We start from the raw sequence: 72,089 nt of genomic DNA, 5'->3' as shown, positions 1-72,089 counted from the left end.
AAAACAAACATTTACATTTAACCCTTGAAGCCGAGGTGGCGGCTGCCGGACCTTCAAACCCGACCGACGCCCCTGAACCGGAGTCCGGTCCTGCTGCTCTGCGGGGGTTCAGTTTTTTGAATATTTTATTAACGTCCCACTCCAGGATAGAGACGGGCGTCGCTGTGATGTGTGTGGGGTGTGAGGGTGTGGGGGGATGAGGGTGTGGGGGATGAGGGCGGGGTCTCTGGGGCCTCTGGGGTGTGAAGTGGTGGAGAGCATAGACATCATATAGAGCTATATGTTCTATATGATGTCTATGGTGGAGAGGCTCCAGCCCCTGCTGGGGGGAGGGGGGGGGGGGGGGGGGCAGTTGGAGGGATGGAACTGGGGAATGTGAAATAAACTATTTTTTGCTATGATGGGAAATGTAAGTTTATTTTGGGTTTTGAGCTCTGTGCCTTTCTTTATTTTTCAATGATAGGATATTTGAGTTTACTGATCATTCATTTCAAAGTCTTGAGCTTTGCTCTTTTGTATTTGCTGTAACTATTGTACGGTACCAGTAAAAGGGGAGGTTTATATAAGCCTTGCTTCTACCTGCACCCTTTCGGTTACAAATGTACCGAAATAAACATTCAAACATAAAGAAAATGGAAGAGAAAAGGTGGGGCTGTCTGTAGGATTTCAGTGAAACACTAATTAATGTGAACATGGAAATGGAGCCAGGTCACAATAACTTACACCTTTTCCAGGACTCAGAACGTAAGTTACGGATGTAACTATGGTTCTGTGAATTCCTGGATGACTGCCAGTGGCAGTAAACAGAGTGGATATGTCTCCTCGCGCTCCGCGCAGGTCGAGATTTAATAACAACAGTGTCACGTGAGTGACGTGTAGGCTACCTGTGCGTCTATAAATACCGCCCGGTAGACTACATCCGGCCTCCCAGAATCTTCTCGCAGGAAGTTCGGAGTGACCGGTGTGACTGGCAGTCATCCAGGAATTCACAGAACCATAGTTACATCCGTAACTTACGTTCTGTTTCATTCCTTCCAGACTGCCAGTGGCAGTAAACAGAGTGGATGACTCATACCAGCACTGTCACGAGGAACAACACCCACCTAGTGGTCAGCCGTAGAAGCCAACGGCAGAACGGCCGAAGCCAGCGTGGACCCAGAGGCCACGTTAAGGCGATAGAACCTGGAGAAGGTGCACGGCACCGTCCAGGATGCCGCTGCACAGATCTCAGACAACGGTACCCCTCTCATTGCCGCCCAGGAAGTGGCCACACCCCTGGTGGAATGACAGACAACGCCTGAAGGGGCAGGTCTACCTGCCACGTCATAAGCCTGTTTGATTGCTTCAACAATCCAGTGGGAGAGACGTTGCTTCGACAGGGCACGGCCCTTGTGCGCCCCCCTGTAGCACACAAACAATTGCTCAGAGCGTCGAAAGCTCTGTGTTGCCTGAAGGTAGAGCCGCAACGCCCGGACTGGGCACAGCAAATTAGCCCGCTCCTCCAGCCGGGACTCAAACGGGGGAGGATGGTATGCTGCCAACTCTATGGCCTGATTGGCATGGTCAGGGGGTAACACCTTTGGCAGGAAAGCAACATTTGGCCACAGGGTCACTCCTGAGCTGTCTGCCTTCCACCGAAGGCACGTAGGACTGACTGAAAGGGCGTGGAGCTCGCTCACACGCTTGGCAGACGTAACAGCCAACAGAAAGGCGGTCTTCCATGACGTCGTCCTCAAGGACCCCCCTGCCATAGGCTCAAAGGGGGCCTCGCCCAAGGCCTGCAGGACCAGCGGCAGGTCCCATGCTGCTGCACGCTGCACTCTGGGGGGGCGCAGTCTCCTGGCACCCCGCAGAAACTGTGCCACCCAGTAATGCGCACCAACTGGTCTACCATCGATGTGGCCATGGTGGACAGAAATAGCCGCTACGTGCACCTTCAAGGTCGAGGCCGCCCGGCCCGCCTCAAACAGATACTGCAGGTACCGCAGTACAATTTGTAACGGACAGGAGATCGGGTCAAAACCCCCGTCCCTGCACCAGGAGGAGAAAGCGGCCCAGCAATGCGAATACACCCTTCTTGTGGAAGGAGCTCTAGCATTCTGCAAGGTCTCACATACCGAGGGCTCAAGGTGCGTCAAGAATGACCCTTCCCTCTCAACGGCCAGGCCCAGAGTTGAAGGAGGCTCGGAGAGGGATGCCATACCTCCCCGCCCAGCTGGGACAGGAGGTCCGACCGTACTGGGAGCTGCCAAGGCTCCCCGTCCAACAGGCTGAGGAGCGTGGAGAACCAAATCCTCGAGGGCCACTTGGGCGCCACCAGGAGGACCCTGTGACCCGATAATCTCACCCTGTGAAGCGTGGGCATCACCAGGGGAATCGGAGGGAACGCATAAAGGAGGCCTCTCGGCCAAGTGTTGGCGAGAGCGTCCATCCCGAGCGGGGAACTGGTCTCTGCCAAGGAGAACCACAGTGGACAATGAGTCGTACACTCCGAGGCGAACAGATCCACACGGGCTTCCCCGTATCGATCCCAAATCAGTCGCACCACCTGGGGGTGCAACCGCCAGTCCCCTGGGGGCAGCTGCCGGCGTGAGAGGGAATCCGCCACCACGTTGGCTCTGCCAGGGAGGTGCATTGCCCTCAAGGAGGCCAATTGAGGATGAGCCCACATCCACAACCTCCGGGCCTCGTTCAGGGAGTCCAGCGACCTGGTTCCCCCCTGGTGGTTGACATGAAACACTGTCGAAGTGTTGTCTGTCCGGACGAGGACATGCTTGCCCCTGAGAAAGGGCAAGAAGTGCCTCAGCGCCAAGTAGACAGTCCGGAGTTCTAGGACATTGATGTGCCGTCCCCGCCACAGAGGGCCCCAAACCCCCTGGACTGACCTCTTCTGCCATACCGCACCCCAACCCTGAGGTGAGGCATCTGTTGTCACCACCTCTCGCCTCGAAGGGACTGAGCCGAGAGGAACACCGTGCAATAGAAAGGTGCTGTCCCGCCACCGGTGGAGATGAATAAGGCACTGGTGGGTAACCTTGACCTTGACCCACCTGTGAAGGCGAGGGTCCATCTGGAGGCTGTTGAACCACATCTGCAGGGGGCGCAGGTGCAGCAGCCCCAGAGGTGTCACAGCTGAGGCCGCCGACAGCATCCCCAGCAGTCGGAGCCATGCGTGGACGGGCAACCTCATCCCGAGGCGGAAGGACCGTAGCAGGTCCTGAATCCGCTGTGCCCGCTCTGCAGTAAGGCGTGCCTGCATTGACACGGAATCGAGGGACAGGCCGATGAAGGTGGTCTGCTGCGTAGGACGCAACAAGCTCTTCTCCCAATTTACCGACATGCCCAGAGCCTCGATATGTGTGAGGACCCTGGATGTCATCAGCTCCGCCTCCTGGAGCGAGGGGGCGCATATAAGCCAGTCGTCCAGATATGGGAGAATCTTTACTCCCGACAGGCATAGCGATGTCAAGGCCGCCCTCATGCATCTGGTGAAGATGCGAGGAGCCAGGGACAGGCCGAAAGGCAGGACGGTGAACTGGTAGGCGTGGCCTTGAAAGGCAAAACTGAGAAACCGTCTGTGATCTGGGTGTATTGGGACGTGAAAGTAGGCGTCCTTGAGGTCTATGGAGGTGAACCACTCCCCTGGAGTGACAGATTGAAGGACGTTGCGTGTACGCAGCATCCGAAATGGGAGGACCTTCAGGTACTGGTTCAGACCCCGAAGGTCCAGCACAGGCCGAAGAGAAGTGTCTTTCTTCGGAATGAGGAAGTATGTTGAGTAAAACCCACTGCTCTGTGTATGTGGGTGAACTCTTGTGATGGCCTTTTTGTCCAAGAGTTTGGCTATCTCCTGTGACAAACACAGGGCCCTCCCGCGGTCTCTGACCGAGGTTTCCCTGACCCCGGAGGGTGGTGGGGGCCGGCGGCGGAACTGCAACCTGTAGCCCTGGGACAGTGTTCTCAAAACCCATACATCTGGAGAATGGGCTGCCCAATAGGCCAGGTGCTGATGTGAAAACCTGCCCACCGCCGGCCCGAGGCCCTCATAGAGTGCCTCGAGGATTATTTGGGGGTTTGGGGGGACGCTGGTGTTGCCCCTGCACCCGCTGAGACCGGCGAGGTGGAGGGTGTGCGCCCCTGGGCTGACGCCCACCACCCCCAGCAACCCGGCTGTGCTGCCAGGGCTGCGGAGGGGGGCTCGGGGGATGTGAGCGGCGCAGGTCTTGTGCGCCCCGTCTCCTGGAGTGCTGAGCTGGGGGTCCCATGCTTGCACTCCGACGACCCCAGGCCTCTGATGCCTGACCCGACTGCTTCCTGCGCTCCAATGCCTGTTCTGCCTCTGGCCCAAACAACTGGCCCGGCACTACCGGAAGCTTCCGTAGCGTCTGCCTGCAATCATCAGACATGGGTGCCTGCGCCAGCCACACCTGACGCCGCGTCACCACCAGGGTGGACATCAGGCGGCCAAGCTCTCTGGTCATCAGCCCGAAGGCTTGGAGCGCAGCGTCGTTAGTGTCACCCAACTCCCCGCCCTCATGCTCCGACTGCAACATCTGGGACTGGGCGAGGAGGAGCACGGAGAGGGAGTTCCCAATGCGAGCCATTCGGCCTGCTGCATCATAAGCCGTCGAGAGAAGGCTATCCGTTACCCGGCACTGAGGCCTAGGACAGCGGGCCTTATCTTTGAGCGCCTCATCTGGTGAAAGGACCAGTGAGGCGATACATGGGTCCACGGGAGGCATGTGAACCAGGCCATGTTGCTCCGCCTGGCGCATGGAGGCCAAAGTCCTCGCATCCTTGCCATGGTAGGCAAACGCCTTTGGATCTGCCCAGCAGCGCCGCAGCTCCTGCAAAAAAGCAGGCGAGGGCGGGACATCAAAGGGCGGGGCTACAGGAGTCCGGCGAAAGAATGGGTTGCTCGCCGGTTGGGCAGCGGGCGCATCATCCAGCCCGACCTTAGCCAGGGCCGCACGTAGTGTTGCCTGCAAAGGGCAGGGGCCCTCTCCCAGCTCAGTGCTCCCAGAGCTCCTGAGGGATGTCTCCGAGCCTGCCTCTGCCTGTATGCTAGCTGGGTCAACCACCAGACACGGCAGCTCAGGGGAGGGATACTCGCCAGAGCTAAACACACTGTCACGGCCTTGAAACATGGAGTTTGAAGCCCTGGTAGACATAGCATCGTCTCCACAATCTGACTCCCAGGGGACCGCCAGAGGTGGGGAGGGCAGAGCCCGCTCCCTCACTAAGGCCTTAAGCTGCTCCAGTTCAGCCCGTAAATCCTCCATCTCACTGCGTGAGGGAGCATCCTTCGCCTTCTTCTGCGTAGGGCCACTGCGCTCGTCATGGGGCCCCGCTCTGCGCTTGTCCCGGTGCTTTTTGCGGGAACCTGCACTGACATGAGCGGGCCCAGAGGGTGGGAGGTCGCTCCTAAAGAGGAGGCCTTCCACCTGACGCAGCCGGTCCTCTCTCACAGAGAGCGGCAAAATGCTGCAGTTGATGCAGGGGTCGGAGAGGGCCTCCCTCAGGTGCCCCACCCCCAGACACTGGGGGCACAATTCATGGCCATCCTCTACCAACAGTAGAGTGCCACATGATGTACAAGCCATCATCGCTTCCTCCAAAAAATAAAAAGGGTCAAGTTAGGGAATCTGGGCGAGAACCGAGACTCGATCAGAACATCTAACAGACTCCTCACACCACTGTTCTTAATCCAAACAATTCAGTGTGGAGCCAGGCAATCCAAGCGAGAACTGTGGCCGCCACAGAACGCGTCCGGAACCTCTGGACTAGCTTTTTTTTTTTTTTTTTTTCTAAATATATATTTTTTTTAATTTATATATATTTTTTTTTTTTTTTTTTTTTTAAAGCTTAAGTAAAAAATACTCACCAAGCCAGGCTAGGAACCAACAGACGAGAGCAGTGGGCGGACCACTGAACGCGGCTGGGACATCTAGCATGTGGAGGAATCAGCTCAGCACAAACAATTCAAGACCGTTTGTGTGGCTGGGGAGCGAGCCAGCCCGACACACGGGCGCTCGATCCAGATGGAAAAAAGGGAGAGGTAAGATGGCTTGACAGCCACAGCCTTAGAGGGCACAACGTGCGCTCCGACCAAGAGTCACAGGCAGGCTGTCAAACACCACCAACCAGAGTTGAGCTTACCTCCCCGAACCTGCAGAAAATATAGATCCGAAACACGGATCTACGGAGCGATTAACCAGCGATGTACGTCAGGTTAACAGCGAGAAGATTCAAGAGGCCGGATGTAGTCTACCGGGCGGTATTTATAGACGCACAGGTAGCCTACACGTCACTCACGTGACACTGTTGTTATTAAATCTCGACCTGCGCGGAGCGCGAGGAGACATATCCACTCTGTTTACTGCCACTGGCAGTCTGGAAGGAATGAAACAGAACTGTTGTTACACCCGAGTGATGGTGTAGAAATGCTCCGTACTGACCAACTCAGGTCATTTAACCCTGAATGTTCTGAAAAACTGTCAAAACACCGGTTTGCACGGCCAGTCGCTGACGTTCCTGTCACTGCCATCGACTCTGGTTCTTATACTGAGACGTTTGCACATTAGCTTGAACGGATCGAGCAGCAACTCTCTGCTGTCCATGTTCAACTCTAGAAATGTTTGCAAACAACATGGAGAAGAGTTTAACGGCTAAAACGACGGACTGATGGAGCCGTTTCCTGGATAAATAAATATCTATCTATCTGACCATCGATCAAGCGGAGCGGCTTCGTCACGTACTAAAGTCGCACTAAAACATTCTGACAGATGATTGAGCTCAGTTACCACATAGAACTGGTTTGAGGTCAGTAAGAAAAATATTCATACATAGAATAGAATAGAATAGAATAGAATAGAATAGAAAGCCTTTATTATCATTATACTGGTACAATGAGATTAGGCAGCAGCTCCATTAAAGTGCACACATGCAAAGACTCTGGAAACAACAAAATAAGAAACAGGAGACATAAATATAAATACACTATGAAAATGAATGAATGAGAGAATAATAATGCACATAATGGATGAAGAATATTGCTCAGTATGAGGAGCTTATTGGGCGATGATTAAAGGTCGCACTGATGATTTTTGAGAAAAATTAAGGATTTTAAGTGCGGAAAATCAGGTAATTCTTTTGTTCTGACCCGTCGTGTCTCCTGGCAGGACTGCAGGCTGAGCTGGAGACGAGGGGGTGAAGGACGAGGACAGAGAGCTGGACGACACGTGGACAATACGGTGGACGTCTTGAGGAAGGAACAGGCCAGGAAGGTGCAGTTCCCTCCCAACACACCGAGCTGGAACAAGGATTACAAATCACATCAGCCTCGGTTTATTCTCTCTCTCATCGTTAAAGTGATGATTTTAAAACTGTTAACGATCACAAACAGATGAGCTGTTGGAAGATCTATGAAGTATTTATAGCACACAGGGCCAGTTATGTGGACGTGGTTGGAGTTAAACGTCGTCCCTGGAGCTGCAGACGGAGCTGAAGCAGAGAACAAACACACGGCCATGATGAACTATATTTATTTCTTTTTAAAAACCACTAAATGAATTAAACTGAACTTTTAACATGACGGTCATCTTTGCATCGTGTTTTTATTGTTTGGTAAATAACTAACTTGATTTAAAAGTGCAGGTAAGAGGTTTCTGTCAGTGAACTTTCATCAACCCCAACTTTACACTGGAATTAATCAAAAAAACGCTTTTAATCAAACGTGTTTAAAAGCAATAAAACCTGAGACATGAAGTTAGAGGTCAGTAGTGAAGATTCTCCTCCTGCACGATTATTTCTACAAGTTAAATCACAACATTTAGTTATATTTTATCTCAGGAAAATAAATTTGCGTTATTGATAGATTTGTATGAAAAACACTGTAGACTCAGGAGTATTGCCAAGAAAAATGCTATTGACAAACCATGGACGACTAAAGGACTAGGAAATACCTGCAAGAAGAAAAACTATTTATATACAGGACTGTCTCAGAAAATTGGAAAATATTGTAATAAAGTTCTTTATTTTCTGTAATGCAAAAATGTCATACATTCTGGATTCATTACAAATCAACTGAAAGATTGCAAGCCTTTTATTATTTTAATATTGCTGATCATGGTTTACAGCTTAAGAAAACTAAAATATCCTATCTAAAAAAATTAGAATATTCTGGGAATCTTAATCTTAAACTGTAAACCATAATCAGCAATATTAAAATAATAAAAGGCTTGCAATATTTCAGTTGATTTGTAATGAATCCAGAATGTATGACATTTTTGTTTTTTTTTAATTGCATTACAGAAAATAAAGAACTTTATCACAATATTCTAATTTTCTGAGACAGTCCTGCCGGCTCAGCCCAGTTAGAACCTCGGCAGAATGGTTACAGAAGAAGTATCTGCTTGGCTCCACCCGCCTCAGCTCGTAGTGGAGAAGAGCAAGACGGGGGCGTGGCGGGTAGAAGTGCTGAGTAGATACTAGTGGAAAAGGACCATTAGTGTTTTAAATGTCTTGTTAACGTCCCTCTCCAGGACAGAGACGGGCGTCGCTGTGGTGTGTGGGGGGTGAGGGGGATGAGGGTGTGGGGGGTGAAGGTGTGGGGGGGGGGGGACGGGTCTCTGGGGCCTCCGGGGTATGAAGTGGTGGAGAGGCTCCAGCCCCTGCTGGGGGGGGGGGGCAGTTGGAGGGATGGAACTGATGGAACATGATATTTAGTAACAGAAGGAGACACTGATACTTCAATTAATATAGATGGTATTGAAATGAACAGTAAGGGAAACCACGTTTTTGGGCGTCGTGCTGGATGAGAATCTGAATATGAAATCACATAAACATTATACAAAGATAAAAATATCAAAAACAATTGCTGTTACACAAAGTAAAGGATTCATTGGACAACAAAGCTTTGTACATTTTATATAACGCTACGATTGTTCCATATGTCCTACTGTGTTGAAGTTTATATTCAGTCCATTTAAGAGCCATAAGAATAATCAGTAGAAAACGATAAAGATCCAACTAATCCATTATTCCTCCAGTTAAAATTGTTGAAATTTCATGAATTAGTAGATTATAGTATTCTGCAAATTATGTTTAAAGCTCATAAAAAAACTTTACCAATCAACATTCAGAAAAGATTTGAAAAAAGAGAAAGCAAGTATAATTTAAAAGGAACAAAGATCTTTAAAAAACCAAGATTCAGGACTAAAGTGATGGAACGTTGTGTTTCTGTGAAAGAATCAGTTTATGGAACAATCTGAATAAAGAAAACAAAGAATCCAAATCAAACATTACATTCAAAAGAACAATTAAAGCCAGTATGTTAAGGAAATATAATGAAATATGTTAGTTATGTGTGATGGACAGACCCATAGTCATGAAAGGTATAAACATTGGCCCGGTTTCCCAGATCAGTTAAGTAGCTCTTAACAGCGAAAGACTTCTTTCAAACCATCTTAAGGAGCCTGTGAAAGAAGTCTTTCGCTGTTAAGAGCTACTTAACTGATCTGGGAAACCGGGCCATAGTTTGTTGTTGAATGGTATTAACTGAATTGTAACTTGGGAACTAAAAAGGAATGTTTGTGTCTGTGTCGCCGGCAGATATTTTATTTTAGTTTTTATTTCACTTTGTTGTTGTTTTTTAATTTACGTTCTTTGTAAATTGATTTCTTGGTAAAAAGGGGCAGATTAAATAAGATTCTTCTTCTTTCTGCTCCCTTTCATTCACAATTTAGGAACGTTTGTGTTTATATTAAATTGTTTGTTGTTTTATTGTATCAATGAATGAAATAAAGAATAAATAAATAAATAAATTAGCCATTTTCAACTTAGTTAAAAATCAACTTACAACAAGGAGATATTTGTAAGTTTTCTCCCGCCTGGAGCAGAAACCTGGGGGGGGAACGGACATAAAAAACATAAATATTCCTGTCGGACGAAAAGAATCAGGTTGAACAAAAATAAACATTACTACAAAATAATGTCTGTTGTATCTGGTAACAAAAATATTCCCTTTGTAATGCCTTTGACATAAACATGTTTACATTAACAACATTAATGTTACTCTTTTTCACGCTATTATTGATGAAACAGATAAATAAAGCCAGATAAACAGACTAAATGGCGCCCTCTGGTGGACAAATATAAACATTGCGCTGCCGCGATAAAACCTTAACCACGGTAAAAGTGACGAACTATGTGATTAAATATCGACCAAACTTACACGGTAAGTAAGTGTATACACTACAAATCACAATATGCTTAATATAACAATATAACGCGTCATTACATTTTAACTAAGCTCCGTTTGAGAGAAAACTTTTAACCGTTTTCATGTCTTTTGTTTGCTGCACTGGTGCGTCCCTGAAATAGGTCCGACTAGGAACGTTACTACTTCACCGCAGGGCGGAACAACCTGTGAGGACAAAACGTAACTACACACACTTTATTACATATTGCAAAGACCCTTATATTTTAAGACATATCAGTTTTATAAAGATTATCAGTTCAAATAAATACATGTTGTTTTATCTAATTAACAGGTGATCAATCAGAGTGCAACATTTGAGGTAGATCAATGTTCCTTCTGCAAAAAGGATGAAGAAACACTGGATCATTTGTTTTATCAATGTCCTTTGTCTCATTGTTTCTGGACAGACATGCACAATTGGATTTCTCTTAAAATTAATAATGTTCCACCTTTTGAATTAAGACATATTATTTTCTTCATGGGTGATATGGAATTTTCTGTTTCTGATATTATTAATATAATTTTGTTACTGGGTAAGAACCATATTCATTGTGTCAAATGGAGAAATTGTAAACCCTCCTTTTGGGGTTTTATTAACGATTTTAAGATTTTTTTTTCACATGTCTCAATAGAGAAGAAAACAAAAATGCAAGTAAAACAAGTCTAGAAATTGCTTGTTATTTGTTATTCTAATTTAATAATTCCTCTCCTTTTCTATGCTCCATTATGTGAATTTAAATGCTTCATTTATTCTGTTATTCATATGCACCTTTTAATTCTTAGAGCACCTTGTTTTTGGTTTTTTGTATTCCTTACAAGAATCCCAATTTTGTATTTTTATTTTCCTTTCTTTTCATATTGCATTTAAACTGATATTTGTTCATTATCCTCTTTGAGAGTTTGTATATTTTCAATAAAGATTTTCTGAATCATTGCACTTCATCCTCCAGCACCTGGACTCCACAGGAACCTACGCCAGGATCCTGTTCGTGGACCATCATATCTGTCCCCAAAAAACCAAGGACCACAGGACTTAACGACTACAGCCCCGACCCCTGTGGTCATGAAGTCTTTTGAGCGCCAAAAGTCCGTGATCCACCTGCAGGTGGAGTCAGGCAGGTTCAGCTGGGAGAGCTGGTCCTGGAGCAGAGATGGGATGATGGTGTTGAAAGCAGAGCTGAAGTCCACGAACAGCATGTACGAACAAACATCCAAACCCATTGTGTATCAGTAAAGGGAGTTAATCTGTGGAACAACTGTAAAGATGAAATGAAATCATGCAAATCACTAAGTAAGTTTAAACAAATGTTTAAAATCAATACTCTTTATGAATACAAAACGGAAATGGACACATGAACTGACAGTTCCTTGCTCAGCTGAACCACCTTTTCTTTTCTTTTATGCTTTTCTTTCTGAGTTCTGTGAAATGAAGAAATGGTAAAAACAGAACATAAGAAGGGGAGGACTAGAAAAGATTTTTGAAACTTCATCCTACACCCTTTCAAACAGGAAATATTTATCTACAAATAGATTTGTCTCTTTAATTTGCTTTGTTTTGCTAATGTTTTTTTTTTTTTTTCGGTATATACATTTTATGTATTCTGATTATTTTTTTAGTTTTTGTTTTAAACTGTTTGAATAAATAATTAAACTAAACGAAACAACAGGTACAGAAGAAGTATCTGCTTGTTCCACCCGCCTCGGCCCGTAGTGGAGAAGAGCAACACGGGGGCGTGGAGGGTAGAAGAGCTGAGTAGATACTAGTGGAAAAGGCCATTAGTCTTTTAAATGTCTTGTTAACGTCTCTCTCCAGGACAGAGACGGGCGTCGCTGTGATGTGTGGGTGAGGGTGTGGGGGGTGAGGGTGTGGGGGGATGAGGACGGGTCTCTGGGGCCTCCGGGGTGTGAAGTGTTGGAGACTGAGGCTCCAGCCCCTGCTGGGGGGGGGGCAGTTGGAGGGATGTTTAGTAACAGAAGGAGAGACACTGATACTTCAATGAATATAGATGGTATTGAAATGAACAGTAAGGGAAACCAAGTTTTTGGGCGTCATGCTGGATGAGAATCTGAATATGAAATCACATAAACATTATACAAAGATAAAAATATCAAAAACAATTGCTGTTACACAAAGTAAAGGATTCATTAGACAACAAAGCTTTGTACATTTTATATAACGCTACGATTGTTCCATATGTGACCTACTGTGGTGAAGTTTATATTCAGTCAATTTAAGAGCCATAAGAATAATCAGTAGAAAACGATAAAGATCCAACAAATCCATTATTCCTCCAGTTAAAATTGTTGAAATTTCATGAACTAGTAGACCATAGTATTCTGCAAATTATGTTTAAAGCTCATAAGAAAACTTTACCAATCAACATTCAGAAAAGATTTGAAAAAAGAGAAAGCAAGTCTTACTTAAAAGGAACAGAGATAAAAAAAAAAACAAGATTCAGGACTAAATTGATGGAACGTTGTGTTTCTGTGAAAGAATCAGTTTATGGAACAATCTGAACAAAGAAAACAAAGAATCCAAATCAAACATTACATTCAAAAGAACAATTAAAGCCTGAATGTTAAGTAAATATAATGAAATATATTAGTTATGTTTGATTGACAGACCCATAGTCATGAAAGGTATAAACATTGTTTGTTGTTGAATGTTATTAACTGAATTGTAACTTGGAACTAAACAGGAATGTGACGTCTGTGTCGCCGGCAGATATTTATTTATTATATTTATTATTATTTTTATTTATTATTTATTTTATTTTAGTTTTAGTTTTGTATTTACTTTGTTGTTGTTTTTTAATTTACGTTTTTTGTAAATTGATTTCTTGGTAAAAAGGGGCAGATTAAATAAGATTCTTCTTCTTTCTGTTCCCTTTCATTCAGAATTTAGGAACGTTTGTGTTAATATTAAATTGTTTGTTGTTTTATTTTATCAATGAATGAAATAAAGAATAAATAAATAAATAAATTCGCCATTTTCAACTTAGTTAAAATTCAACTTACAACAATGAGATATTTGTAAGTTTTCTCCCGCCTGGAGCAGAAACCTGGGGGGGAACGGACATAAAAAACATAAATATTCCTGTCGGACGAAAAGAATCAGGTTGAACAAAAATAATGTCTGTTGTCTCTGGTAACAAAAATATTCCCTTTGTAATGCCTTTGACATAAACATATTTACATTAACAACATTAATGTTACTCTTTTTCACGCTATTATTGATGAAACAGATAAATAAAGCCAGATAAACAGACTAAATGGCGCCCTCTGGTGGACAAATGAAAACACTGCGCTGCCGCGATAAAACCTTAACCACAGTAAAAGTGACAAACTACGTGATGAAATATCAACCAAACTTACACGGTCAGTAAGTGTATACACTACAAATCACAATATTCTTAGTATAACAATATAACGTGTCATTACATTTTAACCAAGCTCCATTTGAGAGAAAACTTTTAAACGTTTTCATGTCTTTTGTTTGCTGCACTGGTCCGTCCTGAAATAGGTCCGACTAGGAACATTACTAGTTCACCGCAGGGCGGAACAACCTGTGAGGACAAAACGTAACTACACACACTTTATTACATACTGCAAAGACCCTTATATTTCAAGACATATCAGTTTTATACAGATTATCAGTTAAATAAATACATGTTGTTTTATTTAATTAACAGGTGATCAATCAGAGTGCAACATTTGAGGTAGATCAATGTTCCTTCTGCAAAAAGGATGAAGAAACTGGATCATTTGTTTTATGAATGTCCTTTGTCTCATTGTTTCTGGACAGACATACACAATTGGATTTCTCTTAAAATGAATAATGTTCCACCTTTTGAATTAAGACATATTATTTTCTTCATGGGTGATTTGGAATTTTCTGTTTCTGATATTATTAATATAATTTTGTTACTGGGTAAGAACCATATTCATTGTGTCAAATGGAGAAATTGTAAACCCTCCTTTCTGGGTTTTATTAACGATTTTAAGATTTTTTTTTCACATGTCTCAAAAGAGAAGAAAACAAAAATGCAAGTAAAATAGGTCTAGAAATTGCTCGTTATTTGTTATTCTAATTTAATAATTCCTCTCCTTTTCTATGCTCCATTATGTGAATTTAAATGCTTAATTTATTCTGTTATTCATGTGCACCTTTTAATTCTTAGAGCACCTTGTTTTTGGTTTTTTGTATTCCTTACAAGAATCCCAATTTTTTATTTTTATTTTCCTTTCTTTTCATATTGTATTTAAACTGATATTTGTTCATTATCCTCTTTGAGAGTTTGTATATTTTCAATAAAGATTTTCTGAATCATTGCACTTCATCCTCCAGCACCTGGACTCCACAGGAACCTACGCCAGGATCCTGTTCGTGGACCACCATATCTGTCCCCAAAAAAACAAAAACCACAGGACTTAACGACTACAGACCCGTCGCCCCGACCTCTGTGGTCATGAAGTCTTTTGAGCGCCAAAAGTCCGTGATCCACCTGCAGGTGGAGTCAGGCAGGTTCGGCTGGGAGAGCTGGTCCTGGAGCAGAGATGGGATGATGGTGTTGAAAGCAGAGCTGAAGTCCACGAACAGCATGTACGAACAAACATCCAAACCCATTGTGTATCAGTAAAGGGAGTTAATCTGTGGAACAACTGTAAAGATGAAATGAAATCATGCAAATCACTAAGTAAGTTTAATCAAATCTTTAAAATCAATACTCTTTATGGATACAAAACAGAAATGGACACATGAACTGACAGTTCCTTGCTCAGCTGAACCACCTTTTCTTTTCTTTTATGCTTTTCTTTCTGAGTTCTGTGAAATGAAGAAATGGTAAAAACAGAACATTAGAAGGGGTAGGACTAGAAAAGATTTTTAAACTTCATCCTACACCCTTTCAAAAAGGAAATATTTATCTACATATAGATTTGTCTCTTTAATTTGCTTTGTTTTGCTAATGTTTTTTTTTTTTTTTTTTTCGGTATATACATTTTATGTATTCTGATTATTTTTTTGTTTTAACCTGTTTGAATAAATAATTAAACGAAATGAAACAACAGGTACAGAAAAAGTATCTGCTTGGCTCCACCCGCCTCGGCCCGTAGTGGAGAAGAGCAACACGGGGCGTGGAGGGTAGAAGAGCTGAGTAGATACTAGTGGAAAAGGCCATTAGTCTTTTAAATGCCCTGTTAACGTCCCTCTCCAGGACAGAGACGGGCGTCGCTGGTGTGTAGGGTGTGTGGACCATAATACATCCATGGTGTGGACTCTGGGGCCTCTGGGGTGTGAAGTGGTGGAGACTGAGGCTCCAGCCCCTGCTGGGGGGGGGGGGGGGGCAGTTGGAGGGATGGAACTGATGGAACATGATATTTAGTAACAGAAGGAGAGACACTGATACTTCAGTTAATATAGATGGTATTGAAATGAACAGATTAAGGGAAACCAAGTTTTTGGGCGTCGTGCTGGATGAGAATCTGAATATGAAATCACATAAACATTATACAAAGATAAAAATATCAAAAACAATTGCTGTTACACAAAGTAAAGGATTCATTGGACAACAAAGCTTTGTACATTTTATATAACACTACGATTGTTCCATATGTGACCTACTGTGGTGAAGTTTATATTCAGTCAATTTAAGAGCCATAAGAATAATCAGTAGAAAACGATAAAGATCCAACAAATCCATTATTCCTCCAGTTACAATTGTTGAAATTTCATGAACTAGTAGACTAAAGTATTCTGCAAATTATGTTTAAACCTCATAAGAAAACTTTACCAATCAACATTCAGAAAAGATTTGAAAAAAGAAAAAGCAAGTATAACATTATACATATTAAAAGGAACAAAGATCTTTAAAAAAACAAGATTCAGGACTAAATTGATGGAACGTTGTGTTTCTGTGAAAGAATCAGTTTATGGAACAATCTGAACAAAGAAAACAAAGAATCCAAATCAAACATTACATTCAAAAGAATAATTAAAGCCTGTATGTTAAGTAAATATAATGAAATATGTTAGTTACGGTTAGTTAAGTTAGTTATTAGAATGGTATTAACTGAATTGTAACTTGGAACTAAACAGGAATGTTTGTGTTTGTGTCGCCGGCAGATATTTTAGTTTAGTTTTTATTTCACTTTGTTGTTGTTTTTTAATTTACGTTCTTTGTAAATTGATTTCTTGGGAAAAAGGGGCAGATTAAATAAGATTCTTCTTCTTTCTGCTCCTTTTCATTCTGAATTTAGGAACGTTTGTGTTTATATTAAATTGTTTGTTGTTTTATTTTATCAATGAATGAAAAAAAGAACAAATAAATAAACAAATAAATTCGCCATTTTCAAGTTAGTTAAAAATCAACTTACAACAATGAGATATTTGTAAGTTTTCTCCCGCCTGGAGCAGAAACCTGGGGGGGGAACGGACATAAAAAACATAAATATTCCTGTCGGACGAAAAGAATCAGGTTGAACAAAAATAAACATTACTACAAAATAATGTCTGTTGTATCTGGTAACAAAAATATTCCCTTTGTAATGCCTTTGACATAAACATATTTACATTAACAACATTAATGTTACTCTTTTTCACGCTATTACTGATGAAACAGACAAATAAAGCCAGATAAACAGACTAAATGGCGCCCTCTGGTGGACAAATAAAAACACTGCGCTGCCGCGATAAAACCTTAACCACAGTAAAAGTGACGAACTATGTGATGAAATATCAACCAAACTTACACGGTACGTAAGTGTATACACTACAAACCACAATGTTCTTAATATAACAATATAACGTGTCATTACATTTTAACCAAGCTCCGTTTGAGAGAAAACTTTTAACCGTTTTCATGTCTTTTGTTTGCTGCACTGGTGCGTCCCTGAAATAGGTCCGACTAGGAACGTTACTAGTTCACCGCAGGGCGGAACAACCTGTGAGGACAAAACGTAACTACACACACTTTATTACATACTGCAGAGACCCTTATATTTTAAGACATATCAGTTTTATACAGATTATCAGTTAAATAAATACATTTTGTTTTATCTAATTAACAGGTGATCAATCAGAGTACAACATTTGAGGTAGATCAACGTTCCTTCTGCAAAAAGGATGAAGAAACACTGGATCATTTGTTTTATAAAGGTCCTTTGTCTCATTGTTTCTGGACAGACATGCACAATTGGATTTCTCTTAAAATTAATAATGTTCCACCTTTTGAATTAAGACATATTATTTTCTTCATGGATGATTTGGAATTTTCTGTTTTTGATATTATTAATATAATTTTGTTACTGGGTAAGAACCATATTCATTGTGTCAAATGGAGAAATTGTAAACCCTCTTTCCTTACGGGGTTTTATTAACAATTTTAAGATTTTTTTTCACATGTCTCAAAAGAGAAGAAAACAAAAATGCAAGTAAAATAGGTCTAGAAATTGCTCGTTATTTGTTATTCTGATTTAATAATTCCTCTCCTTTTCTATGCTCCATTATGTGAATTTAAATGATTCATTTATTTTGTTATTCATATGCACCTTTTGATTCTTAGAGCGCCTTGTTTTTTGTTTTTTGTATTCCTTACAAGAATCCCCATTTTTTTTTTATTTTCCTTTCTTTTCATATTGTATTTAAACTGATATTTGTTCATTATCCTCTTTGAGAGTTTGTATATTTTCAATAAAGATTTTCTGAATCATTGCACTTCATCCTCCAGCACCTGGACTCCACAGGAACCTACGCCAGGATCCTGTTCGTGGACCACCATATCTGTCCCCAAAAAAACAAAAACCACAGGACTTAACGACTACAGACCCGTCGCCCCGACCTCTGTGGTCATGAAGTCTTTTGAGCGCCAAAAGTCCGTGATCCACCTGCAGGTGGAGTCAGGCAGGTTCGGCTGGGAGAGCTGGTCCTGGAGCAGAGATGGGATGATGGTGTTGAAAGCAGAGCTGAAGTCCACGAACAGCATGTACGAACAAACATCCAAACCCATTGTGTATCAGTAAAGGGAGTTAATCTGTGGAACAACTGTAAAGATGAAATGAAATCATGCAAATCACTAAGTAAGTTTAATCAAATCTTTAAAATCAATACTCTTTATGGATACAAAACAGAAATGGACACATGAACTGACAGTTCCTTGCTCAGCTGAACCACCTTTTCTTTTCTTTTATGCTTTTCTTTCTGAGTTCTGTGAAATGAAGAAATGGTAAAAACAGAACATTAGAAGGGGTAGGACTAGAAAAGATTTTTAAACTTCATCCTACACCCTTTCAAAAAGGAAATATTTATCTACATATAGATTTGTCTCTTTAATTTGCTTTGTTTTGCTAATGTTTTTTTTTTTTTTTTTTTCGGTATATACATTTTATGTATTCTGATTATTTTTTTGTTTTAACCTGTTTGAATAAATAATTAAACGAAATGAAACAACAGGTACAGAAAAAGTATCTGCTTGGCTCCACCCGCCTCGGCCCGTAGTGGAGAAGAGCAACACGGGGCGTGGAGGGTAGAAGAGCTGAGTAGATACTAGTGGAAAAGGCCATTAGTCTTTTAAATGCCCTGTTAACGTCCCTCTCCAGGACAGAGACGGGCGTCGCTGGTGTGTAGGGTGTGTGGACCATAATACATCCATGGTGTGGACTCTGGGGCCTCTGGGGTGTGAAGTGGTGGAGACTGAGGCTCCAGCCCCTGCTGGGGGGGGGGGGGGGGCAGTTGGAGGGATGGAACTGATGGAACATGATATTTAGTAACAGAAGGAGAGACACTGATACTTCAGTTAATATAGATGGTATTGAAATGAACAGATTAAGGGAAACCAAGTTTTTGGGCGTCGTGCTGGATGAGAATCTGAATATGAAATCACATAAACATTATACAAAGATAAAAATATCAAAAACAATTGCTGTTACACAAAGTAAAGGATTCATTGGACAACAAAGCTTTGTACATTTTATATAACACTACGATTGTTCCATATGTGACCTACTGTGGTGAAGTTTATATTCAGTCAATTTAAGAGCCATAAGAATAATCAGTAGAAAACGATAAAGATCCAACAAATCCATTATTCCTCCAGTTACAATTGTTGAAATTTCATGAACTAGTAGACTAAAGTATTCTGCAAATTATGTTTAAACCTCATAAGAAAACTTTACCAATCAACATTCAGAAAAGATTTGAAAAAAGAAAAAGCAAGTATAACATTATACATATTAAAAGGAACAAAGATCTTTAAAAAAACAAGATTCAGGACTAAATTGATGGAACGTTGTGTTTCTGTGAAAGAATCAGTTTATGGAACAATCTGAACAAAGAAAACAAAGAATCCAAATCAAACATTACATTCAAAAGAATAATTAAAGCCTGTATGTTAAGTAAATATAATGAAATATGTTAGTTACGGTTAGTTAAGTTAGTTATTAGAATGGTATTAACTGAATTGTAACTTGGAACTAAACAGGAATGTTTGTGTTTGTGTCGCCGGCAGATATTTTAGTTTAGTTTTTATTTCACTTTGTTGTTGTTTTTTAATTTACGTTCTTTGTAAATTGATTTCTTGGGAAAAAGGGGCAGATTAAATAAGATTCTTCTTCTTTCTGCTCCTTTTCATTCTGAATTTAGGAACGTTTGTGTTTATATTAAATTGTTTGTTGTTTTATTTTATCAATGAATGAAAAAAAGAACAAATAAATAAACAAATAAATTCGCCATTTTCAAGTTAGTTAAAAATCAACTTACAACAATGAGATATTTGTAAGTTTTCTCCCGCCTGGAGCAGAAACCTGGGGGGGGAACGGACATAAAAAACATAAATATTCCTGTCGGACGAAAAGAATCAGGTTGAACAAAAATAAACATTACTACAAAATAATGTCTGTTGTATCTGGTAACAAAAATATTCCCTTTGTAATGCCTTTGACATAAACATATTTACATTAACAACATTAATGTTACTCTTTTTCACGCTATTACTGATGAAACAGACAAATAAAGCCAGATAAACAGACTAAATGGCGCCCTCTGGTGGACAAATAAAAACACTGCGCTGCCGCGATAAAACCTTAACCACAGTAAAAGTGACGAACTATGTGATGAAATATCAACCAAACTTACACGGTACGTAAGTGTATACACTACAAACCACAATGTTCTTAATATAACAATATAACGTGTCATTACATTTTAACCAAGCTCCGTTTGAGAGAAAACTTTTAACCGTTTTCATGTCTTTTGTTTGCTGCACTGGTGCGTCCCTGAAATAGGTCCGACTAGGAACGTTACTAGTTCACCGCAGGGCGGAACAACCTGTGAGGACAAAACGTAACTACACACACTTTATTACATACTGCAGAGACCCTTATATTTTAAGACATATCAGTTTTATACAGATTATCAGTTAAATAAATACATTTTGTTTTATCTAATTAACAGGTGATCAATCAGAGTACAACATTTGAGGTAGATCAACGTTCCTTCTGCAAAAAGGATGAAGAAACACTGGATCATTTGTTTTATAAAGGTCCTTTGTCTCATTGTTTCTGGACAGACATGCACAATTGGATTTCTCTTAAAATTAATAATGTTCCACCTTTTGAATTAAGACATATTATTTTCTTCATGGATGATTTGGAATTTTCTGTTTTTGATATTATTAATATAATTTTGTTACTGGGTAAGAACCATATTCATTGTGTCAAATGGAGAAATTGTAAACCCTCTTTCCTTACGGGGTTTTATTAACAATTTTAAGATTTTTTTTCACATGTCTCAAAAGAGAAGAAAACAAAAATGCAAGTAAAATAGGTCTAGAAATTGCTCGTTATTTGTTATTCTGATTTAATAATTCCTCTCCTTTTCTATGCTCCATTATGTGAATTTAAATGATTCATTTATTTTGTTATTCATATGCACCTTTTGATTCTTAGAGCGCCTTGTTTTTTGTTTTTTGTATTCCTTACAAGAATCCCCATTTTTTTTTTATTTTCCTTTCTTTTCATATTGCATTTAAATTGATATTTGTCCATTATCCTCTTTGAGAGTTTGTATATTTTCAATAAAGATTTTCTGAATCATTGCTCCAAACCCACCTGTTCAAACTGCAGTTCCCATAACTGTCTTTGGATTTTATTTGACTAATTCTTGCTTGTTAACTTGTCCTTTGCTCTTTTGTTCAGTTTCTCTGAGTTTTCTGAAAAGATAAATATAAATCTTATTATTTGATGAAAACTTCTTTATGGGAATCCGGCAGATGCTGAAACACTTTTGAAAAGGCGAGAACCATCAGAGCCAATCTCTTAAAAGTCACAAAGGTACCAACAAATAAATAAGGAATTATTTACATTAAAGAACAAATTGGCTCAATAGAGGAACATTTAGTGGAAATAAATGTGGCTGTAACCCATAAATTGAGAGGCATTCTCTACTAAATCATGTAAAAGTTATCCAGCTAATAAATTTCATTTAAATTAGTGATGTGGATTATGTTAAAAAATGAAAAAAATAAATTATTATTATAGAAAATAAAGTATTTTTTTTAATTTCAATTGTAAAGTGCTGAATAAAAATACAGAGAGAGAGAAAATATATTTACAGGACTGTCTCAGAAATTAGAATATTGTGATAAAGTTCTTTATTTTCTGTAATGCAATTACAAAAACACAAATGTCATACATTCTGGATTCATTACAAATCAACTGAAATATTGTAAGCCTTTTATTATTTTAATATTGCTGATTATGGCTTACAGTTTAAGATTAAGATTCCCAGGATATTCTAATTTTTTGAGATAGGATATTTGAGTTTTCTTAAGCTGTAAGCCATGATCAGCAATATTAAAATAATAAAAGGCTTGCGATATTTCAGTTGATTTGTAATGAATCCAGAATGTATGACATTTTTGCATTACAGAAAATAAAGGACTTTATCACAATATTCTAATTTTCTGAGACAGTCCTGTAATGTTTTTAGTTTTTTGTATTCCTTACAAGAATCCCCTTTTTTATTTTTATTTTCCTTTCTTTTCATATTGCATTTAAATTGATATTTGTCCATTATCCTCTTTGAGAGTTTGTGTATTTTCAATAAAGAAAAAATCAGAGTACAACAGGCTGCGCCTGCAGTGAATATGATATTTACCCATGAGAATAATTATATTAATCATATCAGATATAACAGCCTTCAAATTGTCTACATATAAAAAAATATGAGAAATATCAAAAACTGGTATGTCATCTATTCTAAGTAATAACCAACTTCTCAATTCTTTCCAGAAGTTTCTGGACACAGGACATAAGAAAAACATATGATCTAAAGTTTCATCTGCTGCATTACAGAAAGTACACAGGTCAACTTCCAACTTAAGGGTGGTTATTGCTGTTGGATAAAAGCTGTGTTTGAGTCTGTTTGTCCTCGTTACACACTCATGTACAGTAGGTGGCGATATGCACCTTAAAGTTGGTTGCCATCCGCCAATAAAACAGAGAAGAAGAAGAAGAAGGCTCCACCCGTCACGTGGTTTGTTGCCTCGCCCTCTGGATTCATGAAGTTTGAGTTGGGAAAGGGGGGGGCGATAAAGTACTCTTAGCTTTAATAATATAAAAATACACGTTTTAAAAAGTCATTTATTGTGTAATATCAGCTCTAAAAATAGTCTAATAAACCTAATAAGAGACGAACTCCACGCAGAGCAAACCTAGCGTCGATAATAGATTTTTGCGGGAACAAATCCCCCCCCGGCGCGTACATGGTACGGTCCTGACGTCACCGGGGTTCGAAGATAAAAGCGGGAGACTGAAATTCGTCGGGCCTCATTCTTCCGCACCGCGACCGCCGAGGCCGAAGCTCCGCTCCTTAAAAAACCCCTAAAAAGGCATAAAAACCTCCTCAAAATGTCCGACGAAGGTAAACTGTTCATCGGAGGCTTGAGCTTCGACACCGACGAAGACTCTCTGGCCGCCGCCTTCGGCAAATACGGCAGCATCGAGAAGGTGGACGTGATCCGGGACCGGGAGACCGGGAGATCCCGCGGCTTCGGCTTCGTCAAATACGACAACGTGGACGACGCTAAAGACGCGCTGGACGCCATGAACGGACAGACCCTGGACGGCCGCTCCATCCGAGTGGACGAGGCGGGCAAGAGCCGCGGCGGATTCAGCGGAGGACGCGGCGGGAGGTTGGATTTGGTTTTATTTTTTTATTTAATTTTTGTGCGTGTAATCGGGGACGCCGCCATTACTGTTTCCTAGGGGGGCCAGATGGGCGCGCTCAAGGCTGATTTGTGGTCCCGCGTTACATCGACGCAGAGCCTACGCAGTAGCAGCTAGGAATAATGGAATAGTACTCCGGTGCTATTTTGTGGGTTTTCTACGCAGTAGGCTCTGCGTCGATGTAACGCGGAACCATGAATCGGGCTTTAGATTCTTGGCGCTGAACCAAAACTAAAAGCCACCATTACAGGATTTTATTACACTGTTGTGTAATGGCTCAGAAATACTTTTATTTTTACTTTCTAACTTGTATGCATATATTAATGGGTAATACCATCTTAAGGCATATATATATGCATTTTAATATATATCATATATATTTTAATATATCATATTTTTATTATATATATATATAATATCATATTTATTTTTAATCGTTAGGCTCAGAAATACTTAATATATCATATATTTTGTATTGAGGCAAATTTGTGGTGTATTTGCCCCCCATGTGGCACCACTGAAAAGATAAAACAAAGCAAACCAAAAAACGACATAGAATTTCGTACTTTAACACTTAATATATCTTAGTTACATGTGCTAAAAGGAGTAAGAAGAAGTGTAAACTTGTTTAATCCTCCCCCCGTCCATTAATCATTTATTAACACGTTTTTATAAGATCTGTTAAATAAAATGAATTCCGGTCTTTCTGCGCATGCTCGTTCCCTCGCCCGTCTGTCCGCCATTTTTTCCCTCCCTTTATTGAACACAATAAAACACAGAACAGCGATTAAACATCTTCTCGTAAGTTTTATAGTATACTTAGTAGACATAATATGAGATACTGTCAAATATGGAGCTATATAGAAAAACAATTAACTATATATTTAAATAAAAGACAAAGGGGTTTTTTATGAAGTGCAAACTATAAAAGTATCACAGTATTTAAAATCAGGCAACAAAAATGCCAAAAAGAGGAGCAAGGACTGAGGCATGCATAAAAAAAAAGATATCATCGCAATTCTTTTTAGCCATTTTGTTGGATTTTACCAGCATTATGAATTATCCTTATGGCTCCTTTCTGCAGTATGAATAGTGGTTGCAGTTAACTTTTATATGCATTTCCCCAAACCTCTAAACATTAACTCAAATAAGGCAAAACCAATTCCTGGATAATATGCCTCTAGATACTTTTTTTTTTTTTAATGAGATTTCCAGTCTCCAATCTTTAGTTTCATGTACTTCTTTCAATGGTCACCCCTCACTCACTGTACCTGTGCTTGATTTTTCAGGGGAGGCGGCGGCCGTGGCTTCTCCAGAGGCGGCTACAGCGACGGTGGCGGATATGGTGGAAGAAGCTACGGTGACCGGAGCTACGGCGGCAGCGACAGGAGTTACGGCGGCGGCAGCGGTGGTGGCTACAGAAGCGGCGGATATTCATCCGGCTACAGAGACGACCGCCAGGGAGGCTACGGTGGTGGGCGCTCCGGCTCCTACAGAGGCGGATACGACGAGTAAACATCTCCCCGATTCAAGATCATCACCTGGCTGGATGTATATGAAAGATGCACACCTCAAGAAAAATGTCCACGTCAAGAATATTTTCAGAACATTTTTAAGCTTCTGTGAAACCTGTAAAAGTCCCATTTTTGCGAATACGAATACAGCAGCCTTCCAAATAGTTCACTGATGGACAATTTAAATGCTTGCTGAATGCTCACTTCCCCCCACATTCCTTTTAACAATGAGAGTTGATGGGACTACTTTTTTTTTGTCTGAGCTACCTCCTGCCTGATTTTTAGATTGATGGAGATGCTAATAGACTTTTGGGGGGCTGCTGTTAAGGCCCTTGAACTATTAAGAGAACCTTAGATTAGCCAAGGCTCCTTTTTTATGTTCAATTTCCCAAAAGAGTGAATTCCTTTCAGACTGAACTACATCCGAAGTGTCCGACTGTTCCTGAAGCTGCAAAATGCAGCATGCTACAGTCTGTCCACGGTGTCTTCTGTGCTCTGCTCATCTGCATTTTAAATGTGCTGTAAAATGGACCAATCTTGTCAAATGATCTCGAAATGGAACTTCCTTTGCCCAAATTAAAATCTAAACCGTTTTGTACTTTATGTTCTTTGTATGATTCAAGCCTATTAAAACAACTATGGGGGAAAAAAATAAGTTTGTCGATAGTCGATGTTTCTGATTTGAAAATTTTATTTCCAACATGCAAAAAGTAAAACTGAATACAAATATCCACCAACATGTTCCAAACGGAGTAGGATTGAAGTAAACACTTATCCAGTCCTACCCCTGAATCTTACACACATTCTTACATATAACAAGACGAGTTTCAATAAACTTGTATAAAACACCCATAGCTACTTTAACTGTTCAATATAGTGATATATTACTCAATTATGTGTATATAAAAGACAAAAGGAAAAAACACCCTGCATTTAGATCAGAATTACAAACTTTTGCCTTTGGTTGAGTAACATCAGTTACAAAATATACACTAAGAATCTAATTGTACAACATCAATAAAATTAAAACATGTCATCTCATATAAACTTGCACCCTTAAGAGCTCTTTTCTTTAACAAGCCTTAAGAGCTTTAGCTCATTTCTCCAATGGGTCAAACACGGTTTGGTCTTGAAATATCTACGGTTGTGAATGAAAAACCTTCCCAATAATGCCAAATTAAGGACAAAGTCCAAATTATTCAAAAACGCCAACTATAACTGTCTTCACGTTTAAATGTAGGACTGTTGCAGCTCTCTCACGCCAGAAGAAAAAGCTGTTGCAAAGTTTCAATTTCGCTTTCACAAAAACACTTAATTCAAAATTTAATTTTTTTAAGGATTCCACATGTGTGTTCGCAGGACACCGTGAAGCAGTTCAGTTTGTCTTTTCTGAGTTCATTTCTTATCTGGGTTACTTTTCCAACATTTCCACCGAGGGTAAAGCTGACGGGAGGATTCAATAGGAGTGTGATTTGAATTCAGTCCTATGTTTTGATCAACTGTCAAATGCAGCACTGAGATCCAGTAATACCAGTTTTTAGACAGAAACCCCTTAATTCTAGCCATGTTTTTCAGGTGATTTAGTGATCAACTTTAGACGGCTGTTAAAGTTCAGGTCTGAGTCAATAATTACACCAAGATTTCTGGCTTGGTTCGTAGCTGTCATAACAGAGCCAAGGTGAGCGCTGATCTTTTTATTTTTAGGGCCAAAAATGATCAACTCTGTATAATAGTTTAGTTTATTTGCACATAAAACAGAACCTGTATAAACCGTAAAACAATGGTCAAATTAAGCATTGTGCAGGAGAGGTAGAAGCCAAAAGGGCTTATGAAAATGCCTCCCCTTTATAAACAAACATTAACAGTAACAGCAGCAGTAGCAGCAGCAGCAGCAGCAGCTGACTTCAGAGCAAAAACAATATAGAAATGCATAATATAAAACAGAAAAAGACAATTTAGCATGAAAAAGTTTAACCTTCTACTCTGAATCATCCAGTCTGTTCTCTGCACGTCCGTCACTGTCTGGTTCAGATCGGACACCAAACTAGACAGAACAGACTGCAACGGACAATTAATTTTTTGATTTGATTTGATTTGATTTGATATGTTTATTTGGTCACGTTGTAGAAGTCAGTAGTCAATACAACGTTTTTGCATGTATGTCAAGCAAGGACCAAAAGGTGTAGACTGAAGCCAAAGCTTATTTTGTCTACCCTTTTAACACAATGTAACCACTATAGTGCAAGATTTGAAAAAACAAAACAAAATAACTACATGAGAAAAAAAATATATATTAGAGAAAGAAAGAAACAAAGTAAATAAATAAGAAAAATAAATAAATGTTGCTCAAACTGGCCTATCTCAGCTTAACAGCATGATGTTCATATTTACACACGTGCATACATTAATAATAATAATACATTCATCCACACACACCAAACCCACCTATATACAGTACACATTGCTGTGCATACATACATACATATATATGTACTTATCTATACCTGTATACACATACATACATGTGCACTCATCTACACATACATACATCCATATACATGCCCTTCCATAGACATAATACACACATCATTCTGTCCATAATTTTGCAATAAATCTACATAATGTGGCTATGCCAATGATTTATAATTATTTATGATCTTGTCTTTATACATATTTTTGAAATATTTTAGTGTATTACACAGTTTCATTTCACTATCAAGGTTGTTCCACAGATTGACTCCGTTTACTGAGATGCTTCTCTGTTTCACGCTCGTTCTTGTCTTGGTTTTCATAAACATACATCCTCCAGACTCAGACAGTTTCTTCCCCTGAGCTGTTGCTCTGATAAACTCTCACAATTAATAGTCTCAGAGAAACCAACCAATCACGTGCTATAATAATAATAACAATAATAACTGTAATTATGATAACACAATCATACGCTGTGATAACGCACCTTCCAATAATCATGTCTACCTCATTCTGCTGCACCTTTCACTTTTTAAAAATTGTATATACGTCAATAAGAGCTGTCATTTGTCTATTGTCTATTACTTATTTACCTATTTACTGTAGAGTGAGCGATAACAACCGAATCAAATTCCATGTCCTGTCTGACCTGACCTTACCAAATAAACGTGATTCTGATGTGTATGTATGTGTTTATGTATGTGTATGTATATATATATATATATATATATATATATATATATATATATATATATATTATATGTAATTGTATTTGATATATATTTGTATTATATACTATATGACAATGTAAGGGGGGGCTGAACTTGATAAGCTTTGCTTCCTTCAGCTCCATCTCGAACTTACACTTCCTCGCATGTGCTATTTATATATATATATATATATATATATATATATATATATATATATATATATATATATATATATATATATATATATATATGCATGCATATGTTTGTTTTATGCTTGTGCATGTTTGAGACAAATAAAAATCAAATCAAACTCACTAACCCTGAAATCAGGGTAAAAATATACATGAAAAAGGAGAGGTTCTCGTGTAATTTAATTTAATTATATTTAATTATTTTTCAGAAGTTTGCAAAGGAAGTCAAATACAACAAAAGACACGTAAAATAGTGCCACTGGGGAAACGCCAGTGGGGCGCGCATTGATACCGATGTGCAGCGCCCCACCGGACCTCGTTTCGGGACGCTCTTCGGTCAGCCGGCATTTTCTTTCTGCCTCCCTCATAATCTTAAAATAAAAATCAATTTCTAGTGCTTTTTCTACGACAGTCAGCTTTCACCATGCCAGGGTTTTCAGACAGAGATCGTGGCAGAGATAGAGGGTAAGTGACGTGTCATTTTTATTTTTTTTGTGCAGGTTTAAAGAGGAAAAATAGGGTCAACACGGTTAATGCACACATAATACAGCTGGTTTTTATATGCAAAATGCGTTTAATTACGCAAAAATAAAATATCTTTTGCAAAGCTGACGTTTTCGTGGCTTTATATTTGAGAAATGTTCTCAAATGTCCCCGTTTTGCGAGTCTGTGGGAGTTAAAATGGCAGCAGTCTAGTTTTAAATGGGCCTTGTGACGCAGTTTCTCTAATAATATTATTATTAATATTATCATTTTATCCTTGTGGTGCATTTGTGCATTTTGTTCCAGCAGATGTGGAGGAATGAACCTCACAAGATGCCAAACTGAAGTCTGTAATATCCCTGTTGTGTTTAGATCAGCAGGCTGCAAGGTTGTTATTGTTGCTGTTTTTTTGTTTTTAGTAATTTTGTTGGAGAATTAAATGAACAATATGACTTGTGGAATTTTTCATTGCTACATTAATTTATTGCACAATATTTATACACTTCAGAAGTGTTTATTATTATTATTATTATTATTATTATTATTATTTTATTTTTTGCTTTTTTTATGCAAAATTTAAAACCGGTCATGTTTGTCTGTATTTTTAGTTTATATTTTTGCACGTTTTTCTAGTTTATTAATAATAAGGGTGTTAAAGGAACAAAACCACCGGAAGTCACGTGACTAACAGACACCTGCAGCCATTCCGCCTAAATTTGCAACAAAACCCAAATATTGAGAGAAAAGACCTGTGGTTCGTCCGAAATTCCGTACTAAACAGTTTATACTCGAAAAAGTATACTTAAGTTCGGCACACTTTTGAGTAAATATCAGTAGTGTCTATTCATTTTGGACGTATTACTCAGAGCCGTTGGTTACCCCGGTAACGACTCCTGTCACATTAAATTGATACACAAATTCTACCCTGTAAAAAACAATATTTAAAGTTTTTTAAGAAAATTAAAATATTGTGATAAAGTTCTTTATTTTCCTTAATGCAATTTAAAAAAAAAAAAAAAAAAATGTCATACATTCTGGATTCATTACAAATCAACTGAAATATTGCAAGCCTTTTATTATTTTAATATTGCTGATTATGGCTTACAGTTTAAGATTAGGATTTCCAGAATATTATGATTTTTTGAGATAGGATATTTGAGTTTTCTTAAGTTTTCTTAACAGACATTTTTATTTTATTCACCTTATTTTATCATTTTAAACATAGCTGTTCTCTTGGAGGTAGCTTGAACAATCATAATAATAGTTCAGCTATTAACTAGTAAAAATAGTGCAAATTTAAACATAAATTTGAATTCAATAAAAACAGCAACTCAACTTAAAATACCCAGCAGGCAAGTAAACAAATAAGCAAATAATAGAGCAACAATGTCATAAAGCAAGGCAGTAATGAGCTTTTTAGACTGAACTCTTACTTCTTACTGTCCTTTTCTGGCTTAAAGAATAAAATGTTTGTGTTTGAAGGACCTAAAATCTTCCTCGTGGTAGCAGGGTTTATATTTCCATCATCTGTTTGATGCGCTGGTGAAAATAATGAGAATAAAATACATATCTGATCCGTGATGAGGATGCAATGTCCGATTTCGATCAAGTCTGAAACAACTACCGATCACGTGATCGGATCGGGACATCCCTAATTATAAATGTCACACAATTGTATATACTGTAGGAGACTGTAACTTGTGAAAAGCTCAACCATGACGACATCCGTCGTCATTGACTGCGTTTCCATGCATCAATAACCCTTTTATAACCGGAATATTGGCAATAACCCGGTTTTGCACGGCCATGTAAACACCAATAACCCCTTTGAATAAACGGAATTTGCTCATATTCTGGTTTTTAAAATGAAAATGACCCCTGGGTTACTCCTTTTCTAACCTGAATATTTGGTCATGTTTAGCCTAACAGGATTTCCCCATCAAAAGGAACATGGATTTGTTTTCTGCACATGCTCTGTTCACAAGGAATCCTGGTCTTTTGAGTCCAGGAAGTTCTTCTAAACACGGAGAAACAAGACCAGGAGGAGACTAATCACTTCATAAATGTAATGAAGGATATGAACATTTCTGCATTTGTAGACGGTAGAAAGTACCAGGATAGAAGATTTACAAGAAGGTGAGAGAAAAGTTGCGCGAAGCAGCATTTGTAGGAACGCCAGACCAGATCAAGCTCCGCTGGAAGATGCTGAAAAAGGAACTACAGGACCAAGAAACAAAACCACTTCTACTGGGCTGTTGATTATCCGCCGTGCTGCTGTTATTGTGGTTGTTTTGGATTTGGATCCAGGAAGAAGAAGCAGAAATGACGGGAATTGCTTCATGACGTTCTCCGTGCGTCGCTGGTTTGATCCAGATAAATGATTAATTACCATGTATACAGGGATAACCCTGTTTGCTCACGCATGGAAACACATTATTCTGAATGTTTCAGTAACCGTAATATTAGCAATAACCTGAATTTTGACTGCATGTAAACGTAGTTATTATTAAGGATCATTTTGGGGGGAAGTAGCAGACTGATCTCTGATAACGTGCGTGACCCTAACGTTGATGTTTTCTAACCTCAGGTACGGCGGGGGACCTCCTCGGTTCGGAGGGGGAGGCGGGGGAGGAGGGAACCGGGGCGGACCCCCCCCGGGGAAGTTCGGCAACCCCGGGGAGCGGCTGCGGAAGAGGCACTGGAACCTCGACGAGCTGCCCAAGTTTCAGAAGAACTTCTACCAGGAACACCCCGAAGTCACACACAGAGCTCTGGTAAGCTCGGATGTCGAGATTAAAAAGGAAAGGAAAAAGGAAGAAAAAAAATAAAATGAGGAAGAAAAAAAAAGGTCAAACATTTTTGAAAAAGCTCCAGGAGCCACTAAAGCGACGCTAAAGAGCCGCATGCGGCTCTGGAGCCGCATGCGGCTCTGGAGCCACGGGTTGCCGACCCCTGACATAGTTCAATATTCAGAACTCATATAGCCAGATAACAAAAAAACAACAACAATAAAGAGCTACACTAATAAAGATGAAGAGGACAATAACAGAGGTTTACAGTACTATATTCTCAGCTTCCATATCTTCAACAAACATTAAGAAAGGCCGCGGCCCTCTGGTGGTCCGTGGCGCTATTGCAGGTGGTCCGTGAAATTGTAATTGGAAAACAATAATAATTAAAAAAAAAATATGTATTTATTCTTTAGAATCAATTTATTTTCCATTTATTATTCATTTTTGTGAATAATTTACCCATCCAAATTATGTCAAATGAGTGAGAGTGAACTTTGTAATATTATAAGCCCTCTTGGCTTCCTATTGTTCATTTTTCATTGACCTTTTTTTTTTTTTATAGCAAAAGGTGCAAATAAAAATAAACACTGATGCAAATAAATAGCCTAAAAAGGCCCATACTCTTATTTAAAAGCAAGGTGCAAAATAAAACAAACATCCCCAAAAGCAGTGGTCCTTGAGTTGCTTCTTGGTTATAATGGTGGGACTGGGACAAAACCAGTTAAAACCTCTGCGCTACATCCATAGTTAAAACCAAACATACGTCTCTGTCAGCGCATTGTGCCGCATTAAAAGTAGTCCGGGCGAAATCCCCTGCTTTGAGCATCAAAATGAAACGATTCCTCGAGTCGAGGACAAGAAAATTCCTCCATCATTTTTTGTTATCAAATTACTCGAATTATTCGAGGAATCGTTTCAGTCCTAGCTAATATATTATCTCAGTGTCATTCGGGTGTCGTGGTTAAAATGTGCTTCTACGGCGGTATGAGATGCTTCTTCCACAACAACGTTTCCACTCCTCTGTTTTCTTCCCCTCCAGCAAGAGGTGGAACAGTACCGGAGAAGCAAAGAGGTCACGGTGAAAGGCCGGGAATGCCCCAAACCCATCGTCAAATTCCACGAAGCTGCTTTTCCAAGTAAGTCAATTATTTTTATTTATTTAACCTTTATTTAACCAGGTAAGTCAGTTGAGAACACTTTCTTATTTACACCTGGGCAAGAGGCAGCACAAAGAGTCAAACACATACAATCACAGTGAAACAAACAATCAAACACGATGTATAAAAAACACACAACACATAACAAATATGAGTAAAAAGTTTTAGCACTGCTCCGGAAAGGTTACAAACATGTGATTAAAGTTGCTCTCGTCAATGAAAATTATCACTAAATATCGTCGTCAACGAACCTTTATCACCTGAGGAAAACAAGAAGAGACGCAACAAAAATGCTGGTCATGTGACGATAACGATAATTAAATATATAATGCAATATCGTAGAAAATAAAAACCAGACTAAAATGTAGATTACTAAATAAAAACTCTGCTAAAATGTGTCTTCATTTTTGTCGACCACAACGAGATGAAATGTTCTAACAAAGATCCTTAATATCTATTTTTTAAGTTGTTTCTTCTGGTTTAGTTCTGCTGCCGGGTGAGCTACAAGACGTGGAAAAGAAAACCGAATGCGTCGTCGAAAAAGAAAAAGACGGGGAGAAATGAGGAAAAATAATATGTTGTAAACTCAAATTAGAGTCTTCTGTATCTGGAATGAATGTATTCTTGAGTCTATAAGGTAACTATAATATAATAATACGATAACCTGGTTTGAATTGTAAAATGGGTTTGGCTAAATACAATCTTTGACTTTGACAGAGAGAAACCGATCACATCATTTTCGGAAAAATAAAATAAAATAATGGAAATTGTAAATGACCTTTTAATATGAGTATTTCTATAAATGTGTTTTTATGTTTGTTTTCTCATTAACGTTATTTAAAGCCAGGCATCAGTGCATCAGCAAAAATAGTCCCCGGTAATTCACTTCTGTTGTGGCTTTTTTATTTGCGTCGTTTTTTGTTTTTTTTGCAGCAGGGTTTATTTTATTTGCAGCGGGGTTTCTTTATATTTTCAGCGTTTCTTTTATTTGCAGCAGCATTTCTTTTTATTTGCAGCATTTCTTTAATTTTCAGCAATGGCGGCTCTCGGCCACCGTATGATCAGGACAACCCTATCAGATTGTGTTTACCTCAATGTCTTGTTTCTGCAGGCTACGTCATGGACGTCATTGCCAAACAGAACTGGACCGAACCCACTCCCATCCAGGCTCAGGGCTGGCCCGTGGCCCTGAGCGGGAAGGACATGGTGGGCATCGCTCAGACCGGCTCAGGGAAAACCCTGGCGGTGAGTACGGCTTTCACGTTCCTGCCAGATAGCCCATCATGATGTAATGGTTGCATGGTTGCGTGTCGACCGTTTGACTTTCCTTCTGCTTGTTTTAGTACCTGCTGCCTGCAATCGTGCACATCCAGCACCAGCCGTTCCTGGAGCACGGAGACGGACCCATCGTAAGTACCGACGTGACTCCTGACGTTTAATAAAAGGACTGTTGAATTGGGCTGGGGATCCATTCAAATGTCAAGAATCGATTCCAATTCTTAAGATTCAGAATCGATTATCAGACTTTGATTTGATTCCGATATTGATTTGGGTTGGTGTTATTAAAACAGTTTTTTCAGCTGTTGCATGAATTATATGACTGTAGTTCTGCAACATATTAATACTAGTATTATATTGAGATTCAATAGCAAGTATTGCAGTTAATGATGCTGTAAGGACCAATCAGGTCCCAGAATGCTGATAGAACTGCTTTCAGAAACATCGTGGGGCAGAGGAAATCGGTTTTAGTTTTTCCCATTTTTGAGAATTTGGTTTTTTGCATTTTATGCAAATGTAATCCCAAGACAGAATATAAAGCAAAGAAATATAGATAATTTATGCAATTATAACTGCAAACTTGAATGTTTTCATATGTACCTTTTAAATATATTTAAAGGCAAAAACATGGCACCATTTCTTCTCGTGTCCAATAAAACATTCCTTTTTTGGGCACAAACAAAAAAATACCAAAAGTTGTAATGAAATGATAAAAAACATTTTTTTTTTTTTTTAAATCGATCTTTAGACATATGAATTGATTTTTAGGAATTAATATGAGAATCGGCATCTCTGCTGAGGCTGCTGCCCCTGCGACCCGGGAACGGATAAGCGGCGGACGATGGATGGATGGAATATGAGAATCGATAATCGAATATTTAGAATCGGAAAATCGATCTTTTCAACACAAGCTTCTCATACTTATATTTCTGGAAAAGAAAAAAGTCAAGTCATACATGATAGAAACTATTCAGTTTGTGTCTAAATATTTGTACTTGTATGAAACTGAAGATCATAATGCAAACCTGACATTTACTTTTAGTTCAGTTTGTGGAAAATGGTTGGCCTGGCTTTCTCTTTAAAACTTAAACAGTTATAAAACATTACAAACTGTAACAATAGGGCAAACGCATAGTATTGTTTTGTATTTTGTGTCTTTCAAATAAAAGACAATTTTTTCCAGTCATATGTTCCTCATGCAAGGTTGTTAAAAAAAATACTGCTATAATATCGTATCGTTATCGTGACCTCAATAGAATAGAAGACTTTATTTATCTCCCAGAGGAGAAATTCAATCGTGCAGCAGCCAAACACACACACACACACACACACACACACACACACACACACACACACACACACTCAACGGTTTATACAAAAAATTAAAAGAGAAATAACTAATAAATAGCTAAATAATAAAAAAAGAGCAATATAAAATGTAGAAAAATGAGTAATGTACAAGAGCAAAAATAGTAAACACAAAAAAACGGATAATATTTACATGTGCAAAAATACGTGAAGTATTTAGCGGGCAAAGGTTATTGCACTTTCAAAGAAATTATTGCACTCGGGTGGCTACAGTTGGTTATTATAGAGTCTGATGGCTGTGGGGATGAAGGACCTGCGGTAGCGTTCCTTCTTGCAGCGGGTGGAGCAGTCTTTGGCTGAAGGAGCTGCTGATGCTCCCACAGTGTCATGTAGGGGGTGAGAGGGTTGTCCATGATGGAGTTCAGCTTGACCAGCATCCTCCTCTCACCCACCTCCTCGGCAGAGTCCAGAGCACAACCAAGAACCGAGCCAGCGCTCCTGACCAGTCGGTTCAGTCTCTTATATCGTGTATCGTACCATGTCGTGAGATTATTGTATCGTTACACCCCTAATGAACCCTGATCACGTAACGGTGGCCGTAACCGGAGGCTCACATGAAGCTGCTCTCTCACGTGTGTTTCCAGTGCCTGGTGCTGGCGCCGACCCGGGAGCTGGCCCAGCAGGTGCAGCAGGTGGCGGCCGAGTACGGCCGAGCCTCCCGTCTCAAGAGCACCTGCATCTACGGAGGAGCACCCAAGGGCCCGCAGATCAGGGACCTGGAGAGAGGTACGCAGATGATTCTAATCTCGTTGCCTCACGCAGGGGTTTAAATACCCTTGTCAATCACGTAAACAATGAATTATTGGATGTCTTCAAATGGTTTCAGCTGAACAAGCTTACTCTTAATATTAAACAATGCAACTTCATGATTTTTAGTAACAAGAACAAAACATTTCCCAAAGAAAAACCTAGAATTATAATCAATGGCTCTGCAATTTGCCATGTTACTCAAACCAAATTCTTTGGTGTCATTATCCATGATCATTTAAATTGGAAGCAACATATTGATTCTGTATGCATGAAATCTATGAAGATGTTTGGTATTTTGAGAAAGGTTTGTCCTTTTGTTCTTCCTTCCTCTCATTTAACTCTCTATTATAGCTTAATCTTCCCTCATCGTAATTACTGCAACATTGTTTGGGCTTCGACACATCCAACATATATTAATAAATTACTGATCATTCAAAAAAGGTTTCTCAGAATGATATCACATGCAAACAGATATGAGTTATCTGCTCCCTTTTTCATTAAATATTCATTATTATCCGTCAATAAAATTAACATTTTTCAAACATGTTTATTTATGTTCAAATTTAAAAATTATATACAAGATCTTCCTTTTTCTTTTCATAATTTCTTTTGTGTTAATTCCGATATTCATTCTTATGCCACAAGGCACAAAGATGATTTTATTTACCGTTTGTAGAACATAGAAACATCAATCTTTCATCACTTGTGGAATTCACTCAATAAATCTCTTAAATCATCACCATCCTTGCCAATATTCAAAAACATTTAAAGAACTTTCTTATTGTTTCATCTTTGTAGTGTTTATTATTTAATCTGAGTTACATTTTATTTTGTGTTTTTTGTTTTTTTACTCCCTCTTGTGTAGCTTTTGTTGTGTTTTTTTTATTCATATATGGAAAGGATTCTATAGAAGCCACCAGGCTTCTTCCTTTCCTTGCATGTTATTTCAATGTTTTTACATTTATTTTTCAATTTGTCTTATATTGCTAAATAAATAAACTACCGTAAACTAAACTACGCTCACTTTGATACTGTCGTGTAAATGTCACTAAAGTTTTCCCGGTCAAATGTCTCGTGTCTGTAATTGTGTTGGACGTTGTTCCCCGTTTTCAGGCGTTGAGATCTGCATCGCCACGCCGGGTCGTCTCATCGACTTCCTGGAGTGCGGGAAAACCAACCTGCGTCGCTGCACCTACCTGGTGCTGGACGAGGCCGACCGCATGCTGGACATGGGCTTTGAGCCGCAAATACGCAAGATCGTGGACCAAATCCGGGTGAGTTTCACTCACACACTGACTGCGTTTACATGCATCAATAACCCGAATATTAGCAACAACCCGGTTTTGCACGGCCATGTAAACACCAATAACCCCTTTCAATAACCCGAATTTTCTCATATTCTGGTTTTTAAAAACCCCAATATGAGCCCTGGGTTACTCCTTTTAAAACCTGAATATTGGGTCATGTAAACGCCAAACGGAATATCCCCATCAAAAGGAACAGGAATTTGTTTTCTGCGCATGCTCTGTTCACAAGGAATCCTGGTCTTTTGAGTCCAGGAAGTTCTTCTAAACACGGAGAAACCAAGACCAGGAGGAGACTAATCACTTCATAAATGTAATGAAGGATATGAACATTTCTGCATTTGTAGACGGTAGAAAGTACCGGGATAGAGAGATTTACAAAAAGGCAAACTGACATTTTTGCCGATTTCACTGCCGTTTTTACCTGAACTGCTCATGTGGCTGGATGGTCCAAACGATTTTATTTGCTACATCGATCCAATGCAAAATAATTAAAAACCGTGCTTATTAATCACAAAACGGTTTAAACGGCTCCGACCCGGTGTGTCAGTGATCACCGCAGACAGACTGCAGCTTCACCAGGACCAACGGTTCCCCGATGGTTGCTGTTGATCCAGGACCAAACTTGTTAAGGAGCATCAAACTCACTCTTATCTACGCAGAAATAACGCTAAAATATAAAGAAATATGTGATCTATGGTGAAATAGGAAACTGAAGATGTGCAGCTATATATAGATACGTGTAGGCTATATTCACTTTGTTCCCATATCCATGTCTCCTCCTCCTCCCATGGAGCTGCTGTGATACGTCATCATCGCCGCCATATTGGATGTTCAAGACTGCGCTGTAAACTAATACAAGTAAATGGACTTATTTTCATAAAGCGTCTTTCTACAAAGAAATGTACGTTTTACGTCTCATTTATTCACACACGCACTAATATACTTGGGAAACAGTTAGGCACCAAATATAATATATTTAATTTTCTCAGATGGCAAAAATAAGAACTTTATTGATCCCACATAGGAGTAATTCATGTTATATCAGCTATAGAGAACAAGGTAGTGCTGAAAAACAATATATATCCCCCCTCACAAAAATAAGAAAAATAGAGAAACATATTTTCTCATCAACAAAACATATTTTACATAAATATATTTTACATTTTTCAAGTAACAAAATAACATATTTGAACCATTTTTCAGATTTTTTTCAGTTATTTTAGCGTTTGAAAAATGGTTCAAATATGTTATTTTGTTACTTGAAAAATGTAAAATTTGTTTTGTTGATGAGAAAATATGTTTCTCTATTTTTCTTATTTTTGTGAGGGGGGATATATATTGTTTTTCGGCACTACCTTGTTCTCTATAGCTGATATAACATGAATTACTCCTATGTGGGATCAATAAAGTTCTTATTTTTGCCATCTGAGAAAATTAAATATATTATATTTGGTGCCTAACTGTTTCCAAGTATATTAGTGCGTGTGTGAATGAATAAATGAGACGTAAAACGTACATTTCTTTGTAGAAAGGAACTTTATGAAAATAAGTCAATTTACTTGTATTAGTTTACAGAACAGTCTTGAACATCCAATATGGCGGTGTCGTTGACGTATCAGCAGCTCCATGGAATGTCATATACATGTCTATGGTCGACAGTGCAGCAGGGTTAGTCTTTTTAATCACTTATGAATCCTAAGAGGAGTTAATATTCTCTCTTTTCTTCATGGCAGCCGGACCGCCAGACCCTGATGTGGAGCGCCACCTGGCCCAAAGAGGTGCGGCAGCTGGCCGAGGACTTCCTGAAGGACTACGTCCAGATCAACATCGGAGCGCTGCAGCTCAGCGCCAACCACAACATCCTGCAGATCGTAGACGTGTGCAACGACATGGAGAAGGAGGACAAGTGAGGGATTTACTCCAACACTTTTAGTAAAAGCTGGGTTTTAATAAGGAAGTTGTTCAAGACGGTGATATTTCAAGCTTCAGATCAGCATCTGCAGCTACAGTTAAAGTCTCTACATAGAAACAGTGTTTCTCCTGTCGTTTCTTGACTAGGACTGCAACTAACGACTATTTTAATAGTCCACTAGTCACCGACTATTGAAACGATTAGTCCAGTGGTCTCCAACCCCCGGGCCCCGGGCCGGTACCGGGCCGTGGGTCATCTGGTACCGGGCCTCACAGAAAGAAAAAATAATTTCTGTAGCCCTGACTGATGATGGATGACTCTCAAACTGATGGTTCACAATGTTTTTATTCCTTGGATGTAAATCCACTGCAAACACACGGTATTAGCTATAAAGGAATAAAATAAAATGGTTAGTCTTTCTACATTCATATAAGTTTCATTTAACTTAAATACAGACCGACGCGGCAGCTCGCTCGGTAACTTTTACCGTTAAAGTCCGAAGCGCCGGATGTTTACGAGGTCTCGGCGAGACGCTTTCAAAATAAAAGCACTAAATATTGGTCCCCTTAATATATAACAAATAAAATTGAAGCCTGGCTTTAAATAGCGTTAATGAGAAAAACATAAAAACACATTTATAGAAATACTTCTCCATCCATCCATCCATCCATCCATTATCTATACCCGCTTTATCCTAGATAACCTTAGAAATACTTATATTAAAGGTAATTTATAATTTACAAATTATTATTATTATTACTATAGAGAAAATACCACAGTTTTTAATGCTGATCTTGTCATTTTATTTAGTTTTTATCAGCTACACCTTTAGATTGGTCCGTGAAAATATTGTCAGACATTAAACCGGTCCGCGGTACAGAAAAGGTTGGGGACCACTGGATTAGTCGACTAATCGGATAATTAGTCTTTTTTTTTTTTTTTTTTTTTAATTTAGTATGAGGTTGCTTTAATTATGTGGCAAATGATAATAAACACAAGAAAGATGGTACTAGAGCCCTGCTATAGGGACTGTTTCTACATCCCGCTCCCGCTCGCATCCGCAAAACTCTGAGAATTCATGCACAATAATAGAGACGCATTGATCTTGTGTGTTCTCTCGTCCAGCAACAGAAATGTCCAGACAAATCTATCTGATTTAATGTTAACATGATCATTGTGGAGTTTGATGGATAATTGACAGTTCATAGGCACCTGACTGAACGTTAGATGCAAATCCATCATTGTCATCATCACACAAGCCTTTTTTCGCCTTTCGCGCTGCATCAATTATGATTGAGGTTATAGCAACGAGAGTAGCTGTGAGTGGCTCAAATAATACTAATAAATAACATGAAATAAACAAAGTTAACGAATGAAACAAATTAATTAAACAAATGAAAATAGGCTTAATATCTTACCAAGGCGGGTCCGTTTCGTTCAACACTCCGACGTGCTTTCTCTTCAAATGCATTACCAACGTGTTCCGTGAAAAGCAACGTGGGCTTTGCAAACCTTGCAAGTCATCTTTTTATTCACCGTATTGAGGTTAAAATGCTCCCAAACTTTTGAAGTTTTATTCTGCTGAGGCGCTATCGTGCATGCGCGACTCTGCAGAGATCATATTGAAGTGAGGCGCCTCACTCCGTTGGAAAAACACGTCCGGAGACAATTGTCGACAATTTTGATTATCGATATTTGTCGACAGCGTCGCCGAATCGTTGCAGCCCTAATCTTGACTCTTTTCCTGTTTTTCCTCTCAGACTGATTCGTCTGCTGGAGGAGATCATGAGCGAAAAGGAGAACAAGACCATTATTTTTGTGGAGACCAAAAGACGGTGTGATGAACTCACCAGGAGGATGAGAAGAGACGGGTAAACATCCATCCATCCATCCTTTCTTTCTTCTGCTTTTTCCTATTCCTGGAAAATGTGTTTAAACTGTCCACAGCACGCCTAAAATAACTGTTGCAAACACATTTCTAATTAGCTGTTTTACACGATTCCTCCTCGCTGCTCATCTTAACGTAGCGCTGCAGGTGCTCCTGGTTTCCTGATTTGATTTGTATTTTATTTATGGATGAAATTGTCCAGAACCCAGAAGCTAAGGATTCTTGCTGTTGGTTGAGTGACTGTAACAGGAAACTCTGCACATGAATGTGGATTATTGAAGGAAACATCCTACCATATTCTACTCAGGCCGGTCTCAAATGATTCAACAGTTTGGGTTTTATTCAGGGGTGAAAGTAGGATAAAGTTCTTGTAGGAACTAATCCCCCCCACAGGCCCAACCGCAGACACATTCATTTTGTACAATTTTAAAATGACTATTATGTAGTAAGACAAGTCTAGTTTTAGTATGCTTTATAATTTATAAGCATACTAAAACTAACTAACTAAGCCAAACTGTAAAAAGGCTCTTCTCAAATAGACATGTAATGTTCTAGATGAGAGCTGCACAGAGCTAGATAATATAGATAATAGCGTACATAGATTAAAAGGTTCATGCTAAATCTGGTGTATTTACACTGCTTTTTGTGGTGTCTATCAATATGCATCGTCCCATCTAAATAAATAAAAACATTTTCTTTTTAAATAATTTCCAGTGTAATGTTATGTGTGTGTGTCAGACAGTAAAGTTTAACATTTTTAGGCTTAAAGGGGATTATGAAAAACATGTTTTCTCTTGCTTTAACATACAGGACTGTCTCAGAAAATTAGAATATTGTGATAAAGTCCTTTATTTTCTGTAATGCAACCTCCAACGGACCCGCCTTGGTATTTTAATATTGCTGATTATAGTTAACAGTTTAAGATTAAGATTCCCAGAATATTCAAATTTTTTGAGATAGGATATTTGAGTTTTCTTAAGCTGTAAGTAATGCAATTTTGTAATTGCATTACAGAAAATAAAAGGACTTCACAATATTCAAATTTTCTGAGACAGTCCTGTAATGGTGGTTCCTGGGACAAAACCAGTTAAAACCTCTGCTCTACGTCCATAGTTAAAACCAAACATACCCGCCGCCTCCGTGCCGCATTAAACGTAGTCCGGGCGAAATACCAGCTATGAGCTGCAAATGAAACCATTCCTCAAGGCAGAGAAAATTCCTCCATCATTTTTTGTAATTGAACTACTCAAATTATTCGAGGAATCGTTTCAGCCCTAGCTAATATATTATCTCTTGAAATAAGACATTTTTGTTTTTGTAATTGCATTACAGAAAATCACAATATTCTAATTTTCTGAGACAGTCCTGTATATTTGTTTCCCCGTTCCAGACCAAACGTTTTATTATGAAGAAATGATTGTACAGTTGTTACTTTTACGTGAGATGGACCCCCCCCACACACACACACTAGCAGCTCAACTATAACATGTGATGTTGTGTCTGCTCCAGGTGGCCCGCGATGGGAATCCATGGAGACAAGAGCCAGCAGGAGAGGGACTGGGTCCTGAATGGTGAGACGGAGTATTCCCACCTTCATGAAATAACGGCCAGAGTTGTATTTTCAAGTTTTTCAAAAGACAGAAAACATTGACTACGTTTCCATGCAGTCAAAATTCGGGTTATTGCTAATATTCCGGTTACTGAAACATTCAGAATATTCCGTTTCCAAGCGTGAACAAACAGGGTTACCCCTGTTTACATGTAATTAATCATTCAGGATATCTGGATCAAACCAGCGACGCACAGAGAACATCATGACACAATTACCGTCATTTCTGCTTCTTCTTCCTGTATCCCAATTAAAAAAAAAAATCCTGCTTCGCACAACTTTTCGCTCACCTTCTTGTAAATCTTCTATCCCGGTACTTTCTACCGTCTACAAATGCAGAAATGTTCATATCCTTCATTACATTTATGAAGTGATTAGTCTCCTCCTGGTCTTGGTTTCTCCGTGTTTAGAAGAACTTCCTGGACTCAAAAGACCAGGATTCCTTGTGAAAAGAACATGTGCAGAAAACAAATTCCTGTTCCTTTTGATGGGGAAATCCCATTAGGCGTTTACATGACCAAATATTCGCGTTAGAAAAGTAGTAACCCAGGGGTTATTTTCCGGTTTTTAAAAAATTCTGGTTATTCAAAGGGGTTATTGGTGTTTACATGGCAGTGTAACCGGGTTATTGCTAATATTCCGGTTTTAAAAGGGTTATTGATGCATGGAAACACAGTCACTTATACAAAAACTATTTGGTTCAGTTTTTTTAAGAACTTCCAAAAATATATACAGGACTGTCTCAGAAAATGAGAATATTGTGATTTTCTGTAATGCAATTACAAAAATGTCATACATTCTGGATTCATTACAAATCAACTGAAATATTGCAAGCCTTTTATTATTTTAATATTGCTGATCATGGCTTACAGCTTAAGAAAACTCAAATATCCTATCTCAAAAAATTTGAATATTCTGGGAATCTTAATCTTAAACTGTAAACCATAATCAGCAATATTAAAATAATAAAAGGCTTGCAATATTTCAGTTGATTTGTAATGAATCCAGAATGTATGACATTTTTGTTTTTTTAATTTCATTACAGAAAATAAAGAACTTTATCACAATATTCAAATTTTCTGAGACAGTCCTGTATATTAGTTATAACTGGGGGAAGTTTTTTTTTTTCATTATGCACTTTGAGAAAAAAGTCGTAAATGTAGAGATTAGAAAGGAAAGGAAAAAGGAAGAGAAAAAGGAAAAAGAACGAAAAAAGGGAAAAAAAAGGAAAAAAAAAGGTCAAACATTTTTGAAAAAGCTCCAGGAGCCACTAGGGCGGCGCTAAAGAGCCACATGCAGCTCTAGAGCCGCGGGTTGCCGACCCCTGAAATAGAGGAGGACGACATGGAATCGTGCAAATTCTGACTTTTCTGTTTAACAATGAAACTCTCCTTTTTGTGTTTTCAGAATTCAGATATGGCAAAGCTCCGATTCTCATCGCGACAGACGTGGCCTCCCGCGGCTTAGGTCAGTATGCCGTCGAGCAGCAACAGATCCATCATCAGTGTTTAAACTTACTTTTAAAGAAAGTGACTTGCTTTCTTTAACTTTTTCTATGCATTTTCTGAGTTTCTCCTCACCTTAAGGTGGAGTCTTTGTGGCAGGCACTAGGCATGACAGTCCCAGGCCGCGAGAGGGAGATGGATGACATATTGCTCCACTGGCTTGCCACCCAGTGGGCCTAGAGAGGTGAAAGCTCTTGTGTGCCAGTGATCTTCAAAAGGCTTGTGTGGCTAAGCCTTCCCTCCCCGATATGATGAAATACACAACACATCTGTTCTCTGTCCATGGATCTCACCTGACAATAGCCATCCAGCTGTTTCCAACTCAAACGTAAAAACGGAAAAGATGCCTGACGCTGTGACTTTGGCCGTGCATGCTTCTGTATTAAGAGGGGCGCCGTATCGCAAGTCACTTTGTTTTGAGATTTGGAACAATTGTTACCATTCGGAGCTTTTGTACCACGTAGCATATGGGTGTCGGCTAAGCTTGCAGCGGTTTTTCTTTCCCGTCAAAGTAGCTGGATTCCTTGAAAATGGAGAGAGCAGTTTGAAAATATTTCGCCTTTGAAAATTTATGAGACCTGGCACATGCGTTTTTAGGGGGTGGCGGGAAACGTGTAGTGAGAGGAGAGAGAGAGAGAATGAGCTCAAACCAAAGTTCCTCCCTCGCCTGCGTTTTATAGTCATGTCGAGAGACCTGCCGAGAGACATTTTCTCAAGTGAACACTGGCTTCTTGGAAGATCTTGCCTTGATGAAACTGATGCAGGGACACTGCGCATTCGTGCTGGCTTTTAGGGGTCCCACAGGGTTCAATATTGGGGCCTTTTTGTTCATTTTTTTTTTTTTTTACCAAAGGGGTCCCAGTTCAAATTAGTACTTGGGTCTATTTTGTCTTGGCAAGACGTGCAGTGCGGCCTTTTTAATATCAGGCTTCTTTTGAGAGTGTACTGGGATAAAAACCTGGACTTGCAAAAAAAAAAAGTACCACTCACCGTGGCCCGACTGCGTAGAAGCTCCTGGATGTCACTTGACAATTTGTGGGGGATTTCGCTGCATTGGGAAAGGACTAGTGAATGCATACTCCTTTATGGTAAGACTTGAACCCACCTTTCTCTCCCTTTGGTAACAAAAGGGAGAATGATGTCTTTGTACCCTTTTTTTTATATTTATGCTAAGCAACTGGAGTGTGCATCGTTTCTCTCTTCCCACAGTAGTATTCCCATGGAGTAGATGTAACGTAATCTGATTTTTTGTCCGTAATCACTGTCCTTCCCTCCGCAGCCTGACAACCATTCTCTTCCCCCCAGGGTTTCACCCTTGCTAACTTTCCCCTTTGATCTGGCTGTTGTGGTGTGCAAAATTCTGTGTGGCCTCCATGTTTTGTTTTGCCACACTGCAACACTTTCACAGATGTGGAGGATGTGAAATTTGTCATCAATTATGACTACCCTAACTCCTCCGAGGATTATATCCACCGCATTGGACGCACAGCCCGAAGTCAAAAAACGGGCACCGCCTACACCTTCTTCACCCCCAACAACATGAAACAAGCTAGCGACCTGATCTCTGTGCTCCGCGAGGCCAATCAGGCCATTAACCCCAAGCTGATCCAGATGGCCGAGGACAGAGGAGGTGAGAGACTCCGGCGCTTTTCTGGCTCATATCAGCTCCTAACATTTTATTCACATTCAAAAAAGACCAACTTGTGCTGTTTACCTCAGATTTGTCGTGTATTGATCCCGTCAGCAGTTGTTTTGGTGATGAGTTGTTTATCTGGGGTGTAATTGGAAATCAAACCTGCTGGATCAGGGGTCGGCGACCCAAAATGTTTTAGAGCCATATTGGACCAAAAACCCAAAAAACAAAGTCGCAAAAAAATGAAAAGTCTTGTATAAGCCTTAGAATGAAGACAACAGCCACCTGGCTGGCGCCGCCCTGCTGGTAGAAACGCACAATTTAAACATATTTTGGTCAACTAACATGACTCAGCATAAATTATAGAAAAAATGAAATAAATAAGGATTTAATCCAGATTTAAAGTAATTAAACCTTCATTTTGTTTAGTTTTTATACGTTTTAAGGATTTAAAGTAATTAAAACTATATATTGTTTAGTTTTTATATATTTTAGGATTTTTTTTTTTATGTTTTAATTTATTTTTTTTTAATTGTAGTTTTCAATTTGTTAATACATGAATTATTCAAGTTTAATCCACTTTTTTTGAACATTTTTTCATTTAATCAGAATTTTAAATGACATATTTGGGTCAATGTGTAACAAACATGACTCAGCATATATTATATAGAAACACCAGCAACAATATTAAAACAAAAATTTTAAATAAAAAAGGATTTAATCCCGGATTTAAAGTAATTAAACCTTAATATTGTTTAGTTTTTACCTATTTTAAGGATTAGATTTTTTTGTTTTTTTAATCCTCTTTTCTCAGTTATTTTTATCTTTTTCCCTTTGGAAACGATCCTGTCTATGACGCAAATCTTCGTTAACAGAAATGTTGAAATGTAATATTTATTCTACACATTTTTACAGCATTTGAAAACATTAAGAATGTTTGTGTCATGTTTGTCCTCCTACAGAAACCATTAACACAAAAAATATATTTCCCTCCCCATCGATTTCCATTTTCAAACATTTTTGAAAAAGCTCCAGGAGCCACTAGGGCGGCGCTAAAGAGCTGCATGCGGCTCTAGAGCCGCGGGTTGCCGACCCCCGCTCTAGATCTATCAAATATATATAGTAAATTAAAGCAAAAAGTTATTTTTGTTAAAAACACAGTCTTGGGCCGCTCGGTGGCGCAGTGGGTTAAGCAGCGGGCCATATACTGAGGCTACAGTCCTCCTCCTGCAGCGGTCGCGGGTTCGAATCCAGCCCGCGCACCTTTGCTGCGTGTCTTCCCCGTTCTCTCTCTCTACCCCTTTCAAGTCTGCATCTCCAATAAAGGGCCACTAGAGCCCAAAAAAACCTTTAAAAAAAAAAAAAAAAAACAGTCTCAAGAATTTGATGTACTCGCAACCAAAATGGGGTCACTGTCTTTTTTGACTGTCTTTTTGATCTTAAATTTGTCTCCCTCTCTCAGGTCGTGGTCGGGGGGGAAGAGGCGGCTACAAGGACGACCGCCGGGACAGGTATTCTGGGGGCGGGCGGAGTAACTTCGGCGCTAGTGGCTTCAGGGACAGGGACGGCGGCGATAGAGGGTTCGGCGGGCCCAAGCCCGGCTTCGGGGGCGGGGGGGGCAAGGCCCAGAACGGGGGCGGGTTCGGGGGCGGCGGCGGCGGCGCTAACTCTGGCGGTAGCTACGGCAACAGCAGTTACAACGGCAACGGACAGGGAAACTTCGGGGCCCCGCCCGGCCAGGGCTTCGGCGGCCAGGGCTTCCAGGGCCCGCCCCAGTTCGGCGGCCTGCCGCGGGGCCAGAACGGCCTGAACCACCCGCCCTTCCCCTTCGGCTCCCAGCCGCCGCCGCAGAACTCGCCGGCGCCGCCGCCGCCCATGGTGCCCTACCCCATGCCGCCCAGCTTCCCGCAGTAACCACGGCAACGTACGCGCTTCACACGGAACCAACTTCTGTTCAGTCCTGGAATCTTACAGTCTGATTATTATTATTCTTATTCTCCTTTGTACTGTTTTTAACTTTGTTTTGCCTACAGCAGGGTGGGAAGTGTTCAGTAAAACCCCGTTATTACCCCGGCGCCGTACACGCTACGCCCCCTACAGTGCAAACACCATTAATGCACTTTTTTTTTCTTCTTGACTGTTTTTGTTACATTCCTCGGTAATTTATTTTTACTTGGTAAATTTGATGTCCTCAGTTTGTGGTATGTTCAAATGTGATGTTATAAGATCATATAAAAGGGTGCCTGTGGCCCTTTTTAAATAAAACAAGAAAAAGGAAACTTTGTCCTGTGGTGTTTGTGGGAGTTCTTCAGGGAACCGTATCCGGACCCCCGGATATCCTTTTAAAAAAGATTATTCATTTAATTCAGAGAAAAAAAAAATATGAAACCCAAAAAGCTGTAAAATCAAAGTCAGAATTCTGACTTTTTCCTCTGAATTCTGAGATTAAAGTCAGAATTCTGACTTTTTTTTTCCTCAGAATTAATTTTTTTTCTTTTTTTTTCTTCAGTGGCCCTAATCCTCTTGCGTACCTGCTCCACCCCGGCATGTTGGACCAGAATAATAGACATTAAGAAAGCTTATTCAGTTGATTTTACACCTTTTAAAATAAAAAACTGATATTTTATGGCCGATGTATGTTGTTACTTGTGTGTCAACAAAGATTTAAGTAACTCTGATGGAGGTGGAAGTAATCGCCGAAACATTTCAGGTATTTAAAAAACCTAAATATTCTTCTCTAGAAAATAAGAATCGGCAAGATAAATTGTAAAGCTATGGACAAAATAAACTAAATTAAATCAAAAGATTTAAGTAGTTTCCCAGGTGATGAGCAGAGTTTTTGTTACATTCCTCGGTAATTTATTTTTACTTGGTAAATTTGATGTCCTCAGTTTGTGGTATGTTCAAAAGTAATGTTATAAGATAAAAGGGTGCTGTGGCCCTTTTTAAATAAAAAAGGAAAAAGGAAACTTTGTCGCTTATTCATTTAATTGTACACATTTTTAGGACTTTTTAAAATCAAAAACTGATATTTTATGGCCGATGTACAGTATGATGTTACTTGTGTGTCAACAAAGATTTAAGTAACTGACTGATGGAGGTGGAAGAAATCGCCGAAACATGTCAGGTCTTTAAAAAACCTAAATATTCTTGTCCAGTGAAAAGAATCAGCAAATTCATTTATAAAGCCTTGGACAAAATGAACTTTACTAAATCAAAAAATGTAAGTACTTTCCCAGAAGATGAACAGAGGGATTTAGGAAGCAGGACCTTGTGGGAGGCCTTTTCTTTTAAAATTGCTTATTCACAAATCTCATTTATTTTAATAAGAAATTTACTTGTGTTTGATGTTATCACTGAATCAGGAAATTAAATACTAAAAAAGGAAATTGGGGGAAAAAGAATTGGTCATATTTATTTAAATATATTTTATGAATGATGAATAAATAATTTGTGGTGAATGTCTCAGATGTTCCTCTTTACCTCATTAAATTCAAATTATTAAACTGTTTCAGTTCAGGCTCAAATTAAGTTTTAGTAACAGGAAAAATCTGATATTTGGTGAAAATGATCATATGGGGTAGTAATATAGAATACTGAAGTTTTTTTGAGAGAGACCTTCACATGCAATACATTATGGAATGTTGCAGATTTACAACATTGGCCCGGAGTATTAATTAATACTGAAGACTAATTAGAATAATAATTGAGTAATATAACTGAATATCAGAGGTGTATTAAAAGTATTCACATTCATTACATACACATAAGTATCAACTCAGGTTTTTTACTCAAGTAAAAGTATAAAAGCACTGGTTTCAAAACTACTTAAAGTATAAAAGTAAAAGTAATGTAAGGGGGAAAAGCCATTAAGGACAAAAGCCATTGAAACTGAATGTATCTTAGTATAATGGAAATATATTAAAGAAGCATATATGTGACTATTGAGCATTAACATGTGTTTCAGAGAGCAGGAGATATGATGACTAGTTACCTATAAGTATTGTAATGGTGCAAAAAGTCAAACTTCATGTTCATGTTATCATTTATCCTAACCTTTATTGGAATGTACATCCAAGTTTAGTTGCAGGAATCTGAGGGAACGGATGTAAGAACAAAACTGGACAAGAACATCTGAAACAACCACAACCAAATTCACTCTATCCGGGTGGAGCAATTTAACTGGATAGTTTTTATTTAAAGGCTGAAATGAAATAGAGTAACGAGGCTGTTTTTAAAATGTAAGGAGTAAAAAGTACAGATAATTGTGTGAAAATGTAAAGAGTAAAAGTAAAAAGTCGTCTGAAAAATAATTACTCCAGTGAAGTATAGATAACCAAAATTTCTATTTCAGTAAGGTAACGAAGTATTTGTACTTTGTTACTTGACACCTCTGCTGAATATGATATGAACACCAACTTTATTTGGATGGTTTGCGAAAAAAGCTTTCTGTCAAACAGATCTATGCTAATATACAGGACTGCCTCAGAAAATTAGAATATTGTGATTTTCTGTAATGCAATTAAAAAAAACAAAAATGTCATACATTGTGGATTCATTACAAATCAACTGAAATATTGCAAGCCTTTTATTATTTTAATATTGCTGATCATGGCTTACAGCTTAAGAAAACTCAAATATCCTATCTCAAAAAATTAGAATATTCTGGGAATCTTAATCTTAAACTGTAAACCATAATCAGCAATATTAAAATAATAAAAGGCTTGCAATATTTCAGTTGATTTGTAATGAATCCAGCATGTATGACATTTTTGTTTTTTTTAATTGCATTACAGAAAATAAAGAACTTTATCACAATATTCTAATTTTCTGAGACAGTCCTGTATGTGCCATGGAATTTATGCTCCAGTCCTTAGTCAAATGAACATTGTATTATGCCATTGCTTTTGATCAAATCTACCTCTGATAGTCTGTGACTTCACTCCAAATAATTACATTTTCTATAGGATATACCCTCAATGACACCGCAAAGTAATTAGTACACATGGGACATAATAAAATAACCGTAGTATAAACTATTGCTCGAACTATAGACAAACTAGTAGATAAAGCACGTGGCTTCTATTGGTAACTGTCCGGCTGCCCTGGGGAAAAACCCAGAGGAGATAAAATCTACTAATTGGCATTTACTACATCTATATATATTCATAATTCATCTCATGCACTATTGATTTCAAATTTATGGAGGTTGGTAGTGATATATGATAAAATAGTGTCACTGACCACAAGGTGGCAGACATTGTGAAAAGGACACAACAGTGCCCTCTGGTGGGCTAGTGGGGAACTGTTTGTCCCGCAGTGGGACTTCTAAGTAAAAAAGGCTCATGAAGTTTGGATGTGGAGTAATAAGTTAATTCAAATTTAGCTGTTGCAAATCCTGCCTTGAGAGGATTGCAGCATAAAAACTAGGATTAGTTTTAGCTCGCAGTCGTGGCTGTAAATTGATTTTAAAGAATGTCCAAGATTTACTCATATTTTTTTTCTTTTGTCACCTGTTTTGGTGTTACCAGGATTCCAGGTGTGGGGGGGCATTAGTCTTACCTGGGGGGGCAAAAAAAAAAAAAAAAAACTTGTGCACAATCCAGCGTATAGGCTGCTCCTTAACCCTTGTGCTGTCTTCAGGTCAAGGAAGGAGGAAGGGAAGAAATGAAGGAAGAGAAGGGAGGAAAGAAGGGAAAAAATAAGGAAAGAAGAGAGGAAAGAAGGAAGGAAGGGAGGAAAGGAGGAAGGAAGGGAGGAAAGAAGGAAGGAAGGGAAAAAAGAAGGAAGGAACAGAGAAAACAAGGAAAGAATGTACGAGGGGAGAAAAGAAGGAAGGAAGGGAAAAAAGGAAAGAAGGAAAGAAGGGAAAAAAGAAGGAAGGAAAAGAGAAAACAAGGAAAGAATGTACAAGGGGAGAAAGGAAGGAAGGAAGGGAGGAAGGAAGGGAGGAAGAAGGAACAGGAGAATTAGGTCATTTTGACCCGAAGACAGTACAAGGGTTAAAACATGTTCTGTTTACTCCTCTCTCAATTAAATCCATAACTGAACATATGAACATACAGGCGATAATGTTTTATTTTTGTTTTTTTCTAAGGTGATAGAGGGTTTAATAGATGATTTACCACCATCCACACCTCTGTTTAAAACATTACAAATACTAACAATCTACGATGTGAATAAGTATCAAATAGGAATCCTGATGTATAAAGTCTCTCCGTTAACTTTACCCAGACATTTATTTTGAGTTTAATTCTTATTATCATTCATACTCCACAGGTTCTCCTTCTGTAGAACTGCAGTTGCTACATGTTCATTTATGTATCAAGGTGTTGTGCTTTGGAACAGTTTAAAACATCTATCTGCACTCAAACGAAAGCTGAAACAAAGTTTATAGATTTTTAATATATATTTTTCAGTCACCATTATTCAAATATATTTCTAAGCTATTTAGGAAAGTTTACTGTATTTGTATAGCACAATTCAACGCAAGGTAATTCAAAGTGCTTTACATCGACATTAAAAGTGGCAAAACATAATTAAACAGTAAATAACAAATAAGATTAAATAAAATGATAAGAAAAGAGGTAAAATAATAAAAAGCACAAGTTGCTGAAGAGTAAGGGCAGTAGATCCAGCAGGTCCATCTCATTTCACTCTATTTAATTGTATTCTGAAGTATCGTATAACTCTGAGTTATTAGTTATACAGTATAGGCCCATGTATTGTGCTTATATGGTTTTGTGAATTATTGTTTTTTATTTTTTCTTGTTTTTTGGGAGGGGGGAGACTCTGTAATGTTCCTTTTTACAAGTGCAAACAATTAAAAAAAGAAAAAAAAAGAGTAACATTAGTACGGAAACTTTTCACTGCTTCATTTTAACGTTATTTCATCAGGATGAAAAGGAAATGACGTCTTTTTCGCTGCTTTTACCCGTCGTGGCGTCTGATGGAACGATTTTCTGGTGCATCGTTTAAAACCCAAGATGATGTTGCAGAGATTGGTACCAAAGATATGAACTAAAAAACATCATAAACACCTTGATCTTAATGTTGAAATCACTCATTTAGTCTCTTGGGTCCTTTTCTGAAGTTTCCTTGTAAAGATAACGTGTGTTTGTTTCATTTAAAGTCTCAACAACATGCAAATATCTCACAAACAAAAACATTTAACCCTGGTGATGTCTTTGGGTCAAAATGACCCAATTCTTCTATCCTTCTTTCCTCCTGCCATGCTCTCTCCTTCCTTCTTGCTTTCCTCTTCTCGTCCTTTTTTACCCTCCTTTACTCCTTTTTCTTCCTACCTCCCTTTCGTCATTCGTTCCTTTATTACCTTCTTTGCTTTTCCTTCCTTTTTTCTTTCCTTTTCTCCATTCCTTCCTCCCTCCCTTCTTTCCTCTTCTCCCTTCTTTCCTTCCTTTCTCCCTTCTTTCCTTCCTTTCTCCCTTCCTTCCATCTTTTCTCCCTTCCTTACTCCCTTTCCTACTTCCTTCCTTCTTTTCTCCTTTCTTCCTTACTTCCTTATTTCCTTCTTTCCATCTTTTCTCCCTTCACCCTCCCTTGACCCAAAGACAGCACAAGGGTTAAAACAATCAAATCTGTAGATGAAAAACTTAAAAAAAGAAAAGGAAATAAATACTTAGATTTTTGCAAATAATCCACATTTTATGTTTAATGTATTTATTTTTAATGGTATTTTGTAAAAACAAAACAAAAGAAAAGACAAAGATTCCAACCAGCTCACATGTTTCTGCTGGAGGAAACACAAGCATCCAACTAAATATCAGATAAATATAAAACTTTAAACACTTAACAGGACAACAGCATGAAAGTATCACACAAGGAAAAAGGCTGCAGAAAGAAAAGGAACAAAAAATCATTATTAAAAGTTTCTTTTCCAAACATTATAGTAGATAAAAGAGTAAAATCCTCACCGCTTGCATGTCAGCTCGCTGGCTGGCGCTCGTCTCTCCTCCGGCCAGCGGGATTCCTGCATTTATTCATCTCTTCTGGGTTTTAAAAGAGAAAAATGATTCAGATTCACAAATCTGTTAACGCAGATTTCATCAATTAAACAGCTAATCAGAAGAAATGTTGAAAGATGACGTTAAAGACCTTGCAAACAAAACCATAAAAAACTGATTTACATCATCAGAGTCAACGTTTGCCCCCCCGTCTAGAAATAGAGAAGTTAGAAGAACTTCCCGCTGCTGATGCAGAAAGTACTTCCTGTTTCCCACAGTTACTCCTTCTCCACCAAACCGGTTCCAGGGCTGGTTCTGGTTCTGGTTCTGGTTCTGGTTCTGGTTCCAGGGCTGGTTCTGGTTCTGGTTCTGGTTCTGGTTCTGGTTCTGGTTCTGGTTCCAGGGCTGGTTCTGGTTCTGGTTCTGGTTCTGGTTCTGGTTCTGGGCCAGTGCTGAGTTTGGAACTGGGATTTCTGTTTCCACTGACAAAGAACTTTCTCCGGGCCAGAAGAACCGGTTCCAAGGTAGCACCAACTCTGTGCTGATCCAGAGGAAAGAACCGCTTACGTAAGTGGAGGGGACGGAGTTATTAAGACCAACGGCCAGTACTGGAGTTGAGGGGGGATGGCATCCCCCCCCGAAATAAAAACGGTCCAAATAATCCCCCCCTTTCCATCCCATATGTCATTTCATCAATGAATGTGGTTTTACTGCTATTTCAACATTTAGTCATCACCAGAAAAATAACTTATTATATATATATAAATTTTCACCTGTTTCAAGTAAATTTTCACCTGAAATAAGTAGGAAAATCTACCAGTGGGACAAGATTTATCTTCTTATTACAAGCAAATAAATCTTGTCCCACTGGCAGATTTTTCTACTTATTTCAAGTGAAAATCTACTTGAAACAGGTGAAAATTGTTGTTTCTTCCAGTGATGAGTCTTGTTTTAAGTGTAATGAGATTGTTTTATTAAAATGAGACATTTTAACTAGAAATAAGACAAATATTCTTGTTAAGATTGTGAGTTTTTGCAGTGATCCAGGACAGAGTCATATTGATAAGTTCAGAAAAGTGTTTTTTATTGTTGTGTTTTGATGTATTAGATGTAAGCCCAGTGGATATTTAAAGCTTACAGAAGGCTGCATTTAACTGCTGCTATGTCATTCCTGCAGTATTTCTGCACGTGTTTTGGTCACTGCTATTATTTGTAATATATTTGTAATCAGTACAAATTATCTGTCCCCATATGATAAAATCCACCATCGCCCCTGATTTTTTTTTTTACAACTCGAGTACTGAGTATAAGGCGTCTTGCAATCAGAGATGCGAAAGCGACAGCATTTGACTGATGTTTGTGAAGGACATGTCATTCTCTTTTTGTTTTTAAGAAAATGGTTTGTAAAGCTATTTTTGAAGCTTATAAGTGCAATTGACTATCTGTAAATGTTTCTTTGCTTTTCTATTGTTTCTTTGCCTTTTGTTGTTTCTTTGCTTTTCTATTCTCTTTTTGGTTTTCTGGAGGTCGGTAGCCAAAAAAAGAAAGTTGGTACTTTGGTTGGTGCTTTTATAAGCATTTTGCTTCAGCCTATGCCTTTTCAGTCATTGTTCAACACATTTTCGGTTTTGTATGAAATGTTAATGCTGTGCACAATGTTTTTTTTTTGGTGTTTTGTGTTGTCATGACTGAATAAACTTCATTCATTCATTCAAGGAGCACATCCCCTGGTATTACTCCAAAAATAGCGGTCAAAGGTGATGGTATGAATTTAGATCCAAAGATCTCTGAAAACGTATCAAATACATATGTCCAGTATTCATGAAGGTCTGGATATGTCCAAAAAGTCTGGATAAGGGACCCTGTTGCTGATTTACAGCTACTGCATAGAGGATCTGCTCCTGGATATATCTTAGCTAGCTTTTCCTTGGATAGATGCAGGCGGTGCAGAATCTTAAATTGCAGTGTACTTTTTGAAGAATGGATAGCCAATTATCTTACATGCCATATCCTCCCACTGAGACTTGATATTTAAAGCTTACAGAAGGCTGCATTTAACTGCTGCTATGTCATTCCTGCAGTATTTCTGCAGCTGTTTTGGTCACTGCTATTATTTGTAATATATTATATTATTTGTAATCAGCACAAATTATCTGTCCCCATATGATAAAATCCACCATCCATCCTGATTTTATTTTACAACTCGAGTACTGACAACGGCAATAGCAAGACTGGGAGACGGAGACATTTTAAAATAAGAATGAATCTGGATGCAGCAAAGCATCATGGGTCTGAGGAGGAGACAACCTGTCTTTTAGAGATGTGTCCACGGAGGAGCTACGTGGACCAAGTCCTATACACTGGGAATGTGCATGACGTCACAGATGAGACTTCGCAGCGGGTTAGGCCCACTGAGTGTCAGAAATACTGAGTGTCAGAAAGACTGAGTGTCAGAAAGACTGAGTGTCAGAAAGACTGAGTGTCAGAAAGACTGAGTGTCAGAAAGACTGAGTGTCAGAAAGACTGAGTGGCAGAAAGACTGAGTGGCAGAAAGACTGAGTGTCAGAAAGACTGAGTGGCAGAAAGACTGAGTGGCAGAAAGACTGAGTGGCAGAAAGACTGAGTGGCAGCTTAAACTTCCAGTTTGAGCAACTGGAAAACATCTAAAATGGAAAGAGCTGTTGTGCGATCGACTGTACTCATAGATTTAGAAAGAAATCAGAGTTATCGTTTTACAGACTGCTGAAAAATAAGCTTAAGAGAGACAAATGGATCGCTGCAATTCCCAGAAACAACTGGATTCCAGACACCGAAACGTGGATTTGTGGTTCCCATTTAGTATCAGGTAATGTTGGATTTTTGGGTAGCTAACGTTAAACGGTCAAATCATAAAGTTCGGTGTCCTCATCACTTTAATTTCTACAACAAGTCCTGCCTTGAAGTCGGACCAAGCATCAAGACTTTTGTAAGCCTTCAAGCTTTGCTTTGTGTATTTCCCCGGCGTAGAAATTAAATACATATAAATATCAGGAAACTGGATTCGTGGCCAAATATTAATGTCCATGGGCCACTGGTTCTTGGGGTAACTGTACCAAATATTAATGTCCATGGACCACTGGTTCTTGGTAACTGTACCAAATATTAATGTCCATGGACCACTGGTTCTTGGTAACTGTACCAAATATTAATGTCCATGGACCACTGGTTCTTGGTAACTGTACCAAATATTAATGTCCATGGACCACTGGTTCTTGGTAACTGTACCAAATATTAATGTCCATAAACCACTGGTTCTTGGTAACTGTACCAAATATTAATGTCCATGGACCACTGGTTCTTGGTAACTGTACCAAATATTCATGTCCATGGACCACTGGTTCTTGGTAAATGTACCAAATATTAATGTCCATGGACCACTGGTTCTTGGTAACTGTACCAAATATTAATGTCAATGGACCACTGGTTCTTGGTAACTGTACCAAATATTAATGTCCATGGACCACTGGTTCTTGGTAACTGTACCAAATATTAATGTCAATGGACCACTGGTTCTTGGTAACTGTACCAAATATTAATGTCCATGGACCACTGGTTCTTGGTAACTGTACCAAATATTAATGTCCATGGACCACTGGTTCTTGGTAACTGTACCAAATATTAATGTCCATGGACCACTGGTTCTTGGGGTAACTGTACGGGTCACTGTCAAGTCCAACTGATGCTAATTTAAGCCGATAATTGTCTGTTATTCCGTCGTCTCCACTAGTTGCAGATGTTTTTGCCACTCAGTGGGGAAGTGATGTCAATGCGAACTCTCTATTAGAGCAAATACCTTGTTGTTGCTGCAACTTTCACGCAAACACAGCAATGTAATGACGTGACTCCCCTTAGCAACCGAGTTGTGGAAAAACAAACAGGTTTTCAGCTGGTTCCTACTGTAGTTGAACGAGTTGTGAACCAGAACCAGCCCTGGAACCGGTTTGGTGGTAAAGGGGTAATAGAGTCCATTTGGACCCCAGTGGACCCGGATATACTCAGATTGGTTGGACCATAAAAGGCCGGCAGAGCCGGCGTCCTCCCCACCCTGGAGCTTCCTCTGCAGGGCGTCTCTCTGCGCGCTGAGCTGGGCGTTGCGCTCGGTCAACCGCTCGTTGTTTGAGCGGAGCTGGCGCTTCTCCCGCCCCCAGGCCAGCTTGTCCTTATTCACTGTTGCCATGGAGACAGACACTGGCATTTATCCGGTGGAGAACACAACATTTGACCTCTGAGTTGTTTAAAAGCTCTTACTCTTGACTGCCATGTAGACGACCCCGACGAGCAGGAGAAGACAGACGACGCCCAGAAACACAGAGTCACATCTGGCGTGACGTCTCTTTCTGGACTTTCCACCGACTAAAGACACTAAACAGATTATAGAAGAGTATCAGGGCCATGCAGGAGGAAAATATTTGAGAGGGGAAGATTTTATTTTATTGGGCACTTGTGCAAGTCGAAATGTCGAGAAAAAAGTCGAAATGTCGAGATTAATGTTGAAATAAAATTTCGAGAAAAAAGTCGAAATGTCGAGATTAATGTTGAAATACAATTTCAAGCATAAAGTTGAAATTTCAACTTTTTTTCCTTTTTTTTCTCAACATTCTAAACTATTATTTTTATTTTTCTCCCGCCTGGCCCTCCTAATCTTCCGTAACAGATAAAAGTATTAGAGTAAAACCCGCCAAGGCCGTGCTGTAGCAGCGCTGCCAGGGCCGGAGGAGTCGTACCTGCGTGCAGGGCCCGTGGGGCCCCCGGGGGGCCGGCGGGGCCCCCGGGGGGGGCCGGAGACACCTCCTCCACCCAGGGACTGTCGTACACCCGCAGGCTCTCGGCGCTGACGTAGATGTCCACCACGCTCTCGCTCACGTCCTGCTCCAGGTGCACCGTCCTGAGGACGCCGCGCTCAGACATGGTTCTAACCTGGACTCACCTGGACTCACCTGGACTCCACCGACGACAGAGACGGTTTGTTTCTGAGAAGAGCTGCCACGCCAGAAAGAGGAAGAGCAGATCAGGAAGTCAGGAGGGAATGAATATGTGTTCTTCATAAATCCAACTGATCCGTCACCTTCTGATGGTTTTGTGGCCGGTGAGTGCAGGTAAAAGGTCACATGATGATGATGATGATGATGAAAGTAGTTTATTTGGTCGATCAGTTTCAATTGATACAATACATTGCATTTCATTTCATTTTGTAGGAAAGAAATAATAAAAAAAGAAGTAAGGAATAAACCGACCAAAAGGTGTAGCTGAAGCCTAAGCTTATTGTGCCTTCCCTTTTTAACTTTGTTTACTACATAGTACTACTACCAGTACTGGAGATGAGGGGGGATGAGGGGGGGTTGAGGGGGGATGGCATCCCCCCCTGAAATAAAAACGGTCCAAATCATCCCCCCCTTTCCATCCCTTATGTCATTTGTCAATGAATGTGGTTTTACTGCTATTTCAACATTTAGAGTCATCACCAGAAAAATAACTTTTTCAATTTTCACCTGTTTCAAGTAAATTTTCACTTGAAATAAGTAGGAAAATCTGCCAGTGGGACAAGATTTATCTTCTTATTACAAGCAATAAAATCTTGTTCCACTGGCAGATTTTTCTACTTATTTCAAGTGAAAATCTACTTGAAACAGGTGAAAATTGTTGTTTTTTCCAGTGATGAGTCTTGTTTTAAGTGTAATGAGATTTTTTTTTTACTAAAATGGGACATTCTAACTAAAAATAGGACAAATATTCTTGTTAAGATTGTGAGTTTTTGCAGTGATCCATGTTACTTATCCTGTGAAGGACAGAGTCATATTGATAAGTTCAGAAAAGTGTTTTTTATTGTTGTGTTTTGATGTATTTGATGTAAGCCCAGTGGATATTTAAAGCTTACAGAAGGCTGCATTTAACTGCTGCTATGTCATTCCTGCAGTATTTCTGCAGCTGTTTTGGTCACTGCTATTATTTGTAATATATTATATTATTTGTAATCAGCACAAATTATCTGTCCCCATATGATCAAATCCTCCATCCCCCCTGATTTATTTTACAACTTGAGTACTGACTTCTACTGTACTAAAACAACAAGGACAAACAATCTACAACAACAAAAAAAATCAGCAAAGTAAAACACACATACAAAACAAGAAGGAAGACAAATGTAAATATGACAGAAAAACCAAGTAAAAAACAAACAGAAGGATCTCAGAAAAACAACTAACAGAGAAAGTAAATAATCAATGCTTAGAGGAAACAGAAACAATCTCTAGAAGAGTGAAAACTAAAGGAAACCAAAGACCAATCATTACATTTTTTGGTATATAAATATTATTATTACAACAACAATGTATGTATATATATACATATATATATACATATATATATATATATATATATATATATATATATATATATATATATATAGTTTTGTATCACACTAATGTTCTGTATCTTTCAATTATATTGGATTTATACATCATTTTAAATGTATTTATTGAACTAGTTTTTTAATTCATTGTTTAGGCTGTTCCGTATTTTAACTCGTGTAACCGATATTCATCTTTCTGTAGTATTTATCCTAGTTTTGGTTCTATTATATATAGATAAAATCCTCGTATCCAGGTTGTGCTCAGCTGCAGGGGGAGGTGTTGGTCCGGGTCAGGGGCGAGCAGAAACCCTTATGAGGGGCAGGTGCTAAAATTTAAAAAAGGGACACATGGAACACGACTTTAACTCTTTCCGACAATAACTTTGTTACATTTGTTACTTTGTTACATTACAATACAAAACACTGTTGTGTTTTATATTGTAATACCTGATCTGAACTTCTTAAACCTTACCCACGACAAATACTCCCTATTATAATAACAAACTAAAACTAATACTGAAACTATTTTATATATATTATTAATAGGGTGGGATATTATGAACATACAAATCCATTGTTTATAAAATCCCATATTATGAAATTTTAGGATTTGGTTTATTATAAAATAATGCAAATAATGTATAAAGTTAAGTGTGAGGCACCAGAGCGGCCTCCCCACGTACAAGGGGATCAGGCAAACTGGACCTGGGTGATGAGGTGTAAAGGAGAGACCCTGCAGAGCGTGGAATGCCAAAAAATAAGGCTTTTTATTGTATGCAAAAAAGCACAAAGACATACAGGCGAAGGCAAAATCCGTATTGTAAAAAATGGCACATTGAGTATAGTCTCTCAGGAAGCTACCTCCACTCAGCAGCCCCTCCTTTCTGGTATGCAGCTGCTGGTTATGAAGCCAGGCAGGGTGGGGAGGTTGATTGGGCACAGGTGTGCCACAATCAGCAGAACCAGGACCACCTGTGTGCTGCTCCCCCGCAGACCACGCCCAATCCTCCACCCTGCAGACCACGCCCAATCCTCCACCCTGCAGACCACGCCCAATCCTCCACCCCGCAGACCACGCCCAATCCTCCACCCTGCAGACCACGCCCAATCCTCCACCCTGCAGACCACGCCCAATCCTCCACCCTGCAGACCACGCCCAATCCTCCACTCTGCAGACCACGCCCAATCCTCCACCCTGCAGACCACGCCCAATCCTCCACTCTGCAGACCACGCCCAATCCTCCACCCTGCAGACCACGCCCAATCCTCCACTCTGCCACACACAATAAAAAAGTCCGGTGACGGTGAGAAGGGGAGGGGTTGCTCACTTTCTCACATTAAGCTTTACATTAAGTTAAGCCTTTTCAGTCACTATTTTTCGGTAATGTTGTTGTGTTCAATGTTTGTAGAGTGATGTGACTGAATAAAGAATTTCAATCAAATCAATCAAAACTAATGGAAAAATACAAAAACTATAATAACTCTGGATACCCACCAATCAAAACTAAAATAATGACAGAAAAACATTCCAGATCTGAATCAACATAAAGAACTGGTCCATGTTCCTGCTGTCTCTTGGTTTTCCAGCTGGTGATGATCCACGGCCTCCAAAGCTTCTCTAAACCTGAAGCAGGAGCTTCACAAAAACACCCACATGTTTAGATTGTAGCTCATTATTCAAGTTGACAACACGCCTGCGGGAGCGGAGATGGGAGTGACTGCAGAGTAAAGAAAACAAGTCAAGGATGTAATACAATACAATACAACAGGATCTGATACATTTCACATGTTAACTCATAACTGGTCAAGGTTTGAAGAACCCAGAATGACAAAGGTACTGTTTTCAAAACTGCTGCAGTGTTTTAACAGAGATAGGGGCAGCGAAAAAGGACTTTATTCAGAAAAAAAATCTGTTCCAGCGTGCCCATGATTGAATGAATTATCTTTATTTCGGTCATGTACACGTTTTTACAAAACAAAATGAAAAAGTAAAATAAACATTGCTTTTGCCGAAAAGGTGTCGCTGAAGCCGTAGTTTATGCCCACTCCTTTTTATCTTGTGATCAGCTTAAATATGAAACATTAGCATTAATCTGTGGAAACAAACAATGCATAAAGAAGACAAAAAATAAATAAGACAAAATATAAAATTAGTGTTTCACATTCTAGAATGTTTTTGATAATATACTTTATAGTTATAGTGTTTTCAATTTATTTACAATATTTTCTTGAAACATTTTCTTAAACTTGAACATAGAACTGCACATTTTTAGGTCGTTGTCACAACTATTCCATATTTCTCTTGCCTTAATTGATGTACATCTCTTTTTATCTGCGAAAGAGCGACTCTGACGGAGATTCTTGTTCATTTTATTCCAGCAGCAACGGCAGCAGAAGTCTGTTTCATGATCCAATTCTGAGGGTCAGATGTTCATAAACCTGGTGCTGAGGAGAGAATTAAAAAGGAATCTAGACGGAGATAAGGAACGACCAGATCTACCAGGAGCTCTGTCTCTTCATAGCTGCTCAGATACCAACGCACTTTTCAGCAGCAGAGACAAACTAAAATAAATTAAGAAGCGTCGCAGCTTGAAGCTTCTCTCTCTCTCATTTTTTAACTTGATATCAAACACAAGCCACAGACCCAGCAGCACATCTATCATCTCCTCCAGGTTCTACATCTTTAGTGTTTTCTTCATTTAGATACACTATCAAATACGTCACAGCAGCTTCTCCAACCTCCTACTTCTGCTCCAGGAGCTGAATTGTAGTGGAAAAGAAACCAGGCCGAGTACCGGGTAGAGGTGCTGGTGCTGGTGGAAAAGTGCCAATAATGCCCCTGGAACCTTGACACATATGTGTTGGTCATGCCCATCCTTGAACTCATTTTGGTTTGGAGTGTATAAAACAATATCTGAAGTAACAGGAATAGATTGTCAGCCTATTATGTATACCTCAATATTGGGACCCATGCCACTTGATAGTATAAGGATCTCTAGGTTCTACGGCTGCAATGATTCCCCGAGTAACTTGATTACAAAAAATGATGGAGGAATTTCCTCTGCCTCGAAGCCTTGTTTAAATAAAAAATACATTTAAACTTCCTCGTTTCTCACGGGTTCTTTTTAATGTGGCACAACATGCTTACACGCATGGGTCCCTTTATAAAAGGGATTATTTCAAATTAAAAATGAAGATCCCGGTCCACATTGTGTAAGACTCTTGTTGCATCTGTTTAAACATGTTGGTTCTGAATGGGAAGTTGCACAATTTAAAAGCAGTGTTTAAGAATATTTTTTATTTTTGATTCTTAGAATTCTTTTTTTTTTTTTTTATGTTTCAGGAAATTTTAAGTTTAAAATAATTGTATTTATTTTTATTGGAAAATTTAACAAACAGTTTACTAGTTTGCATCATATGTAAATAAATGTCAATTATTCTCATAAAAGAAACAAATTGGTTGTTTTTATGAAGAGATCTGTCTTTGCTCCAACCTCCTACTTCTGCTCCAGTTGCTGAATTGTTATGGAAAAGAAACCAGGCCGAGTGGGTGCTAGTAGGTGCTGGTGGAAACGTGCCATAAGTGACATGAACCACTGGTTTTTGAAGACCCCCTTCATACGAGGCTCAGACATGTCAATCAAAGTTTTCCTGCGGCCACCAGTTCACCAGTTCACCAGTTCAACCCCCTCAGAGTCAGAATGGGAGTAAAATCCGATAGGTTTGTGAACCAGGCTGTAAATATGTTTATTTCAGCTCTTAAGTTGGACATTTTAACTGGGAAGTCGGTGGATATTGACTATTTTGAAGCCTCTAGTGGCCGCTGGAGGAACTGCAACATATTTTAGTTCCACATACAGGACTGTCTCAGAAAATTAGAATATTGTGATTTTCTATAATGCAATTACAAAAACAAAAATGTCATACATTCTGGATTCATTACAAATCAACTGAAATATTGCAAGCTTTTTATTATTTTAATATTGCTGATCATGGCTTACAGCTTAAGAAAACTCAAATATCCTATCTCAAAAATTGAATATTCTGGGAATCTTAATCTTAAACTGTAAGCCATAATCAGCAATATTAAAATAATAAAAGGCTTGCAATATTTCAGTTGATTTGTAATGAATCCAGAATGTATGACATTGTTTTTTTTTTTATTGCATTACAGAAAATAAAGAACTTTATCACAATATTCTAATTTTCTGAGACAGTCCTGTATTTTAGTTCCACATCAAAACTCAACCCAGAAGTTGGACGGTTGGCGCTTGAACTACTTGAACTGGTTTCATGTCGTCGGTTACGTCACGCTTCACTTACTCAACCTGCACGTCAGGAACCATCACCACTGGCAGGAAACAAAGAAAAAAAGCCTGAAAAGAGAAGTTTTAATTGACTTCCATATTAAAATGTTCAACTATAACAGAAATGAATATATTTACAGTCTTTAGGCGGAAGATAACAGACTTCCAGCTAGAGACTCTAACAGATACACATACATAATAAACAGCCTTATTCCAGCTTATGTTAGTAGTTATGTGTATGTATGTGCACGTTTGTCTGTACATGTGAACCCAAGCAACACTAAAGTAAATTCCTCCACAACCATGTGACACACTGATGAAATCATTCAGGAAGTGACTCATTTTTTCTTCATATTTCTCAGATAAATAATGAAATGTGCTGATTTCTACCTGAGGTTGTTTTTGACTTTTTCACTTCATTTTTTAGCAGAAGCTGCACCAAATTCACAGTCACTGTCATTACTGCCACCAACCAAAGTTAGTTAGAATAATTAATGTTATTATAGAAACTCATGCCTAGATAAGAAGAGTTGCCCAAACTAAAGGAACCCGTAACTCTGGAAGAGTGTCTGAGATCCTGCAGATAAGACCAGCGTCTCCCGGAGGAGGATTCAGAGAGGACAAACCGGCCGGGGGAGCAGGAATAAACCTTTTAGTCGTCCCCGGGAGCCCGACGCCACCAGAAGAGGAGCAGCTTCCCATCTTTAGACGACGCGGGACCGACCCGACACGGTAAGAACCCGACGACGAATCCGTTACCTTCGTTTTCATTCATCTCCTTGACCCTGACGGATGCTCGCTGTGGGATTTCAGGCTTAATTTTTTGTGAATTGTCACTGATAAGTTGGACTATTGGCCGTACAGACAGAATGTCCAGGTGTATGAGTCGTTTTTGCTTGTTTTAGGGGGTTAAAGTGACTCTTAGTTGATATTTTGGAGGGAAACCTCACGTGCAGCCGAGAGCAGACGAGTATCAGCCGTTTCCTCCCCTGGTTGGACTGGACGGGCCGGTCTGACGGCATGTCTGAACGTGTTAAACTGAGGTCACCTGTCAACACTAGAGCTGCAACGATCAGGATTTTGAGGGCCGATCACCGATCACAGCGTGAAAACCATACATTTTTCAATATTGTTGTCTCATGTACACGACACCGACATTGGCTGCGTTTACATGGGAAGTTTAATTAGGGCCCGAGCACTGACAGGGCGAAGGCCCTATTGTATCTGTAGGAATTTTTCTCGTTTTTATTTTCTTTCTTCTGACGAAAGGAGGGCCTTTTTTCCCCCTAAACGTGCCCCAAAAGTCACCAATTTTTGCATGCGAGCCAGGCCTGGCGAAAAATTTGATATTTAATGGTTTGCATTAATGGGTGTGGCCTAATGTCTCAACAGCGCCCCCGGAAAACTTTGTGCCTCAAGCCTCACAATACGGTTTGACGTACATTCACGAAAACCGGTACACACCTGTATCATGTCGCAACTTAAAGAAAAGTCTCTTGGTGCCATGGCCCAAACCCAACAGGAAGTCGGCCATTTTGAATTAATCGTGTAATTTTGGCACAATTTAGGCAATTTTTTCGGCCATTAATATGGCCCGAACCGTAACGTGCACCCAGGTGTGTTATACATCAAAATGTGCGTCTCGATCCTGCGACGACGCGCATTGCTTTTCACAGTCAAAAGCGTTACCGTGGAGACGATAGACACCAAAAAACGCGCCCCCCCCCCCCTTCATCTGGTTGGTCCATATCTGATAGTTCCTACTTTCTGCCATAACTTTTGAATGGTTTGACAGAAAGACTCGTGGGTGGTGTCATCGGACTCGGTTTTGAACATAATTTATTGAACATATTTTTATATTTATTGGTGCAAATTAGCCCCGCCCCTTTTCCTGATTGGTCAATATTTGATAGCCCCTATTTTCTGCCATAACTTTTGAATGGTTTGACATACAGAGTCATGGGTGGTGTCATCGGACTTAGTTTTGAGTCCTTGACCTTAATTGGTGAAAATTGCACACGCTAGGGCCCGTTCATCTTTAATTCCTCTTTAATTCAGAATTTAAATTCAATCTGATTTAAAATGATGAGAAATTACCATGTAATCACCTAATTCCGAATGAAAATGGCCATTCGGAATTAAACTTAATTCCAAAGTAAGTGGCTGGTTTATTCCGATTTTAAATCCGAATAGAATAATTCCGCGATCATGTATAAACCCATTCCACTTTAAATTAATTCTGGTCTTTCTTTCTGCTCGTTCCCTCGCCCGTCTGTCTCCATGACGCTTATATTCCGCGCTGGGCTTGTTTTCCAAACAACTCAGCTCAGTCAGGTTCACATCTACGTTGTGGAACCGCTGGCGTTCATGTCTCTACACTTGCGCCTGACACTGTTTTCTTTTTGTGTCACTGTTGTTTTTAGGTCTTCTGTATTGTGGTTTTTGTTGTCTTTTATATCGTACGTTGTTGTCTTTTATATCGTGTATGTTATATGTATAATGTTTTATGGTACTATGGACCTCTTCTCGAGATGTGTCTCTAATAAAGTGTGAATTGAATTGGCCGCAGGCCAGCGTGCAGCTCCTGAAGCTCCGGCCTGCAAACATGCACAAAAGAGAAAAAAGGGGGGCCGGCACAAGAAACTACAGGAACGATGGACATAAATGATAGCTATGAGATGCTTATAATAAATAAAAATGGAAAAGGAGAAGAAGGGAAGAGGAGAGGAGAAGAAGGGTGAGAGGCACCGCCCAGTGGATCATGTTGGTGCCCCCCTGCAGCAGGGGCCAATAGCACCACCAAGCTATGTATGAGACTAACTATTATAGTCTTGTTCTATACTGTAGCTGCAACTATGTTTATGTTTCAGGAGACATGAGCGCGTTGGTGGAGGCGGCGGCGGGACTGGCCCTGGGAGCCGCGGCAGGGTGCATGCTGGGAGCCACGGAGGACCCGGTGGACGCCACGCTGGCAGCCATGACGGCGAGCGGCCCGCTGAAGCCGGTCCTGGAGGAGGTCCGGGCCGTGGGGCCCCTGGGCCTGGGCACCCTGATGGGGGCCACGGCGCTGACGGCCGCCATGACGTCGGTCATCGTCGGCGTGGTGCTGGCGGCGGCCGTGGCGGCGGCGTTCGTGGCCACGGGGAGCTGTGGCCCGGCGCCCCGGCGCTCGGCGGGCTTGTGGGTGTCCGCGGGCCTCGCCGGCGCCGTCGGGACTGCGCTGGCTGGAGCCGGGTTTGGGATGGCGGTGGAGTCGGTGGTGCAGAACCACGGCATGCTGGGACTCCTCTGGGCTCTGGGCGTCTTCACCGCGCTGAAGACGCCGCTCAGCTTCGTGCTGGCGGCGCTGTGGCGACGCGGCGAGGCCCGGTGCACCCTGGGACGCCACGCCGAGCGGGAGCAGGTCGAGGCCGCCGAGTGGCAGCTGAGGCAGCGGACCACCCTGCAGGTGCAAGATTTTATATCGATATATCTATATATATATATATATATATATATATATACATACAGCACTTATAGTTTGTATAATAATAGTTCACGGACCCACCAACATGCTCCAAACAGAGTAGGAATGAAGTAACCACTACGGTGGCCGACAAGGGCCAAACGCACTGCAACGGCCTAATGCGTCTCAGTTAAGGAAAACGGCTTCAAGTACAGAAACGATTCATATTCACAAACTCAAAATGAGGTACAAAAAGAGGAACGTGGTGCTAATGAAAAAACGTGCTGCAAAAAACAAAGACAAATGCAGCATCATCAAACGCGCTGCAAATAGAGAAACGATGCAAATATAATATATAAACATCGTTTATAAATATAGTCAGATAAAAATCACATTACCGTTCCTGCTGTATGTTTAAACCATGGACGTAAACACTGTGGTTCAGTCAGCTGCGCCCCCTGCAGGTTTGGAGCACTTCCTGTTGTAGTGACCGGTTATGAAGCATTTCTCTTTTGAAGATGGTTTATTGTTTTATATCGTTTTGTGCTTTGCATCGTTTCTCTATTTGCAGCACGTTTGATGATGCTGCATTTGTCTGTTTTTTGCAGCACGTTTTTTCATTTGCAGCACGTTCCACTTTTTGTACCTCGTTTTAAGTTTTTGAATTTGAATCGTTTCTGTACTTGAAGCCGTTTTCCTTAACTGAGACGCATTAGGCCGTTGCAGTGCGTTTGGCCCTTGTCGGCCACCATAAATCACTTATCCAGTCCTACCCCTGAATCTTACATACATACTTACATATAACAAGAGTTTCAATAAACTTACTTATAAAACACCCATACTTTAATAACTATTAAATGCAGTGATATAATACTCAATTATATGTGTATATAAATATAGTCAAAAACCAGAGATGGGAAAAGTACTAACATTCTGTACTCAGTAAAAGTACAAGTACTTGTGAAAAAAAACGACTTTGGTAAAAATAAAAGTACTCATTGAAATAATTACTCAAGTAAAAAGTAAAAAGTACAGGCTGTGAAATGTACTTTTAAAGTAAAAGTACAAAGTATTTTACCTCATAACAAACATCCGTTAAGACCTGATCAGTCTCAATTTAGATTAAACACTTATACCATTTAAACTTGACTCCACACCAAAAAGAAAACAAAGCACAAACTGCAGTCAGTAGAAAGCACATGTAACTCAAGAGTGTAATTTGTACACGTCTGAGAGTTAAATTAACATTGATCTCACGATATAAAGTGAGATAGAAATGCCATTAAATGGGGGTCCGTAGCCTATAATGCATTCTGTGCAAAATTAAAACATCGATGTTTAGGAAAAGTAGACCTGTTAAAACAAAAGCAAAACAAGATTCAATATTCAAGAATTTATTGCCATTTCAACATAGTTTCTCAACAACAGTTGATTGAAATTTGCTTTGGTTCACTCAGGGAGAGACAACAAAATAAGTGGAACCGAGAACAAAACCACAACAGAGCAAGTAGCCTACAGGAATGTAGCATCATACAAGATGTAGCTTATAGTCTACTTACTGCAAAAAGAAAAACTACAACGCGAACAACTGTTGCCTTTGTTGTTGTGCCGTGTGCGAGGTGGTAGTGTCCGGGTTTATAGCCAATGAAAAGAAGGAACACGGACAGAGAGCCAATCACAAGCCGGGATGTAGGGAACCCTGTGTAATGTTTCATACGATTGGCGGAGCATAGAAAGGCTAGGCTACAGATGTTTTTATTCCGGTCTAAATATTATTTTAATGATTTAATCGTTGTCGTGCATTAACACAAAAGTAACGAGTAACGACCAGCTTGTTTTGCAAATGTAAGAAGTAAAAGTACAGATACTTGTGTTAAAAATGTAACGGATACAAGTAAAAAGTACTCCGAAAAATAAATACTCAGTAAAGTACAGATACTAAAAATGTGTACTTCGTTACAGTACTTCGTTACTTGTACTTCGTTACTTCCCATCTCTGTCAAAAACAAAACAAATCAAGGCAAACAAAAGAAAAGAAAACAAACGCCCAGCATTTAGTTGTGCTACTATGTATGTATGTAATAATAGAAGTAATTATAATACATAGTATTACATTATCATTACTTTACTATAATACCACAATATAATAGAGAACAATAGACAGCAATGGTATAACAATATACTTGAATAACTATATAAGAGTAGATATGCTGTATACATTGGTTCATATATTTACTTTTTATATACATAAAATTACTATAAATCTATATATCCACATATCTACATATAAATATAAATCAGTATATATTAATAGAGATATAGATACCGTATTTTCGCGACCATAAGGCGCACATTTTTTTATTATTTTTTTAAATGTGCCGGGCGCCTTATGAAACAGTGCGCCGTGTCTATTACCTGAATTACGGTAATGTAAGGCCGGCCACCATGAGAAAGGTAAAAAGAGAAGGGGGCGGGTGAAGCCCCCGTGAGTTACGACGTGAATGAGACCATCCACTGAGCTGTTTAATGCGAAACAGATGATGAAGACTTTTAAGGATTTGCTTGATGTGTAAAGTGAAATAAAATACAATCAAACGAAGTTTTGCTCCGCTATATTTTTAAATAAGCACACTTACTGGTGTGTTCTGCAGCGCGCGTGTGTTTTGCATGTCGGGAACCGAGGAAGCACCTGCCGTGGGTTTGCGGCTCTGATCGCCGCCTCCCCGGGGGCAGATCCGGCTGAAATGCCGGTGCTCTTTCCCCGGGAGCCCCTACTACCAGTCCATGTGGGCTCCTCCAGTCCCGGCCGGTCGGAACCGTCCACATTCCCCGGTTAAAGCCGCGGCTGCAGCAGCGGGGTGATGCGCGCTGCTGCAGCCGACTTCCTGGTTCCCAAAGCGGGGTCCGATGACCTGGTTCCCGGCCGATTTGCGAGCAGAGATTTCTGGGGTCTGCCCCAGGTCAGATCAGCTTCACACTCCGAGATTTGCAGCCAAATCTGTCGGTTACAAACCCGGTACCGGATCCCGACATGCACGTGTGTGTATTCGCGGCACGAAACACACACATTCTCGTTTATGTTGCGCTTGACTGGCGCAGCTGATGGACAGAAACCTTTGGTGATTTTTAAAAGAAAAACTTTGCATAAGACGTTTCCAGCCGGAGTCATTATAAGGGCGAATGAAAAGAGGGGGCTGGATGAAGGGATGATGATCAAGAAGCTGAGACAGGTCTGGAAATTCAGACTGGCGCAGCTGAATTAACGGAGCTCCTGTCGCATACAACCCCCGGTACCGGCTCCCCGACAGCGCGTGTGTGAGCGGGTCCAGCGCGAGGGTCCCGGGACGCGGGACCGCCGCGGGACCAGCGCGGGGGGGGGGGGGGCGGACCGAGACCCGGTCCAGCGCCAGGGAGCAGACGGGGAGCGGACCCGGTCCAGCGCGGGGGGGCGGAGTGGAGCGGAGCGGGACCCGGGACCCGGTCCAGCGCGAGGGGGGAGCGGAGCGGGACCCGGGACCCGGTCCAGCGCGAGGGGGGAGCGGAGCGGGACCAGGTGTCGTGCCAAAAAGTGATTGCCTGCCAGAATCTGATTTCTTCTGATTTCTGGCCCCGGGAGCGCGCACAGCAGCCCGTTGAGCGATAGCGCTAAAACGTCAGATTTTCAGATTATGAAGCTCAAGAATGAGATCAAGTCATATTTAGGCAGAAACAACTTTTCATTAACTGTATTTGGCCTTCAATCAATTTTTGGCAGGTAAAAATGCCTATTTTGTGTTGTAATGGTCCTTTAAAAGAGTTAAAAGCAATCCTGTGAGCTCTAGTATTTATATCATGAAGCTCAAGAATGAGATCAAATCACATTTAGGTAGAAAACAACCTTTCATTAATTGTATTTGGCCTTAAATCAATTTTTGGCAGGTAAAAAGACCCATTTTCA

The 72,089-nt window shown here is 39.8% G+C and overlaps 4 protein-coding genes across 4 annotated transcripts in view; 3 read left to right on the top strand and 1 right to left on the bottom strand.

Moving 5' to 3' along the window:
- Positions 1-1,645: 1,645 nt before the first annotated feature.
- LOC133449781 (uncharacterized) lies at positions 1,646-5,603 on the bottom strand. Its single transcript, XM_061728792.1, has 2 exons — positions 4,368-5,603; positions 1,646-4,252 (listed from the first exon to the last, which is right to left on the bottom strand). The coding sequence occupies exons 1-2, from the start codon at positions 5,601-5,603 to the stop codon at positions 2,135-2,137; spliced, it is 3,354 nt and encodes a 1,117-aa protein (XP_061584776.1). The 3' UTR covers positions 1,646-2,134.
- A 17,486-nt stretch (positions 5,604-23,089) lies between these two features.
- On the top strand, positions 23,090-25,651 carry LOC133448195 (cold-inducible RNA-binding protein B-like). Its single transcript, XM_061726564.1, has 2 exons — positions 23,090-23,448; positions 24,772-25,651. The coding sequence occupies exons 1-2, from the start codon at positions 23,165-23,167 to the stop codon at positions 24,995-24,997; spliced, it is 510 nt and encodes a 169-aa protein (XP_061582548.1). The 5' UTR covers positions 23,090-23,164; the 3' UTR covers positions 24,998-25,651.
- A 3,039-nt stretch (positions 25,652-28,690) lies between these two features.
- Positions 28,691-48,319, top strand: LOC133448036 (probable ATP-dependent RNA helicase DDX5). The gene is made up of 13 exons (XM_061726523.1): positions 28,691-28,831; positions 31,437-31,623; positions 32,681-32,777; positions 33,910-34,043; positions 34,142-34,207; positions 36,029-36,170; positions 37,308-37,468; positions 39,235-39,407; positions 41,174-41,284; positions 42,811-42,872; positions 44,318-44,377; positions 45,824-46,045; positions 47,511-48,319. The coding sequence occupies exons 1-13, from the start codon at positions 28,791-28,793 to the stop codon at positions 47,960-47,962; spliced, it is 1,908 nt and encodes a 635-aa protein (XP_061582507.1). The 5' UTR covers positions 28,691-28,790; the 3' UTR covers positions 47,963-48,319.
- Positions 48,320-65,306: 16,987 nt separating this feature from the next.
- Positions 65,307-72,089, top strand: part of LOC133449750 (uncharacterized) — an 8,530-nt gene continuing 1,747 nt past the window's right edge. Inside the window, exons 1-2 of the mRNA XM_061728791.1 lie at positions 65,307-65,439; positions 67,578-68,155. Of these exons, the coding sequence (XP_061584775.1) occupies positions 67,583-68,155 (573 nt within the window). The 5' untranslated portion in view covers positions 65,307-65,439; positions 67,578-67,582. The remainder of the gene's footprint in view (positions 65,440-67,577; positions 68,156-72,089) is intronic.

Source organism: Cololabis saira, chromosome 1, assembly GCF_033807715.1.
Source record: "Cololabis saira isolate AMF1-May2022 chromosome 1, fColSai1.1, whole genome shotgun sequence".
Classification (NCBI taxonomy): domain Eukaryota; kingdom Metazoa; phylum Chordata; class Actinopteri; order Beloniformes; family Belonidae; genus Cololabis; species Cololabis saira.
Note: the sequence above shows the minus strand (reverse complement) of the source record. Positions and strands in the feature narration are given on the sequence as shown.

Coding starts and splice junctions, on each gene's coding strand:
- LOC133448195 (XM_061726564.1), top strand. CDS start 23,165: ATGTCCGACGAAGGTAAACTGTTCATCGGAGGCTTGAGCTTCGACACC. Junction 23,449..24,771: donor AGCGGAGGACGCGGCGGGAG/GTTGGATTTGGT, acceptor TTGATTTTTCAG/GGGAGGCGGCGGCCGTGGCT.
- LOC133449781 (XM_061728792.1), bottom strand. CDS start 5,603: ATGGCTTGTACATCATGTGGCACTCTACTGTTGGTAGAGGATGGCCAT. Junction 4,253..4,367: donor AGACGCTACGGAAGCTTCCG/GTAGTGCCGGGC, acceptor TGGGACCCCCAG/CTCAGCACTCCAGGAGACGG.
- LOC133448036 (XM_061726523.1), top strand. CDS start 28,791: ATGCCAGGGTTTTCAGACAGAGATCGTGGCAGAGATAGAGG. Junction 39,408..41,173: donor GACATGGAGAAGGAGGACAA/GTGAGGGATTTA, acceptor TTTTCCTCTCAG/ACTGATTCGTCTGCTGGAGG. Junction 42,873..44,317: donor GAGGGACTGGGTCCTGAATG/GTGAGACGGAGT, acceptor TTGTGTTTTCAG/AATTCAGATATGGCAAAGCT.